This window comes from Eumetopias jubatus, unplaced genomic scaffold, assembly GCF_037043125.1.
Source record: "Eumetopias jubatus isolate StellerSeaLion01/CBP00866 unplaced genomic scaffold, mEumJub1_p1.0 scaffold_1, whole genome shotgun sequence".
Taxonomy (NCBI): Eukaryota; Metazoa; Chordata; class Mammalia; order Carnivora; family Otariidae; genus Eumetopias; species Eumetopias jubatus.
Genome location: NW_028274807.1, coordinates 211,106,011 through 211,168,016, shown reverse-complemented (window position 1 = coordinate 211,168,016; position 62,006 = coordinate 211,106,011). Strand labels below are relative to the sequence as shown.

General features: G+C 48.1%; 1 protein-coding gene and 1 long non-coding RNA gene across 4 annotated transcripts; both read right to left on the bottom strand.

Moving 5' to 3' along the window:
- Nucleotides 1–7,939: 7,939 nt before the first annotated feature.
- Nucleotides 7,940–53,151, bottom strand: DNMT1 (DNA methyltransferase 1). 3 transcript variants are annotated; one of them, XM_028088808.2, is made up of 40 exons: nucleotides 52,967–53,151; nucleotides 45,264–45,300; nucleotides 44,426–44,533; nucleotides 44,016–44,235; nucleotides 43,323–43,401; nucleotides 41,895–41,970; nucleotides 39,209–39,243; nucleotides 38,741–38,846; nucleotides 36,393–36,427; nucleotides 35,280–35,364; nucleotides 33,528–33,562; nucleotides 32,521–32,602; nucleotides 30,633–30,667; nucleotides 30,266–30,311; nucleotides 30,091–30,171; nucleotides 29,909–30,018; nucleotides 26,840–26,958; nucleotides 26,473–26,565; nucleotides 25,717–25,868; nucleotides 25,372–25,559; nucleotides 25,087–25,270; nucleotides 22,690–22,787; nucleotides 22,330–22,477; nucleotides 21,139–21,254; nucleotides 20,753–20,957; nucleotides 20,541–20,674; nucleotides 19,243–19,416; nucleotides 17,115–17,336; nucleotides 15,665–15,857; nucleotides 14,834–14,918; nucleotides 14,525–14,653; nucleotides 13,880–14,162; nucleotides 13,417–13,558; nucleotides 12,017–12,183; nucleotides 11,420–11,597; nucleotides 10,563–10,758; nucleotides 10,090–10,256; nucleotides 9,747–9,863; nucleotides 8,590–8,680; nucleotides 7,940–8,295 (listed from the first exon to the last, which is right to left on the bottom strand). In XM_028088808.2, exons 1-40 carry the CDS (start codon nucleotides 53,149–53,151, stop codon nucleotides 8,261–8,263), a joined length of 4,971 nt encoding a protein of 1,656 aa, XP_027944609.2. In that variant the 3' UTR covers nucleotides 7,940–8,260. The 3 variants fall into 3 exon arrangements, with proteins under 3 accessions (XP_027944609.2, XP_027944610.1, XP_027944612.1); XM_028088809.2 differs by having other exon boundaries at nucleotides 38,762–38,846; nucleotides 52,967–53,107; XM_028088811.2 differs by lacking the exon at nucleotides 52,967–53,151 and adding an exon at nucleotides 52,401–52,753.
- A 741-nt stretch (nucleotides 53,152–53,892) lies between these two features.
- Nucleotides 53,893–55,686, bottom strand: LOC114197651 (uncharacterized). Its single transcript, XR_003606936.2, has 4 exons — nucleotides 55,618–55,686; nucleotides 55,373–55,480; nucleotides 54,860–54,964; nucleotides 53,893–54,319 (listed from the first exon to the last, which is right to left on the bottom strand). It is a non-coding gene; the product is annotated as an uncharacterized LOC114197651 (long non-coding RNA).
- Nucleotides 55,687–62,006: the final 6,320 nt, after the last annotated feature.

Genomic DNA, 62,006 nt, shown 5'->3' with positions numbered 1-62,006 from the left:
CTATTATTCGGCCTTAAAAAGGAGGGACATTCTGACACCTGCTAAGACAGGGACGAACCTTAAGGACACTGTGCTCAGTGAACTAAGCCAGTGACAAAAGGACAAATACTGCATGATTCCACTCACAGGAGCTCCCCAGAGTCAAATTCACGGAGACAGGAAGCAAATGTAGGACGCCAGGGGTGGGGGAAGGGGTAGGGAGTCGGTGTTTCATGGGGCAGAAGTTCAGTGTGGGAAGATGAGAAAGTTCTGGAGACAGATGGTGGAGACAGCTGCACAACAGTGGAAATGTGTTTAATGCTACGGAGCTGGGCACTGAAAAATGGTTGAAACGGTAATTTATATGTATTTTAGCACGAGTAAGAAATTAAAAACACAAAGGGTGCCTGGGTGGCTCAGTTGGTTAAGCGACTGCCTTCGGCTCAGGTCATGATCCTGGAGTCCCGGGATCGAGTCCCACATCAGGCTCCCTGCTCAGCAGGGGGGTCTGCTTCTCCCTCTGACCCTCTTCCCTCTTGTGCTCTCTATCTCTCATTCTTTCTCTCAGATAAATAAATAAAATCTTTTTAAAAAAGAAATTAAAAACACATGGACATACCCACACCTGAAGCAGACAATGAGCTACCACTTCACACCCATTAGGATGGGTGTTTAATTAATAAACAGAAAAATAAGTGTTGGTAAGGATGTGGAGCAACCGGAACCCTTGTGCTTTGCTGATGGGAATGTAAATGGGTGCAGCCATTGTGGAAAAGAGTTTGAGACTTTCTCAAACAGTGAAACATAGGACTTGCCTTATAGTCCAGCAATTCCACTCCTAGGTATGTACTCAAAATAGCTCAGAGAAGGGACTCAGCTACTCCTACACCAGTGCTCACGGTAGCATTGCTCACAAGAGCTGGTGGAAAGAACCCACGTGTTCCCTGACAGACAGATGAACATGCGGTGTGTCAGACAATGGAATGTTACTCAGCCTAAAAGATAATGAAGTTCTGTCCACCATAGCCAAACTGTGGAAAGAGCCAAGATGTCCATCGACAGATGAATGGATAAGAAGATTGGTATATATACACAATGGAATATTATGCCGCCATCAAAAGGAATGAGATCTTGCCATTTGCAACGACGTGGATGGAACTGGAGCGTGTTATGCTGAGTGAAATAAGTCAATCAGAGAAAGACATGTATCACATGACCTCACTGATATGAGGAATTCTTAATCTCAGGAAACAAACTGAGGGTTGCTGGAGGGGTTGGGGGTGGGAGGGATGGGGTGGCTGGGTGATAGACATTGGGGAGGGTATGTGCTATGGTGAGCACTGTGAATTGTGCAAGACTGTTGAATCACAGATCTGTACTTCTGAAACACATAATGCAATATATTTTAAGAAAAAAGAAAAAGAAGAAGATAACAGGAGAGGAAGAATGAAGGGGAGTAAGTCAGAGGGGGAGACGAACCAGGAGAGACGATGGACTCTGAAAAACAAACTGAGGGTTCTAGAGGGGAGGAGGGTGGGGGGATGGGTTAGCCTGGTGATGGGTATTAAAGAGGGCACGTTCTGCACGGAGCACTGGGTGTTATGCACAAACAATGAATCATGGAACACTACATCAAGAACTAATGATGTAATATATGGTGATTAACATAATAAGAAAATTTAAAAAAAAAGCAAGAGGGAAGCCAAGAGTAGGAGGTGAGAGGCATCCAGCAGGGACAGGAGAGTGACTGCTGGGTGGACCTGAGTGATGTTGATAGAGTCCATACCTCCTCAGCTACTGCAGTGGCAGCCAGGGAAGAAAAGCTGGCCAAGGGCCTCAGAAACAGGAACGGACAAGAGGATCTGAGATGTTGCTTAGATATGCCTGATACATTTTTGTTATGTTTACGTATACTTACGTAAAACATGCACCCACGTGTACAAACACCATCACATTTAACAGACAATAGTTAACAAAAGATGGTAGTAAAGATCCAACCAAATTTAATTCCTTCCTACATTCTTTGATATATGCTTAAGGTTTTATACAATAAAGGTATTTTGACTTTATAATGGGTAAATGTCATGTGGACAATTTTAGAAAGGGAGGCAGAGTAGTAACCATTTCTTTTTCAAAGTAAAACAAAGCTGCAAAAAAAAAAAAAGATAATGAAGTTCTGACACCTGCCACAACATGGATGAACGTCAAAAACACGCTGAGGGGCGCCTGGGTGGCTCAGTTCGTTAAAGGTCCGGCTCTTGATTTCAGCTCAGGTCATGATTTCAGTGTCCTGGGATTGAGCACCACATTGGGCTCCTGGCTCAGCGGGGAGTCAGCTTGAGATTCTCTGTCTCCTTCTCCCTCTGCCCCTCCCCCTGCTCTAATAAAATAAGTTTAACATTTAATTAATTTAGGACTTAATAAAATCTTAAAAAAAAAAAAAACATGCTTAGTGAAAGAAGCCAGATACAAAAGGCCGAATATATGATTCCACTTATAGGAGGTGCCCAGAGTAGGCAAACTCAGACAGAAAGGAGGTGGGGAGGGATAAGGAGTTAGTGTTTATTTTTAAATTTTTTTAAGATTTTATTTATTTATTTATTTGACAGAGAGAGGCACAGCGAGAGAGGGAACACAAGCAGGGGGAGTGGGAGAGGGAGAAGCAGGCTTCCCACCAAGCAGGGAGCCCGATGCGGGGCTCGATCCCAGGACCCTGTGATCATGACCTGAGCTGATGGCAGACGCTTAACCGACTGAGACACCCAGGCGCCCCAGGAGTTAGTGTTTAATGACTCTGGGATAAAAATGTTCTGGAAAGTGCAGTGAGAGTGGCACAACGATGTGAATGCAATTGAATGGCACTGAATTATACACTTAGAATGGTTTAATGCTTTATAAAAAACAAGCAAACAAAAACCTAAGAAAACCCAAACCCAGCCATGATTCTTGACTGAGTAAATTAGATTAGGGATTACAAAATGATCATCGAAATCTGTTCTTTCACCTGATTTACTAACTGCCATTCTGTTGGAGACAGAGCTTTCTCATCAGCGGGCACCAGCTGCTTCTCATTAAATAGTTCTTGCCAGAAAGGCCTGATTCCCCCCCCTTTTTAATGATTTCAAAGTACAGCACCGTGTTTAACAGTCACCTCAAATGGTAACAAGGCTTTGAACCATCCATGGATTTCATTGATTAGATCTACTACAATCACTGTTCTTGTCAATTCTCCAAGTCCAGTAGGTTTTTCTTCCCGGGAAAAGGCAGAGTTGAACTCTGATGGAAGAAGATGCGGTTAGGGAGCCAGAGAGGCAGAAGCTGCTGGAAGCCATGTCCCCTCCCTTAGCACCAGGGGGCACCCCCTTGGTCCACAGCCTGGCTCAGACCGGTGCTCTTGGGGTACACGGAGGCAGATGTACCTGACAGGCAGCCACTCACTTGGGCCACCCCCGAGGAACAGACCACTGCCCAGCTCAGACCCAGTGCTCAAGCCACAGCACCAAACAGTTTCTACTCCTCACGCTAAAGTGAATCTTCGAATTGTTCTTGGTAGTGAGGTATCACAAAAATAAGGAAATTCAGCAGGTTGGCTAGGTTAAAAAACAAAACAAAAAACAAAGAACAACAAAACCACATAGTACACAAAGTCAATAATCAATACACGTCAATGTTTCTGTTGAGGCAAAGGGCCACTGTTTAGAAAGTAACATCCTTCCCCTCCCCACCCCCCAGTAAAACCCAAAAAAGAAATCCCATTTACATTGGTAATGGGAGGATTAAATACCTAGGAATCAAGTTAAGAAATCTGCAGTATCAGGGAGGCTGGGTGGCTCAGTTGGTTAAGTGCTTGATTTCGGCTCAGGTCATGATCTGGGGTCCTGGGATCGAGCCCCATCTCTGGCTCCGCATTCAGCACAGAGTAGGCTTGGGATTCTTTCCCTCTTCCTCTCCCTCCCCCTCTGCCCCCCGCTACTGCACTCTCGCACTCTCTCTCTCAAATAAAATCTTAAAACACAAAACTGCAGTATCTATATGAAGACTGAAATGTTGAGGGACAAAAAAATATCTGTAACCAGGGCAGACCCTATTCTTAGAAAGGCAGGCTTGTCATTAGATCATTTTTCCTCCGAAGTTGTAAGTTTAATGCAATCACTATGAAAATACCCACTAGGCTTTCAGAAGATATGCCAAATTTAAAGTTTGACCGAGCCATTCAACTACTTTATTCAACATTCAACTACTAGAAAGGTACCGTGGATGTGGATTCAGACACACTAACAAATGTACTTACCACCATTTGACCAACTGCCATTGAGGGGCAGTAATTTTCAAATACAGAAGAGTAAAAAAATAAAAAATAAAGTTTTTGAATAAACTGTTTACTAAGCTATTTTTATTTTTTTAAAGATTTTATTTATTTATTTGACAGAGAGAAAGCGAGAGAGGGAACACAAGCAGGGGGAGTGGGGGAGGGAGAAGCAGATTTCCCGCCGAGCAGGGAGCCCGATGCGGGGCTCGATCCCAGGACCCTGTGATCATGACCTGAGCCGAAGGCAGACGCTTAACGACTGAGCCACCGAAGCGCCCCTACTAAGCTATTTTTAAGTAATCTCTACACCCAACATGGGGCTCAAACTCACAACCCCAAGATCGAGAGTTGCACACTCCACTGACTGAGCCAGCCAGGCACCCTAACAGTTTAAAATAAAGGCATTCCGGGGCGCCTGGGTGGCTCAGTTGGTTAAGCGACTGCCTTCGGCTCAGGTCATGATCCTGGAGTCCCGGGATCGAGTCCCGCATCGGGCTCCCTGCTCAGCGGGGAGTCTGCTTCTCCCTCTGACCCTCTTCCCTCTCATGCTCTCTATCTCATTCTCTCTCTCTCAAATAAATAAATAAAATCTTAAAAAAAAATAAAATAAAGGCATTCCTTCTACTTAATAATAAGTAGGAACAAATTGGTGACAGACATTGGCATAGATGAATCCCCAAAACATCACACTGAGTGAAAGGAACCAGATGCAAGAGCCCACACTGAACTGAATGGCTCTAGGTCCTTTATGGAGACCCAAATGGACCAGGGGTTGCCTGATGGCAGGGGAAGGGGGGTGAGGAGGTGGGGAGGGACACAAGGGGATTCTGGAGTGATGGAGATGTTCTACAGCTTAGGGATGTGGGTTCATTTGGGACACCTGGGTGGCTCAGTCGTTAAGCGTCTGCCTTCAGCTCAGGTCATGATCTCAGGGTCCTGGAATTGAGCCCGGCATCGGGCTCCCTGCTCAGCGGGGAGCCTGCTTCTCCCTCTGTCTGCTGCTCCCCCTGCTTGTGCTCGCTCTGACAAATAAAATCTTAAAAAAAAAAAAAAGGATGTGGGTTCATTTATCAAAATACAAGCTGTATGTTCAGGACTGGTTTCCTATCAGACCTCGACAGAAACAAAACAGAACCAAACCAGGGGCCGAGCAAGACATGTGCAGGTAGGATAGCTTTTGAGGTGTAGTTTTAATCAATGCCACTCTTTGTAGCAGGGAAAAATCAAATACATGCACTGTACTCGGGCAGAGGAGGTCTTCAGGAGGTAAGAACTCTGTTGTCTTGGTCAAGGGGTTTAGGAATGCGGAAAAGATTTAACATACTTCTGGGGCACCTGGGTGGCTCAGTCAGTTAAGCATCTGCCTTTGGCTCAGGTCATGATCCCAGAGTCCTGGGATTGAGTCCCGCATCCGGTTCCCTGCTTGGCTGGAAGCCTGCTTCTTTCTCCCTCTCCCATTCCCCCTGCTTGTGTTCCCTCTCACGCTCTCTCTGCCAATTAAATAAATAAAATCTTTTTTTTTAAGATTTTATTTATTTATTCATGAAAGACAGAGAGAGAGAGAGAGAGAGAGAGGCAGAGGGAGAAGCAGGCTCCCAAGGAGCAGGGAGCCCGACACAGGACTCGATCCCAAGACCCCGGGACCATGACCCAAGCCGAAGGCAGACGCTCAACCATCTGAGCCACCCAGGCGCCCATAAATAAAATCTTAAAGAAAAAAAAAAGATTTAACATACTCCTCACTCTACTCACAAAAGACTTTAAGAGGGGGACAGAGGGAGAAAGAATCTTGAAGCAGACTCCCCACTGAGTGCGGAGCCAGAAGGGGGCTTAATCCCAGTACCCTGAGATCATGACCTGAGCCAAAATCAAGAGTCAGATGCTTAACCAACAGAGCCACCCAGGTGCCCCTTCACAATATACTTTCTAAGTGAATTTTTAGCTTAAAAAAAAGGGGGGGGGCAAACAGAAGGTATAACCGGGAAATAAAATCTGATGGGAGAACTTTACCAGGCACCACATCAAGCTGTTGTGTTCCCCAGGTGCATTTGTTACCCAGTCAATAAGTAAGTTGAGGTGTTTATTTTCATCCTTACAGAAGCAATGTTAAAAAGGAGGGGTCATAGAAATAGGGAAGAAAGCACTAGTTTCGGATCTGGGGGGTAGGGAGGACCTTTACACTTAGGCTCTGAATAACAGAAAAGCAGGCAAATGTAAATCTAACCCCTAAAAATAAGATTCCTATATGGCAAAGATAGGATGACTCAAGATCCAAGTAACAAACAAGGGGGAAAAATCTAATGCCCAAACGGCAACCAGCAAGGACCAAGTCCCGCAGCATCAGAGACAAGGAACAACTTCCAGGGGCCATCGGACACCTGAAGATGTTCAATCGCTCCTTAAAATGCTAACAAGGGTCTCTCTAGGCCATTGATGAGGATTAAAACAGCAAAAGCCAGAGTACGCTAAAGGAAAGTTCATACTGTTGGTGGGAGCAACGTTAAAACCCCTAACGGGGTTGGTCGGTCAATGTTCTGAAGTAGAAACAGAAAACATTTACACTCAATGATCCAGGAGCCCCCAAGTATTTCCCTGAAGGAGATGGAAACCCGTGTACAACGACGTTCAGTGTGGCGCTCTTTAAAACAGGAGGAAACATCTAGCCCCTTAGTAGGAAGGTAGTTTTAAGTTTTACGTTTGAACTAGGTTTAGTCCTCCACTCTTATGACTAAGACACCTGTGACTCCCTGAGGGGAAAGCGACAGCCAAAGGGCCACCAAGGGCGTCATTTACCAGTAGAGGTGGTAGGATGGGTGTTCCTTATCCCATGAGTGGTCCTGTGTCGTGTGTGCTGGTGACTAACACTTCTTTGTCTGCTTCTGCTTTGTTGGCATTTTATAGCAAGTCCTTTACAAAGACAAACCAAAGAAAAGGTATGTCTTTGAATTCAGTAGGACTGAATTAGGCTGAATGCCCAGGAAGCCTACCTAAAAGATTTAGCTTGTCTGTGGGTACCAGGCCACGGCTCCGAGCGACTCCTCTTTCTTCACTATCCACTACACAGGGCTTCTACCCTCATGGTCACAAGATGGCTGCTGTACCACCAGGCATCCCAGTCCATTCTAGAGCAAAGAAGGGCTACACTGGGGAAGGCCAACGAAGACTGCTCCTTTAAAGGTTTTAAAGGAGGCTTTAAAAGAAGCCTTCCAGCCTTCCTCCTGGAAGCCACACTAACAAATTCCACTTGCATCTCCTTGGACAGACCTGTCGCAAGTTAACCCCCACCCCAAGCACGTCCATGGCACACTTCGAGTGATCTAACTTTAGTTTTTTTTTAATTACGATTTTATTTATTTATTTGAGAGACAGAATGAGATAGAGAGAGAGCATGAGAGGGGGGAGGGTCAGAGGGAGAAGCAGACTCCCCGCTGAGCAGGGAGCCCGATGCGGGACTCGATCCCGGGACTCCAGGATCATGACCTGAGCCGAAGGCAGTCGCTTAACCAACTGAGCCACCCAGGTGCCCCATCGAGTGATCTAACTTTAGACACCTCCATGGAGTCACCTTCAGCTCTGAGGAGCCCACGCTCATCCAGACCCAGCTGAGAGTCAGCTGGAAGTCCCTCAGAAATCACAAGCCACCAGTCAGGGTGATTTATAGGAGAGATTTATTTGAAGAAATATTACAACATATAAAAACTACATAAAGTCTTAATTTCCACTCATACAGTGGTAGATTTGATATAACGCATAATAAAAAACTTTTAAAATCCAGAATGCACAAAGTACTGCACAGTTTGATCACTAAGTCATTAGTTGATAAGCAAACCTCACAGAACAGCTTCATGTCAGCCAAGGCCACAAACACCGTGAACAACACATTTGAACTGACAGACCGACATGTTAAAAATACAACATCAGTGCATGTTGGGGATCCCTGGTGCCAGAAACAAGGGCGACAGAAGGGCAAAACTAGTCCTTCGTAGTTTCCTCCTCCTTGGTTTTAACTAAAGAGAAATAAAAGGTAAAGTCACTGCAGAGCACACATATGACCTTACACTAAGCAACAGACAAGTGTAACAAACAGGCTAAAATCAAGAGCCGTGTTAACAGCCAGGTGTCGACGTTAATGGCCCACCAAACAAGCACCTGCAGGGGCTCAGGATGAATATTCAGTGAGACTGCTGCCAGGTGTTCCCTAGAGATTCCCCAGCTGCCCTGGCTAGCGTCTGAGCCAGGCCACAGGGCAGGCCTGAGGAAAGGGCCCCGAGCTAACCGCACGCCCACTGCCCCCACTGTACCTGAGGCACTCTCTCGAGCTTTGGCCAACATACAGCGCTTGATCTCCAAGCCAATGGCTTTGGCCAGGGGTGGCGGCACAGCATTCCCCACCTGCAGGAGGGAAGGAGGGAGATGCCCGGTGTGGCATGGCTGGGGTCAGCACCAGCCTCTTCTCAGAACGATGATGAGGGCACAAAGGCCCAGGTCTCCTGCTCACATGGGCCTGCAAAGCCCGGCCACCATGATGGCTCTGGGACCCTCCAACCAGCTCATCTTCACACTCCAAACCCCATGTCAAGACCCACCCACAGAAGAAGGGCCTTTAAAGGGCTTTAGAAAAGCTCAGATCCAGACATGGATGTCACCATGCTTCACTTCCGGCTAAGAGGGGTTGTTTCTAGAGAACAGGACTTCGGGGCGGGGGGAGGCAGGAGGCAGGAGGTTTCTGCTATAAGCCCAGGCACTGTTGGCTTTGTGAGCCATGTGCAGGCATTACTTAGACGGAAATACGTTTTCCTCCCTCCCCCACTAGACGGAAATACATTTAAGAAACAGCCAACTCGGGCGCCTGGGTGGCTCAGTCGTTAAGCATCTGCCTTTGGCTCAGGTCATGATCTCAGGATCCTGGGATCGAGCCCTGCACTGGGTTCCCTGCTCCGCGGGGAGCCCGCTTCTCCGTCTCCCTCTCCCTCTCCCCCTGCTTGTGTTCCCTCTCTCCTGCCTCTCTCTCTGTCAAATAAATAAATAAAATCTTAAAAAAAAGAAACAGCCAACTCAACACCCAAGGGATTGTTGGTTCATTCCCACCCTTAGCAACTGTGAGTTTTCACCGATGCACATTTACTCTGCTCCTTCACTGAGGTTCAGTGCCCTGGAACTTTCCTTTGGGCTAAAGCTGCCTCAGAGCTGTAAATAGCAACCGATGTGCTTAACGACAGCCTGACTTGTGAGCACCCTGGGCCCTAGGGACAGGGTCCCTCCTTCCTGGGGACACTGAGGCCGATCGGCCAACAAACTCAGGGTGCTCAGCGTCCCCTCAGAAGTGACCATGTGAGTACTGCTTCTCCCTGGTCACACAGAGCGGCCCCTCTCCCATCAGGGCCACTCTGTGTCAGACCCCGTTCGGCCCATCCTCGAGGACAGAGGAAAAGCAGGCCGGGTTCCGCTCCCCACTGACCTGTCGGTGCTTATCTAGGATGTTGCCAAACAGCCGGTAGGTGTCCGGGAAGCCCTGGGAGCGAGCGCACTCCCGCACACTCACGACGCGGTGCTGCTCGGGGTGCAGGACGCGGCCCTGGGGGCGAAAGGGGAGGTGGGGAAGGGGAACGAAACTGGGCCCACCTGCCCTTTGGGACAGGAGGAGGGAAGCTGCCCCACAGGAAAACTCTAGCCTAGGCCTCAATGGCTGAGTCGGTCTCCGTCAGCACAGAGGCAGGAGGCTAGCCTCTCATGGGCCGGCCCCACCTGCTGAGCCCATGCCTCTGTCCCTTCCCAGGCACGACCCCAGCCCTCAGACCTACCTGCTTGCCCATGGGCTCAGGGTTGGTGACGGTGGTGCTGAAGAAGCCATCCCACTCCAGCCGTCCGTAGAGGCCGGCCCAGTGGTTGTGCCTGTTTCCGGTGTGGGGCAAGCACCAGGGGATGAGCGTGTTGAACTGTCTAGCCGCAGAGTCACAGGCTTTGCCCGCTAGAAGAGAGGGCTGCGATGAGACTGTGGTTACGGAACGGGAGGGACAGAGCAGCCAAGAGTCCTCAGCCGAAGACAAAGCTTTTATGACTTCATGCTCTCAGCCATCTATTTACAGCAGGGCCATCCAGGTTCGGCGGGTCTGTGCCTTGCCCGGGGCCGCAGGTCCATGAACGGCGGCCCCCAGTATCTCCCGCTGGGAGCCCCCTGTACTGCTGCAGGTGATCAGAAGCTGAAGGGGCTGGGGCAGGTGGTTCAAGGTAAACCCAAGGGAAGCCCCACCCAGGGCACCGGCAGGGTCCCCACCTTCCACACAGGAGCAGACCCCGCGGAGGGCCCCAGTGCTGCTGCAGCCGTTCTTCTTATCATGGTACGTGTAGCGCAGCTTCCTGGCCATGGTGCCGTCAGAGAGTCGCACCTCAATATTCGGCAGGTCACGCCAGTCTGAGCCAGGGGCCAGAGGGATGTGCCGCATGCGGGCGGCCACCAATGCACTCATGTCCTGAAAATGCACAGCAGCGCCCACTGTCTGTCACTTCAATCAGGGAGCATTTAAGCACCCATGGTAGGCTGGGCACCACCATTCTCAGCACCGGAAACGGGAACCCCCAGGGGGTTTACATCCCATTGTGGGAGACAAACGGTAGCCCAAATCGACAACCTGGGGACTGCACCTGCCATGGAGGTAGCAGAGCAGGGACGTGGAATAGCATGTGGGAGAGTGGGTGAAGGGCAAGCTGAGAGGGCTTCTCTGAGGTGGTGAGAGGTGAGCAGAGCCCTGCAGGATCAGAGAACCAGCTAGAGCAAGAGCTGGGGTTGGTGTATCTAGGAGAACACACAGAACATGGGCAGAAGAGACAAGGATGGTCAGAGAGGCAGTGGCCAGACACCTGCTCAGGAAGAGCAGCAGCTCAGATGCTCTATGACCGTGTGCTGCTGCAGGGGGGCACAGATGGTAGTGGCAAGAAGAAAAGCAGGAGGCAAGGCAAGGAGGTGAGGGCGGGAGCCAGCTGAGAGGATGCTGATTTAAGCTGAGCTGGGAAGGGGCCAGGCTCAGATCCTGCCTCCCACCACAAGCCCTGGCTGGGCTCCAACCACACGTTCCATTCTCATGAGGCCACTGGTCCGACCAGGCTGGCCCTGCTCTGGCAAGGCACTGTTACCTTACAGATGTGGTCCCTGAGGATGGGCTGGTACTGTGAGCCCCGGAGCTGCCTCTGGAACCAGGACTGAGGCTCCCCATTGTACAAGATCTCCAGTGCCGAAGCTCCATTCCGGACCTCAGGGAGGTCAGACATGGTGTCCCGCACAGTGATGGTTCGGAACGGGCCCGAGCTTAACCTGCAACAGCACAGCAGACTGCTGACAACTCTGGGGACCCAGGCCACGACAGTTCCTCATGTCACAGGTGCCACATCCTGACGGCTGGCCCTGCGACCCCCCCCCCCCCAGGGAGGACAACCTAGCTCAGAAGTCAAAGGGCCGCCCAAGGTCATGAGAGCGGCATCCTTCTTAGACCCTGTGTACAAAGACAAGCTGCCCTACGGGCTCTGCTCACAGCCACGACCGGGTCCAGCGGCTGCCCTGCGTGCAGCCCTCACCTAGAGGTCAGAGCAAGACCAGAGGAGGTAAAGCACTTGTGCGGCAGGCCCGCGCCATGCTGCCTGCTCTAACATGTTCTCCTCAGCTCTGGCCTCACGAGAGACCCACCGACACCAAACCTCCCAGGAAACACAGTGGGGCAAGGGGGGTGCTCCCACCTGGTGATGTTGCTGACAAACTTCTTGTCATCCACCACGACACTCAGCTGGCAGGCCCGCGGCGCAAACACGTGCAGTGGCTCCGGAAACAGGGGAAGCTTCTCTCCAGGGGCCGCGGCCAGGATGATGGCCCGCCTCCGCGTCTGGGCCACGCCATACTGACCAGCCTGTGGAGCGGGCCAGGCATGCACAGTTAGGCGGGCACCTCCAGCCAGCCCCTAATTAACTCAGCAGGTTTACTGCTAACAGAAGTGGGACCACACGAAAGATAAAAGATCCCACGCGATGGCCACTAGTCCCTGGAGAAGGTGGGAGTAAACCGTGCTGGCAAGTCCAGCCAGCTCTTTCGAGAGCTCTACGTGGGATCCTGTGATCTCAGTGCTCGGGGAGAAGAGCGGGCAGAGAGCCAAGGAGCCCTGCCGCCTACCCAGCAGCACGTGGTCACAAGTGCTGCCAACAAGGTTTGATGGGTGAGCCCAAGACCCACGGAGGCTGGACCTGGGGGGTGGGGGTGGGTGGCAGCCCAGCACCTCGCTCACGCAGACACTACCTCACTACCTTCCAGCCAGACTTTCTTCCCATTTGAGCACTGCTTCAGCTTTTGTTATGCCATTAGTTACTGAACAGGTATATACAGACTAGCTGCTTTGCAGATCAAGCCTAGTTCCAGCAAATCACCCAAAGTCTCTATCCATGCAGACAGAGCTACCAGTCGCTCCCTGGAGTACGATCTTCCACCTTCTCCTGAGGTTTCTACCTGGGTACATTCACCTGAGAGACATTTTTGCTAACCAGTAACGGTTTAGTCTGTGCATCCTCCTGCACTTTTTTTTTTTAATATTATTTATTTACTTGACAGAAACAGAGAGAGAAAGCAAAAGCAGGAACACAAGCAGGGGGAGAGGGAGAAGCAGGCTTCCTGCCGAGCAGGGAGCCCGATGTGGGGCTTGATCCCAGGACCCTGGGATCATGACCTGAGCCAAAGGCAGACGCCCAATGACTGAGCCACCCAGGCGCCCCATCCTTCTGCACTTCTGGCTTCACCTACCCCGCATGGGGATCTATCTGCTACCTAGAGCTCTGCAGTTGGCCACCATCCTTTCCTCTCAAGAGAAAGGGGGTGGAAACACACAGCCCCTCCTCAGGCACCAGATGATTCGATTGTCAAAACCGTAAGAGGTAGGCAGACTTACTGGTGCACCGGTTCTGTGCTCTCAGACCTGGATGCTACAAGCTTTGCAGAGGTGGGTGCAGGCCCCAGCCGCCACCTCCCCCACGCTCACTGGCACATGTCACTGTAGTACAGGCCTGTCCCGTTCAACTCTTATTTTCAGTTAGAAACCATCTGCCACAGTCCAGGGACCACCGAACCCCTCCCCTGCCCACACCCGTCTGCCCACCTGCAACACGCCGAAGGTGCACTGATAGCCCATGCGGACGAGGCAGCGGAGAGTGAGCTTCAGGACCATGGAGCGCTTGAAGGAAACGAAATTCCGGACATTCTCCAACAGGAAGTAGCGGGGCCGGTAGTAGTCACAGTAGCTGTGGGAGGTGGCAGAGACTACGAGGGTCATCCGCACGCACCAAATGAAGACCTACTCTACCAGAGGCTACACCCGAATGCTCGAAGTTTGCTCGTTGGGAAGCTACGCTCGGTGACTCTCCAAGTCTCTCTGCCAAAAGCCAGCTGTGAACTCCCTGGAGGCAAAGGCTGGGCGCCTCACCTGCACACACGGCCTCCAGTAGGCACACCAGCTAACCCAGCGACTGTGCGCCGCCAGCACACGTGCTGTCGCAGTCCCAGGGCTGGCTGTCTAGCCACCCTCAGGCAGCCCTGAACACAGGGGCTTCTACTCCGTTTACCTGAGAAAGGAAACCACCAGGGAGTTCTTGAACTTGGAGTAGGTACGAGAGTTGAAGCGGTTCATGCCACTGAACCCTTGGCAAGGCGGCCCACCGCACAGCATCTCCACATCTCCCTTCTGAGGCAGCTTTTGACCCCGGGAGTTGGTCGCCTCCCCGGCCATGACCAGCTTCAGCAGTACGTTGCAGTCCTCCGTGAACACCGTGGACCCAGGATTGTTCAGCCGAAATGCCTGGGCCGCAGGGTCCCACATCTCGATGGCCCACAGTGTTTCCGAGATGCCTGGGACATACAAGGACAAATGTGTGCTAAGAACCCCCTTGAATCACACTCGAGGCAGAACTGTGACGGGAGCCAGAAACGTCTTCCAGGTGGAACCTGCCTGATCCAGTTTTACTAGTTTTTTTTTTTTTTTTTTAAGGATTTTATTTATTTGACACAGAGAGACACAGCGAGAGAGGAAACACAAGCAGGGGGAGTGGGAGAGGGAGAAGCAGGCTTCCCGAGGAGCAGGGAGCCCGATGCGGGGCTCGATCCCAGGACTCTGGGATCATGACCTGAGCCGAAGGCAGACGCTTAACGACTGAGCCACCCAGGCGCCCCCAGTTTTACTAGTTATGCAGAGAAACCCTCATGGTATTTACCTGCTTGGTGGAATCCTTCCGACAACCCCCCACAGCCAGAAAACACATCTAAGGTCCGCAGCTTAGGCAGTTTAATTTCTGTCTCTGGTTCACTCGGTTCACACGTTTGAGACTTTGCCCTGCCCTTCCCTGGAAGAGACAGGCCACAAGTTAGGTCAGAGCCCTAACCTGTTCTCCCTAAACCCTCATTTTAAATTCACAGCAGAGAATGATGTAATATCAGAAGCTGTGTTTTCATACCAAATGATTCATCAGTTCCCAAATTACATAAGACAGACTTGAAGAGAACCGTGCGGAATAATGACGTACCTTTACCCTTCCCTTTCCCTTTATTTCCAGGGCTACGGGCATGGTTTGGAGGATCTTCAAAGCTTTTGTTCTTGGCATTATAGGCCTAAGAAGGAAAAACCACAACAGTCTGGCAGGGAAACACACTGGTCCCTTTTCTAACAAAGACAATTTAAGTTAATCTGATAAAGATCCACTTAATTTCTCCCTAATTATGGCCATAAGCATTAGCCATCAATAAGAATACTTCGATTTTATTATGCTGGAAACGGGAGGGGAGGGGGGAGTTCTATGATACAAATATTTTGTGGCCAACTCTGGAATTCCTGCTATTCTAAGTACCTGGACTACTCATTCTAAAAATAGACAAAGTGATAATTGGGCCATCCACAGTGCAACATGAGGGAAACACAGGCGTGTATCAACTTCAAATGACCTAACCCAGGAAGAGCCACGCTCAAACAATTTAAAAGCTCTTAACTTAAGTGACAGACTCCCAGATCCTTCCTCAGTCATCAGTGCTCAGCCGTACAGACCTCACCTGGCCACAGACTCTGGGTGAAGGGACTGAGAGGCAGGGCTGAGTCCGCCAGGGAAAGGGGCACCTTTCTGTAACTCACATTAAGGCATTAATAGGGCTAGCAGAGGCCTCCTAGTAGTTTCCAAATAAACTGTACGTACATAAGGACTCTCAAATGTTACTTCGGGCTTAAGAAAGTGTTAAGTTCCAGAAGAATCTGAATACCGCAGATTCATTACTCCAGTGGAATTACTCTGGGTAATTCCACTACTTTCTTGGAGGCTGGAACTTTGACCTGAAGCCCCCCCCCTCCAGTAAGTGCAGGGTACCACCTCAAGGAAGTAGAAGCGGTCTGGCCCCCCGGCAGAGAAGTCCTGGAGGCACCCAGGCAGGTCCTCCCCATACTCCACAGTACAGCGGCCCTGCACGGCCTTGAAGTCCACCACCACCTCCTCATCGCTCCAGTAAAGCAGGTTGATGTCTGCGTGGTAACTTGCTGGGGTAGACTTGTGGGTGTTCTCTGGCCTGAAAATGGAAGCGTCTTGGTTAGCAATTCTCTTTTGCTGTTAACTGACAAAAGAATTAAACGGCACCACATTTCTGGGGGTGCTCAGAAAACCAATGGGTAAAGACCACAACCCCATTAGGTCAACCTGATTTCTATCCCCCTTCACTGACACGACCAACAGTGATTCCTCGCCACGGACTCAGCGTGGGATCTGCTGGCTCCTTCACCACAGAGGACAGCTGCCTGCTGCCCATTAGGCGTCTAGGGCTTCCTGCTCTTGCCTGTACCAGCCAGACCTCTCACTCCCTTTCTGCTGATACAAACGATTACTACAAAGACTTTAAGTCTTTGATACACATTAGTTAAGTGAAACAACCTTATACCCATTTCTGATTATTTTCTGGTTAGCTCCTAACCACTAGGAGTTACTAGGATCCCAGAGGCAGACTGATTGAAGCCAAGAACTTGGGAAAAGGACAGACAGAGGGGAACCCGAGAAACAGGAAGGGGCATCTGGGAAGAACAGGAGGAGAGAATGGGGCGGGGAGGGAGGAGGGGGCAGAACTCAGACAATCCTAAATAGACGGCAGAGCCCAGGACATTCCCCCCGACTTTGTCACACGCTTGACTTTTGCATAAGGATTTCTTTGGGGGAGAGAACTCTGTCACTTTAAAAATGTCTAGGTGCGCCTGGGTGACTCAGTCGGTTAAGCGTCTGCCTTCGGCTCAGGTCATGATCCCGGGGTCCTGGGATTGAACCCCACATTGGGCTCCCTGCTTGGTGGGGAGTCTGCTTCTCCCTCTCCCTCTGCCCCTGCTCACTCGTTCTCTCAAATAAATAAAATCTTTAAAAAAATAAAATAAATAAAATAAAACAAAGGTCTAAAGCAAGGCTATGAAATATAATTAAGTCACTGTCAGCACCCACCAGATAATCAAACACTTAGAAAAACAGCTATCTCGGGCGCCTGGGTGGCTCAGTTGGTTAAGCGACTGCCTTCAGCTCAGGTCATGATCCTGGAGTCGCAGGATCGAGTCCTGCATCGGGCTCCCTGCTCAGCAGGGAGTCTGCTTCTCCCTCTGACCTTCCTCTCTCATGCTCTCTACCATTCTCTCTCTCTCTCAATAAATAAAAATCTTTAAAAAAAAAAGAAAAGAAAAGAAAAAAAGAAAAACAGCTATCTCTACCAAAGTCTTAAAATATCACTGTTACAATCCCATTTCAGACTTCTAGAAGAGTGCGCCCTCCTGGAAGAGCAGAGGCCTTCACCGACCTGTAGAATTTGTTGATTCTGATCTTGATGTCAGTCTCGTTGGGCCTGCCATTGCTCTTCTTGATACAGAAGATTTCTTTTATTCGGCCAATTCGATATGGCTCAGGGGCATCCAGGTTACTGCCTTTGATGTAATCAGAATATTTCCGGTAGTGTTCTGGATATAAATCTTCGTCCACAGGCTCCTTCCGCGGGCGTTTCACAGGGCTGGACAGCTTGATGCTGCAGAGAAGCAAGCATTATGCATAACTGAACATGAAACCATAAAAAGCAATTACCTCAGGGGGCGCCTGGGTGGCTCAGTCGGTTGGGCAACTGCCTTCGGCTCAGGTCATGATCCTGGAGTCCCGGGATCGAGTCCCACATCAGGCTTCCTGCTCAGCAGGGAGTCTGCTTCTCCCCCTGACCCTCTTCCCTCTCGTGCTCTCTATCTCTCATTCTCTCTCTAATAAATAAATTTAAAAAATTAAAAAAAAGCAATTACCTCAGCCTTCCTTACCAGCCAGTAACAACTACTACTTAATTTGAACACCTTATAAACTAATGCAGCTAAGTGCCCCAAGATTTACAGAGAAATATGAAGTCTCACCCATAGTTTAAAATGAGCATTCTCAGGGCACCTGGGTGGCTCAGTGGATTAAGCATCTGCCTTCAGCTCAGGTCATGATCCTGGGGTCCTGGGACTGAACCCCACATCAGGTTTCCTGCTCAGCGGGGAGTCTGCTTCTCCCTCTCCAGCCCCCCCACCCACTCATGTGGGCTCTCAAATAAAATCTTTAAAAAAATAAAACGAGCTTTCTCCATCTGTGCGCTGCTGGCTGACACTGTTTGGATCTGCCCAGCTCCCGGCCACAAGGCAGGACTGCACTTCCTTGCATGTGACTCATTCTGCTCAGTGAGTGTGAGAACACAAGCACTTTCCAGGCGGGAACACTAAACTGCCAGGAGAGCCTCCAGGACGCTTTCCCTTGGCTCAGACTGGCAACTGTGAGAAGGCAGTGGTTCCACCAGCTCAGTTCCGAGTGACCCAACCCGTCAAGTACCCTGTTGAACCGCGAGGGACACACAGCACAGGCAAGGAAACCTCCCCATTTGTGGGCTTATCCCCAAGGCCTAACGGGTGCTCTCCTGACAGGTGCTGACCGAGAGGTGATGCTGCAAAAGGCCCAGGGTGGAGACTCGTGGTCTGGGCGAGCTGAATCTGGCCTTATTCCTGAGGTACAGCTGGTCATCTGATTTGGCTGCACACTTTCAAGGCTGCCATGAGGAGGGCAGCTGCCGTGCTTTCCCACCAGACCCCCTCAGTCTGACAGGTTCCAGAGGGGCCTCTGAGCATGGTCTGGACGCTTGTGCTCTGCAGCGAGCATCTGGGCACACAGCACCTTGGGCACCCTCTCCAATGCACCAAGGACAGCGGGGCTAAAGGGGCTACATGCACCAACTGCCCGAGGCCGGAAGGCCCCTGCCCTCTGTTCTGTAATTCACAGTAACTGAATGGAGGGTGGGGACTGGGTTCCAACTGGGACTTTAGGAAAATGCTACTGCAAGTCGGAAAACGGAGAAATTCGGAAAGTGTTGGTTGTAAACGCAACCCCACGCTAGTTCTTAGAACAAAGACTGGATCAAGTGTGGAAATTCCTCAGCTTTATTTGTCCCCGAAGAGCCCCAAACCTCTGATATACAAAGAGTCTCGATACTTCCTGGTAAATGGGATTGCAACTCCTATTCATTCAATCTTTACTCTAGGCCAGGCACTGGGCTAAGTGCTCTCCGTTCAACTCACTTCATCCTAAGAGCCGGGCAGGCGAGACCATCCTCCCGTGGAACAGACAGGGACTGAGAGGAGATGGTCTCCGCCCCAAAGCCTCATGGCTGGGCAGGGCCCCACCACGGGCACTAGCGACCCCTTAGCCAGTGCATCCTTGGACTTCCTTTAGGCTTACAGCTTCACTCTGCAGTGAACTATCCGCACTCTACACGGGAGAGGTGGCCGTTGCTGATCACCAGATACTACGGTGACAGTTCAGGCAGCAGCTAGTCCTCGGGGTCCAGGGTGGGGGACATCGCAAAGCCAACCCTGTACTGGTCCAGAGCTCATGGACCTGACCTGGGCAGAGCAGGCACTCACTTGAACGTGAAGGCCTCGGGGAGGAGGTATACGCCATCACCCACTCGATACTGAATGCCGTTCTTGGTGGCCGAGCTGTAGAGAACCCGGGTGTCCAGGTCCTCAAGCTGTTCCAGGACCCTTGGAATTTCTTTTTGCCTCATTTCAGCCAGACGGGCACAACTTACACAGAACCTGAAGGAGTGAAGGAAAAAAAAAAAAGGCCCTGAGCTGGCTGGTAGCGACTGCAGCAACGACAACCAGTGGCCTAATCCAAAAACTCTGATGACCAACAGGAAATATTTGTAGATATTTGAAGGAAGTAGCTTTCCTGTAGTTTATGTTCACACTTTGGAAAACACTTACTTGGGACCAAAGATATAACACAAGAAAATGACAAGTCAATTCCACTTTCAAGTATCTGATATAAAAACCCTAAGATGGGGCGCCTGGGCGGCTCAGTCGTTAAGCATCTGCCCTCGGCTCGGGTCCTGACCGAGCCCCGCATCGGGCTCCCTGCTCAGTGGGAAGCCTGCTTCTCCCTCTCCCACTCCCCCTGCTTGTGTTCCTTCTCTCGCTGTCTCTCTGTCAAATAAATAAAATCTTAAAAATAAATAAATAAATAAAACCCCTAAGACAAACAGAATGTAGAATACGGTAAGGAATACACCACAAGCAAAAATGCAGAGTGGCTCAGTCAGAACTCCATGTCAAAGGAGTCTCCTACTATTCTCTCTATAGGCTGAAAAGCTAGCTGGTAAAATTCATTATTTCTCATCAATAAGCCCATAAAGGAGAGCTCGAAATGGCCTTCACTGGAGATCAAGTCAGAAGGCAGCAGCAGGCCGACGGGAGAAACCCCAGAAGCACGTAAGGCAAGCCTCCCAGCCCTCACCCCATCAGCCTCACTGCTGCTGGAGGGGTGCCAGTGCCACGCTGAGTTCAAACGGTGAGGTACAGAGGCTACAAAGGAAGGCACGGGGCACTGAACACCCAGAGAAAATTTTAAAAAGCCTCCCTAAAAGCGACTGCTTCTAACTCACCAGTTAGAATAAAGCAGCATCAGAGGGACCACTTATGAAAGAAAACCTCTAAGAAACACAAAGAAACGGGCAAGGTCTGTAGCACAAACGCTGAGAAGCACACAAAAACACACATTCTGCTCCGGGATGGGAGAGCTTCTCGTGAAGGTAACTCCACGCCCGGGCTGTCCATACATTTAAAGCGACTGTGACCAAGTCAGGCTGGCGTTTGATGAGCGGGGGAGGAAAACCCCGCCAGGGAGCGGCACATGAGCGTCAGTGGCCGGCCGCACTCACTTGTACTTGTTCTCCTCCGCTGGCTGGGTTCTCGGAGGGGACTCAAATCTCGCGTAGTCTTGATCATACCACAGTTGGTAGAAGTAGGTCTTTCCGTCATCCTCCGTTATCAGAGCCTCGGGATCCATGCCTCCCTGTGAGCACAAGGACCCAGTGTCAGCCATGACCCCATGCAGGGAGGGAAGGGCACGAGAGGGGCACTGGGCACTCACCTCCAAGGCCCAGTTCTCCGACGGAGCTTTATAGACGACCTTCACCTTGCTGTGGATGTACGAAAGCTGCATGTCCTCACATTCATCCACCAGGAACAGCTCCAAGGGGTCCGATGTGGCTCCGAGGACTGTGTCTGTCCCGGCGCAGAACCAGTGGGCATGAAACATCTGCCCATTGCTGCTGTCCTCCCACAGCGCAGTGACCCTGGAGTCCGAAGAAAGTCACTCACCTGACTGGCAAATCTGGACTGCATCTACTTAGGGCAACTTGTGTTCTCTTTTTGCAATTAGCCTAGCAAAGAGCCGCCACTGCTCTCCTTATGTAAGCATCTCCTAGTTGTCTAAGAGAATGTGTGCTGAAGTCAAGCAAAGGAAAAGATACAAACCTTGCTAAATATAGCGGTTTTGAGGAGTCATCTGGAATAACAGAGACACAGTCCCCCACTTCCAGGGTTTCTGAGTCGATGCAAACCTTCTTAAAGTAATTCTTCTTCCCATCAGTCTGAAAACAAGAGCTTCATTTCAGGTGAGGATGGGTTTGAAGGTCCAGTCTCTGCTTGACCTACCTGTTCCTATTACTTTGCATAAAAGCCTAACTTCTAATAATTCTGTTAAATCACGAGCCTCTACCAACCTGGCTACTACAGAAAACATCTACCTCCCTTAGCTGGAAATCTACATGAAGAGCACTCACTTTCCCTCCTCGTCAGCCCTGCCCTTCAGTGTCAGCAGCAAAGCAGATTCCAGCATTTGATTTTAACCAGCACCAGTCCCAACTCCTTGCACCAATGTCCTAAGGCCACATCCCAACCCCAACTCCTGTCAGCCACAAGGACCTACTTCTCCCACCAGGAAAGCTAGTTTCCCCCTGAGGGCCTCTGCCCTGCCTCTCCCCCACATTTTTGTGAGGCTGGTTCCTCGCCAACCTTCTGAGTCTCAGCTCAGAGGCTGCCTCCTCAGGAAGCCTCCAAGGCCCCAACCTCCCTCCAGCCCTGCATCCGCTGGACAGTCCATGTGCCTATTCTCCTGTCCTAGAGGATCAGCACCATAGCACAGTGGCTTAGCCATGTCCAGGCCTACAGCAGTATCTGGCACGGGTAGGCCTCACGCTACAGAGCGGATCTTTGGCCTACAGACATCAAGGAAGCAGTGCTAAAGGAAAGGAAAGCTCTCCAGCTTTGGTAAAAGTTGTGCCTTAGATAGACAACAGCCAATCACAGAACGACAGGGAGGCAATCTGCTAGTGTCGCAAAAACACCCACGCCCAGGCCAGAGGGGACAGTGGTGGCTCTCTTTGAAACAAGCTTTGAAGGAGAACCAGCCTGACACCCCCAGGACAGTGTCAAATGCCCACTTTGGAATGTTAGGAGTCTGGGCACACAACAAAAACAAAAAACATTTCTGGTGCATGGCCAAGGGCCTTGGCCTCTCCCACGGGCCCTACTCTTCTCATAGGCAAACGAGCAGGTCTTTCCACTCCAGGGCTCAGGCTGCTGAAGCGGTTTGGCAGTGATACAGAGGGGACAACTCTTTTCTCAGAGGTATGACAATAAGAAGACCAGCTTCTCCAGGATTACCTTGACAGCGTCTCCAACCCAAGAGATCCGATTCTTGTTCTGTTTCTTTTTCTTCCCCTGATGCATTTTTTTGGGTGATGGCATCTCTGGAATATTGTCATCGACTTCTTCATCGTCATCTGCCTCCTTCATGGCCATGTTGGGGCACCTATAAAATCACTTGTTATAAGCAAATCCCCTTTTATAATAAAGTAAAACCTACTGGGGATGTTTTAGTCAGATAACGCGGACAGACCGGGGACAACGCTAGAAGGGAAGGCTGCCTGCTCTGGATAGCTCAGCCCACCTGTCCTGTGCAAAGCTCATCTGCCACCAGCTGGCATTTTCCTCTGCTACAAGAACGGCGTCAGCCAAACCTACCTCCTCTCTTGGCAAGCCTGTTTGCTCCGTCCGCTACCACCAAACTTAACCATATCTTTACAGGCTTTACACTGTCCACATTCGGGCTGTTGACAAACCTAAAAAGTTTAAGAAGTGAATGAAATGGCCATTAGTAACCACTGGTAACCATTTTTTTGGTGAATTACAATTTAAAAAAAATTGTATTTATGGGCGCCTGGGTGGCTCAGTCGTTAAGCATCTGCCTTCAGCTCAGGTCATGTTTCTGGGGTCCTGGGATCGAGCCCCACATCGGGCTCCCTGCTCCGTGGGAAGCCTGCTTCTCCCTCTCCCACTCCCCCTGCTTGTGTTCCTGCTCTCGCTGTGTCTCTCTGTCAAATCAATAAATAAAATCTTTAAAAAAAAAAATTGTATTTAGCCTCATTAGGTGAAGTATGAGAAGTAAGTTCAGAACAAGATCCCATTCACACCCTCCAGGTTAGCAAATTTAAAAAGCAGGGCATGTGTTGGGACAAGTGCAGAGAAATGAGAGCTCGCAAAGCTCAAAGGGTAAGCCAGCACCACCACTTTGGAGTTTTTTGTTTTTTTTTTTAAAGATTTTATTTATTTGACAGAGAGAGAGAGACAGCAAGAGAGGGAATACAAGCAGGGGGAGTGGGAGAGGGAGAAGCAGGCTTCCTGCCGAATAGGGAGCCCGATGCGGGGCTCGATCCCAGGACCCTGGGATCATGACCTGAGCCAAAGGCAGACGCTTAACGAGTGAGCCACCCAGGCGCCCCATACTTTGGAGTTTTCTAGACCAAAGTTAAACCTATAATGCACACCCCAGCAATTCTGCTTCTACGTAGAGATGGTCACAAGAAACCTCATTCAAGGGGCGCCTGGGTGGCTCAGTTGGTTAAGCGACTGTCTTCGGCTCGGGTCACGATCCCAGGGTCCTGGGATTGAGCCCCCACATCGGGTTCCCCGCTCGGCGGGAAGCCTGCTTCTCCCTCTCCCACTCCCCCTGCTTGTGTTCCCTCTCTCGCTGTGTGTGTGTCTCTCTCTCTCTGTCAATTAAATAAATAAATAAATAAAAATCTAAAAAAAAAAAAAAAAACTTCAGCAGTTAAATTTCTTTAAAAAAAAAAAAAAGAAAGAAACCTCATTCAAGGACACTGCCACAGCATTAAAACAGAGGGATAAGCTGTGATATTCATATAATGAAACACTATTAAATAATCAAAGTGAGTCAACTAGATCTAACTGCATCAACACATAGCTGGCGCAAATACCAGTTGTGTGTATTTAAGAAGCTCTGAAAACTGCATATACATGTGTTAAATGAAAAAAATAAAACCAAAAGAATGGTGAGAACATGTGAATTCCTGTTAATGAAACAAAAGGAAAACACAGTCCAGCAAGGCAGTGTGAACACAGGTTCTAAAGGCAGCTGTAGTATTTTCACATTTGAGTTTTTGTCCAAAATAAGTCAAATACAGGCGGACCTCAGTTCCAGGCCACCACAGTAACATGAGCCGAATGAAGTTTCTGGTTTCCCGGTACAGATGAAAAGTTATGTTTACACTACACCATAGTCTATTAAATGTGTTATTAAATAGCTTTAGGTCTTAAAAAAAAAAAGGATATTCTTTAAAAATTGTTTATTGCTAAATATATGCTAACCATCATCTGAACTTTCAGCAAACTACAGTCACTGGTCACAGATCACCATACATATGATGAATAAGTTTGAAATACTGCAAGAATTACCAAAATGTGACAGACTCAGAGTGAGAAAATGCTGTTGGAAAAATGGCACCAATAGACTTGCTCAATGCAGCGTTGCCACAGAACTTCGATTTTTAAGAAACCAAAAATACACACAAAAAACCCCCCAAAAATGCAGTATCTGTTTAGTACAGTAAGACAAGGTATGCCTGTAGTAGATACCAAAATACCTCCGCTCTCGGTGACTGGAGAAATTAATCCCCCTAATCCTGAGTGAAGTAAATATAAGAATTCAGAGGAAGAGAGGGCTTTTAAAAGGCCTCAAATCTATTTTGGATACAGTCCCCACTTTCCTGGGAAAGTTACACTAGGAGACGAGGAAGGCTCCGGGGAGGATGTCCTCTGCGGCGGCAGCACCTCTGTGGGGTAATGCCTTCCTCTGCACTCACCCAGGCTGCTAGACACGGTGCAATCCGGACAGAGCAATGCCACCCGGGAGGCCAGCCTCTCTGGTGAGAGCAGCATTAACAGCCAAGTGCCCAAGCACACCTCTTTGCACAGCTGTCCGGTCAATCTGCTTGTCCCATGAGGCATGCAATCCCCCCCAGGTAACCTTGTTTTCAGGGTGACATTTGAGGAGGGAGAGTCTCAAGCCTGAAGAAAGAAGTTCTTCAGATTACACAGGGAGCCCAGCCCAAGTGAGATTACCTCACAGACGCCACACCGCCGGCGTTTGAAGGCATTCTCCTTGTCCTCTTTGTCATCCTTCTCGATTTGCTCTGCGAAGAAAGTGTCAAAGATCTGGTAGACCAGCTTGGTAGTGGTGGCTTTAGTGGGGCCTTTGTCCTTCTCTTTGGCAGAATGCCCGATGGTCCGACGTCTTTCAGCTCGCCTGGGACAGAGGTTTCCATCGTGTCAGTGGGCTAGGGAGGAGCGCCCATGACACTACCTTCTCTGGTGTCATGTCTTCGGTTTTATTCGCTGCATCCTTACCTTTTTCCTAGGGTGACCCCAGCCAACTTGATCAGGTCTCTCATGCAAGGGGTCAGAAAGATGGGCTGCTCATCACTGTCCCCAGCCTCATCATAACTTTCTACTTGTTCTACCACAAACTGGGCATGTCGAAGGAGAGAATCCTCTGTGAATCGATTCAGGTTGAGCACAGAAGGAGGAACAGTGGTCTTTAAGAAAAACATCAGAAGTTTCTCTTAGGCTTAAGCAAAACTGTTCTAATAAAACTGAAAAACGGTTTCTCATTTTAGATGTGTTTTCTAGCAACATCTATGCGGCATGTAAATAGGCATGAATCCCAGGTTACAAAGACCCTGAACCTCTCACCTCAATCTTATTGATCAAGTCTTCATAGGTTGAGTCTGGGTTGCTCTGCAGGAACTCAACCACGATCTTACTTATGTAGATCTTCTCCTGCATCACGCTAAACAGTGGTGCATACTCTGGGTTGGGATCCATCAGAATATATTCGGCAAAAGCTGAAGTAAACAGAAATTTTAAGAAGTGGTTTGAATCTAATGACAACTACGATGGCCAAAGGCCAGGGATGAGTCTATGAAGACTATGGAATAGTCTAAGTTGTTCCATACGCAAAAGTCAACAAAACGCGAAGTACATTCAGAGTGAACTCATTCAGAAGTGGTCTAAGACAGCTAGAGAACGGGGGTGCCTGGCTGGCTCACTCAGTAGAGCATACAACTCGATCTCAGGGTTATGAGTTCAAGCCCTACGTTGGGTGCAGAGATTCCTTAAATAATATCTTAGAGACAGCTAGAGAATAGGAGACTGGCCAAGTGGCCTTATTTGGGCTCATCTTTGTTTTTGGAATTCAGTCTGGGTTTGAGCTATAAGAATAGGACCTGCTCTTTCTTCTAACTGGAGGGTCAGTTCCAGAGTCAGCTGTAACTCCTAGAAAAGTCACCCTATTGGAACCCGACCTAGTTCCCACACAGTCACAAGTTAGTCACCTGCTGCTCATGTGAGCCTGAGGCATCCCACCAGAGCCCAACCAAGCCCCAGGGAGGGCAGGAACGAAGGCCCCCTTCAGATCCCATTACAGTCCCCGAATGGCCACATACTTACAAGTGCTGAAGCCAATGAGCGCCTTTTCACCTCCATCAAAGCCAGTGATCCACCATTCATTTATAGGGCCAAGATTTTTGCCATTAACACCACCTAAGAGAAGAAAAAGTTTCCTGAAAAGAAATGAACTAAGAGCTAGGACTCCCATCAAACCCCAGAAGGGTCAGTGGCACTGAGTGCTCCCGAGCTGACTGCGCTCATCAGCCAAAGCGGGCAGCCCGCAGAGCCAGCAAGTGTGCTAACAGCTGTCCACAGCACGTCTTAAGTCCCAACTTGAAGAAGAGTAGTTGCAGCTGAGTACTGCTTTGGAGGTGAGCTTTGTTTTTAAGATCTCTGTCCCACACAGAACCTGGAGTGTTCCACTTACCTTCAAGAGATGGGTCATCATCGTATATTGGCTTTGCATAACCGGAGAAGAAGAGTTCAACGTTCTTCTCAATGAGGCCGGTGTCGATCGGGCACAGGTGGCCGCGCTTACAGTACACGCTAGACAGGCAACAGAGAGCCGTTACCAGCCGACCGGTGGAGGCAGTATCGGTGCAGAGTTCCGTTCAGACACGAGGTGACGGGCCCAGGTGCAAGTCCTAGACTCCTACCTTTTCGGTTGCCAGAACACTAGATCAGCACAGTGTCCCCACCCTGACAGTTCTACCCGATTCTCCCACCGGTGCATCAAGAGGACCTTGATGTCTGCAGACCTAGATGTCTACAAGGGTGACACCAGGAGAGTGGTGAGTCTTACAGCGGGAGGACAGGAAACCTCGTAAGGGAGCAGTAACTACATCTTCCCTCGGCATATCGCCAACGGAGGAACACTGGCTTCTCAGACCTGTTCCACCCAGAGTCGTGCAACCATCGCCTCCATCTAGCTCCACAACATTGTTACTGCCCCAGAGAAAATCCCCTCTGGTAAGCAGACACTGCTGCCTATTCTGTCCCTGCCCCTGGCAATTCCCCACTCTGTTTCTCTGCATTTACCTATTCACGCTATTTCATACATGGTTAAGTGTTACAGGAGTTTGACCTCAAAAAAAAAAGAAAGGGGGGCATAATAAAGCATACTATATAATAATATGAAAGTAGTACAAAGATGGGTGCCTGGGTGGCTCAGCTGTTGGGTGGCTCAGCTGTTGGGCGTCTGCCTTCGGCTCAGGTCATGATCCCAGGGTCCTGGGATCGAGGCCCACATCGGGCTCCCTGCTCCGTGGGAAGCCTGCTTCTCCCTCTCCCATTCCTCCCACTTGTGTTCCCTCTCTCTCTCTGTGTCTCTGTCAAATAAATAAATAAAATTAAAAAGAAAGAAAGAAAGAAAGTAGTACAAAGATATGGCAAGGACAGCCTCATTTGGAGGGTTAAATCTCAAGCTTGAAGGCATCCACAGTCCTACCACCCAAATGCCAAACTTCAGAAGAACATGAAATCGGTGTGTGTGTGTGGGGGGGGGGTTGTGGTTGGGGGGGCGGGGTTCCTTCCTGCTCAGGCTGGCCTCAAAAACTACTTTCTGCACCAGAGGTACCATCTCATCCCTCCAAGGCCCAGGCAGGCCACACACAATCTGCAATCTCTCGAGAACACCACCCTCCACCATGATCCCATAGCCTAGGCCCTTAGGAGCCAGAAATCCACATCCTGAAATGTCACAGAACTTAATGAAAACATGAATATCTTGAGTTAAACTCCCCTACTATGTGCCAGTCATGATAGACATGGGTCATACTCTGCCCTCAGGCCTTAGGCCCAGTGGGCTACATGGACACTTATCAAGGGAAAACAGGATACTGGGGACCTACAGAAGAGGAAGAAATAGTGCCCAGCCCGACAAGCTGTCCATGGACCCTCTTGGCAGAGGTGGTATCAGGGAGAAGTTCTAAGTTCCAGGCAGGGACAGGACTCACTAATTCACAGTATGGACCCTGCCCTGGACTTGTTTCCACTTGCCACTTTCAGCCCAAGTACCAGAGGTCAGCAGAGTCCCTAAATAACTCAGGCAGTCTGGCTCCAACGGCCCGAGGCTAAGAAGCACATTATCCCTGGAAAGTGTGTCTTTAGTGCCACCACCCCACCGTACAGGAAGGAGTCTACAGCAGATCCCTCTCAAGGAGGGAGCCAAGAGACCCCAAGCTCTGACATTCCTGACTACGGCAGCCCTGGCTCCAGCTCCTGGTCCTCTCCTGAGCCTTAGTCCTGAGAGACACAACAGGGAGACATGAGGGCATGAGCATCAGCTGTATCAGCTGATTTCACTGGCAGAGTTGAGGGCCAGGCCTTGAGGATCACTGGTAGGCGGACAGCATCCTGACACAGATCAGGATCCTGATCATGTTGGAGAGGAAGATACAGCCAACCACCGACCACATGAAGCATGAAATGTGCTGAAGAAACATACTGGGGATCTTGTCTGAGGGCAAGAGAACCCCTAACCTATGGGGCAGGGGTGTCATGGAAGTGATGCCCACCTGAGGCTAACAGGTGTGATGGAGGCAATCCACCCCCATCATTCTCCACAGGAAGGGGAAAAGCACCTGCCAAGGCCTGAAAGAAACTGGGCTAGTCCTGGAGGCAAGCCATTTCCCACAAAGTGAAGCCTCAGAGTAACTGCAGCCCCAGGGAGAAGGAGCTGAATGGAACAGAGGGCGCTGAAGAACGTGGAGACTCTGCGTACTCAAAGGTTTGTTTGAACCTAGCCAAAGGCACAGTCCAGATGCCAAGACCTGCACTCAGAAAGCTCAGGGGTCATTGCCACAGCCTGCAAAGCCCTGCAGGATCTAGCCCCCTCCCTGACCCCCTGCTCCCTCAACTCCAACCACAGCAGCCTCATCACTGAGTCTTCCAAAGCCAACAGGAGTCCACCTCGGAGTCTCTGTACCTGCTGCTCCCTCCACCTGGTGGTGGTGGGGGAAGCAGGGACGTCTTTCCCTAGCTATCCCCTTGTTCTCTAGCTTGTTCTCTATGTCACTAAGGGCTCTGCTCAAGTCACATACCCTCCATTCCAAAAACATTCTTTCTCCCAACCCCTCTCTGTTCACCATGCTTTTCACATCAGTCGTAGCTGTTACTACCTGACAGGCGTAACTGTTTCTGCCTCCATGAAAGCAGGGACCTGCTGTGCTCCATCCCTAACACCTAGATCAGTACCTAGCACCTGGCTGGCCCTCCTTTGAATGAGCTTCAGGATATGCATAGACTGAAGATTAAATACATATAGTTTTAACAAACCACACAGCAAATTCTACTATACTCCTACTATCTTTGTGGTTCTTATCCATGAAGTGTTAGCAACTTAAGAAATGTTACAGGTAGGTGCTAAAGAACTTCACTAGGATGGGGGAAGGGGGAAAAAAACGAAAACAAAACAAACAACTTCACTAGGATCTTAAGAATTTTAGCATCTTCAGGGAAGTGCTATATTACAAAAGAGCAGAAGCATATCCGTTACCTGAAGCAGGTCAGTTTGTGTTGGGGAAGAGCCTCATAACTCTCAAAGCCAGACTCATTGGCATCGAAGATGGAGAGTTTCTCACTTGTCAACAACTGTGGCTCATCCACCTGAGAGACATCGGACCATTAGGCAGGAGCAGAGACAGGGACTGGAAGGCTGGGAGTAGAGCCAGAACTTACTGCGTCAGGAGGATGCTGTTCATACTTTAGTTCGGCATCATCCAGGTACTGTCCACACTGCACACACCGCAGAGGATTGGTCTGGGGGCATGAACACAAACAGCGCTCAGACAGCCAGCTCTGGGCAACCCCACTGGCACCGTAGCATTGGGTTTACCCCCAGCTATAGGTTTACCTTGGAGGACACTACTGTTTTGTTTCGAGCCATTTTTTTCTCAGTTCTGAGAATAAAGCACAAGATGGTTTGGCTTTTTTAATCCTATCAGAACATGTAAGAATCTACCAAAGCTACACCTTATCTACCAACACAGATGAGCATCAGCTGCTGCCTCAGGGGCAAGGGGCTGGGTCCACGCCCCATCCTTACCACACAGAGGGCACCTGCCTCATGCAGAATTGGAATGTTTTGGTCCTGAGCTCACAGACCCAATCAGATACAAAGCTAAGCTAAGGCTGCTCTAAATTCATTAAAAACCTCTTTTTCTTTCTAGAACATATTAAAATTATGACCTGCTTTTACCAAGACAAAAATAAGTTCTTACGGTTCTTTGGATGTAGTTTTGCGTCTCTTCTCTTCCTAAACAGAGAGAACGAAAGAGGAGTGAAGGGTACAAAAGTATTTTATATCTGAATAATGCTTCAGAATTTTATCTACATGGTTATCACAAAACCTAGTCAGAGGCAGGGAAGAAGGCAGTCAAAGGACCAGTGAGACCCCAGCCATCTGCAGTGTATAAAGTCTTATATTCAAAATTCCTGTAATGAAAGCCTCCCTTAACAGACTCCTAACAGAGACCCTTTTTTTTTTTTTTAAAGATTTGACAGAGAGCACATAAGCGAGCACGCACAAGCAAGGGGAGCAAGGGAGGAAGAAGCAGGCTCCCCACAGAGCAGGGAGCCCAATGTGGGGCTCAATCCCAGGACCCTGAGATCACAACCTGAGCCAAAGGCAGTCGGTTAAGCATCTACCTTTGGCTCGGGTCGTGATCTCAGGGTCCTGGGATCGAGCTCCATGTTGGGCTCCCCACAGAGTAGGGAGCCCGCTTCTCCCTTTCCCTCTGCCCCTCCCCCGGCTTGCGCTCACTCTCTCAAAATCTTTTTCAAAAAAAAAAAATTAAAATTAAAATGCTTAGCTTTCTTGTACAAGCAGTACCTCATAAGTCAACAACTGATGAGGGGTGCTATGAAATGAATTAAGTCTCCCCGAATTTCAAGCTGAAGCCCTAACCCAGAATGTGGCTGCATTTGGAGAGGAGGCTTTTAAGGAGGTGACCAAGGTTAAAAGGGTGGTCATAAGGGTGGGCCCTAATCCAATAGGACTATGTCCTTGTAAGAGACACCAGGCTCACACTCTCCCTCCACGCTCACACAGGGAAGAGCCTGTGAGGACATGGTGAGAAGGCAGCCATCGGCAAGCCAGGAAAAAAGGCCTCACCAGAAACTAACCCTGCTGGCACTTTGATCTTAGACTTTGAGTCTCCAGAACTATAAAAATAAACATCTGTTGTTTAAACCACCTGGACTATGGTATTATATTAGTCTGCTTGGGCCACCATAAAGAAAGGGGAAACTTCTTTCTAGAATTATTTTGGGTAAATGAAGGAATGAGAGAACTGGACTATCACCACTTTGCAACTCCCAGTGATACAGACTTAAGCAATAACTGCTAAAAACCTCGAATGAAAAGCTGAGAGGGACTTTATAAAGGATGGATCGGGTGACAACACTTCGGCCCAGTGATAAGTCTTAAAACCATAAATAGACAACTGTGCCTTCTGGTGTGATGCAACAGGAAGCACCTGGCACCACCTCAGCAGTCCACTGAAAACAGAGGACCGGCTTCTGGGTAAGCCCCCAGACCTGTAGGAGACAGGGCTGGAGAGAGATGCTTAACAAAAGAGGAGTGCGAACAACAAAAAACCAAAACCCAGAAACTGTACAGGTAAGCCAGTTCCCTCCATAAACCACAAGAGGAAGGGGCACAGCTCTGGATGAGACAGGACAAATACCAACCAAATTCACTGTACAGACCTCGTTTGGGTCCTGATTCAGTCTCCACTGTCTTTTATAGGCAGGGAAATTTGAACAGACTAGACCTGGACATTGTGTTAATGGCGGTCTTGTGGTGATATTTAAGAACAGTCCTTTCCTCTTACAGGTAGTTCTTCTGTAAGTATTTCAGTAATACATCTGGGATTTACGCAGCATCATCCAGGGGTGAGGGAGGCTGGGAGATTGGGGAGGGACTGACTGAAACACTGGACCATGAGCTGAGAGCTGTTGCAGGTGGATGAGAACACAAAGGGTTGCTACCTTATTCTGCGTACTTTGGGGTATGCGTGAATGCTTCCATAATAAAAAGTTACCTTCAAAAAAAAAAATCACTTTGGGATGTAGGAAACACAATAGGATTAAAAAATAAGAGCTTACCTTTTCATCCTCATCTTTTTCCTCAGAAACTTGTGGTTTTACTCTTTCAGGTTCTTTCTCTTCAGGTCTCCGTTTGGCAGCTCTATTAGGTAAATAAATATATGCCAAATATTTGCTCAGAATAACCATATTGCCAACTCATATCAAAAATAACAAATTTGGGGAACCTGGGTGGCTTAGTCAGTTAAGCATCTGCCTTCAGCTCAGGTCAAGATCCCAGGATCCTGCGATCAAGCCCCGCATCGGGCTCCTTGTTTAGTGGGGAACCTGCTTCTCCCTCTGCCCTCCCCCACCACTTGTGTTCTCTCTCTCTCGCTCTCTCATTCTCTCTAATAAAATCTTTTTTTTTTAAGATTTTATTTATTCATTTGACAGAGAGAGACAGCAAGAGAGGGAACACAAGCAAGGGGAGTGGGAGAGGGAGAAGCAGGCCCCCCGCCGAGCAGGGAACCTGATGCAGGGCTCGATCCCAGGACCCTGAGACCATGACCTGAGCCAAAGGCAGACGCTCAACCGACTGAGCCACCCAGGCGCCCCTCTCTAATAAAATCTTAAAACAAAAATAAAAAAACCCCACAGATTAATGCCTCCCTATTGAAAAGCAAAATATTTAGAATATCTGGGCTACAGATTCTTCCCATTCAATAAAGAAAGCCCCTTGTGATGGTGGCCCTAAAAGGAGCATCGATAAGTTGTAACCCCAAGAGAAGGCCCCCAGAAGTCCCCTGTGACCCCTCCGATGCAGGCCACATGAGAAACGCTGGAAGCTAAGAGACACATGAGATTGTGCAGGGGATGGGACAGCTATCCAAGTGGCAAAGGCTAAGGAGTAAGGATGAGGCCCAGTTTAATTTCTTATCCAACCCTGCCCGAAAGGATCCAATCTTCCAAGAATATCAGCAGCTCCCTGTAAACCTCTACATCATCACAGATCTCTAGAACAATAATTTCAATAATGAAAATTTCACAAAGCACAGCACAAAGGCACAAGCATTTCAACCACTTACAGATCTTTGGGTTGACTTCTGGGTCTCTTTTCATCCTAAGAGGGTGAAGCAGGGGAGGAGAGAGAAAGAGGGGAAAAGTTAGTTTCTGAGAAAAGAGCAAGACCAAACTGAAAGTATCAGTTAACGATCGAAGCACTGTGGAACTGGAGAACAGGAAAGTCTGGGCGGATCTACAGACTAGTGATGAGACTTCCAATTTTTAACTCCATTCCCTACCCCCTCCAAACAAGAGTTGACCAGGAGTCGGCAAATGGTTTCTATCAAGAGTCAGAAAACAAACATTTTCAGATTTTGTAAGCCCCACGGTCTGTGTTGCAACTACTCAGCCCCGTCATTATAGCATAAAAGCAACCGGAGACAATACAGAAGTGAAAAGGCACGGCTGTGTTCCAAAAGAACTTTATAAAAAGGAGCAGAGGGCCAGATCTGGGCCATCATTAGCCAACCCAGTCCCAGGAAAGCTTATCATAAAAGGGAATATTATAGCCATTTAGCTTTTGTTGGCCGGAACGCCTGTAGTTCCAGCTCTCATCTGGTCAGAAGCGAAGAGGTCAGACAGACAGGCATCAGGACAGCAGGAAAAACAACAAGGACAAAACTTGGCACTCCAACATGGGGGGAAAAAAATCAATTAAAAGAATTCCCAACAGTCACCAACTCCTTGTAATATACAGTCTAGCACCTTCTGAACTTACATACTAAAAAAAAAAACCCTCTGAAATTTACTGAGCTCATTTTCATAGAGTAACAAGTCTATTAGTGGATTTATTAAAATAGAAAAGCTAACAATGTTAGAAAGGGTCAAATGTGTGACCCCTCCATCCCTTTCTACCAGGAAGCAAAAGCTCCTGCCAGCTTGTCTGCGGGCAATGAGTGCTCCGACACCATCACTAAGGTCTCTCTAGAGGGCCTGGAAGGGATTCCGGGCAAGCACCTTTAGTAAGATAACCAGTATCTGGACAGAAAAGGCGAGAGACAAGAAGACGGCAGAGCTAGCTGGAGGTGACACCAAAAGGGTCAAATGCCACAGAATGAGAATGGATGCCTATTGCCAACCAGGCCGGAAGTAAGGAAGTTCATGACCCAGCAAGTCTGTGACCTCGGTCTCCGCTGTCTAGATCTCAACAGACAAAAAAAAAACCACAGAGACAACCCTGGGATTATCCCAGTTCAGCTTCTCTTAGAAGGAACCACACTGCTTGAAGAGCTGGAGATGCCTGTGCTGCAGCCCCCACGGCATGAGTACACCCTCCCCTGGAGTTCAGGTAGCAGGACCGCCCTGCAGATGACCTTGCCATCCTGTATTTTTATGAAGGCCCAGCCCTGCTGCATGTATAATGCTTTGGAGTTTATGTGTTCACTTAGCTGAAATGGGGGGTCTGTGTTGCAACTACTCAACAGGCTGGCAGGATGGAGAGACCTAGACTCAACTCAGGAAGCCAGTTAAGCAGCACAGGTATGGCTGATGTGTCTTAGGGGACACAGATCAAGCCTCCTCATGGAGGCTTCTTACGCATACCTTCGTCAAGGCACACACAGGCCCTATCCACTGTGATGGATGAACAACTAAACATTCACTGACATGCAGCGATAATCACCAACCCCCAGGAGGGGGATTAGGTAACTTTCCCAGAGTTGCCTGAAGGTAGGTAGGGCGGGATCTGAACCCAGAGCCCTGTCCCACGCCATGTGTCTCAACCACATGGGAACAGAAGCAAAGTGACATTTAAGAACCCAAGATTCAGTCTTTACCTTCTCCTCTTCTTCATCCATTTCAGCCTGCACTCCAGTTCTTCCTTCTCTGTCTGGCTCCTCCTTAGACTTCGGTTTAGGTGTTCTGTCACACAAAACAAAATACATACACCCCGATCGGCTCAGAGAGCCTGACGCCATGGCAAGCAGCCCCAGTGATGACTACAGTCTCCTCCCAGGACTTAGAGCGTGGACTGCCTTTCCCAGCTGAAGGGCATGTCTTCCCTGCAGGAAACTCGGAAGGCATTTATTACTTCAGAACTTAGGATCTTTAGAAATGCCATCAATGTTTCATATAGATGTTGCTGACATACACCAGTAGCTTAAAACAAAAACAAACAACCCCCCCCTCCGCCACACACACAATAGGACTCCACTGATTTCCTGTAACCTGATGGGAACATGCCTACAGTGGAAATGGCCCTGCAGTCACCCCGTAGAGGTTCACAAGAGCTGGTCTGATATGCAATCTGCCCCCGCAACCATGGAAAGCCACTCTCCACATAGTACCTTGGCCGCAGGGCCCTGCCACTCCATTTGGATATTCTGCCCAGCCCGAGACAAAGGCCCAGTCTCAACATTCACTTCAGCCAGCTGGAGGTCAATAGAGGCTTGAAGGACTTTTCACCTCTGCCCTCACACTCGGCCACCGCCACAAAAGCACACCCAGGCTGGCCACGTCACAGAGAAGAGGAAGATCCTCCCCATCATCCCCACCAAACCTGGCCAAGATCAGCTGACAGTCACCAAGATGTAGACTCGTAAGCTAAATAAATGCTATCTCTTAAGCCACTGGGCTTTAGCAACAGTCTGTTACACAGTGTCTTCACAGCTGTGGGTGAGGAACACTGCCACCCCTTCAATGCCCTTCACCACCTGACAAACCGCTTGCTGTACGACCACCACGGAGGAAGGGCCTGGGGTCAAGATCAGCTGAGGTCAACTGAGCCCTGCTTTCATTGCGGTGGTCTGACCTTCCACAAGCAGAACCACCCCCACACATGTATGGGAGTTACACACCTAATGCCCTGTCCACTCAGCTCTCTACCAGAGCACTTATTTTAGCAATTAAGTTCACAGTAGAAAGTACAAAGGTATGTTAACTACACTTACGGTTCTTTGGTTTGACTTCTGAGCCTCTTTTCTTCCTGGGGGAGGAGGGGAGAGAAAAAAAACTAGTTGATTTTCCTTCACTTAGACCTGATTTTTTTTTTTTTTAAGATTTTATTTGAGAGACAGAGAGAGAGAACGCGCGCGCGTGCGTGCACATGCAAGCAAGCAGGTGAGAAGCGGAGGGAAAGGGAGATAATCTCCAGCAGACTCCGTGCTGAGCGCAGAGCCCAACAAGGGGGCTCGATCCCAGGACCTGGAGATCATGACCTGAGCTCAACCCTAGAGTCAGATGCTTAACCGACTGAGCCACCCAGACGTCCCTCCCTGATCTTTTTATAAGTGTTCTGTAGAAATAAAACCTAAGCTGATCCTATAGCTAGCTGGTGGGAGTAAAGACAATCTTCAAGACAGCAAGTTTATTTCTGGTGGGGTAAGCAGGCAGGAGTCGCAGGATCTAAGAGTTCTATAATCCAAGTGTTTTACCCCCAAACCCTCTATCATCTGTCATTAGAAGTGTGGACAACCTCACAGACAACTGGCTATCAAAACCAGGGACCTATAATAATGGCAGGAAGCAGGATGGCCCACTCTGAACAAGTGCTCTAGCTCAAACACTGACAGCACATCGTTTGGAACCCGAGCTTAAAGAGCTAAACACATTTCTCTGGAAAACATCAAGTTGTATTCAGCCTCAAACCCCACATTTTGTGAAGAGACCGCAGGAGTTGGTGATGTGAAGAAACACATCTCAGACCATTCTGAGCACGAAGTGCTCAGAAGTATACAAGAGATACTGGGAGTCTGACCACAGACAAGGAATTTCAATCCCACCCAACGCTCCTTTGGAGGGTGGTCAAGCAAGCCCCCTAGAACAGCCTGTGCTCAAATGAGTTGGAGTGTGCTAACTCTAACTGCTATCTAATTCTAACTAGTATCAGGGTAGGCAAGGTGATCAATTAAAGGCTAGCTTTAAGGACCAAATGGCTCAAGAATTATCATACATCTTAGCTGCTCCCCCACTAGAGCAATAACACACGCCCATCCTTTAAGAGGTTCCCAATAACAGCAGTAACCCTCTGAGTTTGTAAGAAACTTCTAATCAATGTCTTAACAGGACACAGAACAGGATCTGATATTGCTCCATCACCCGTGACCGCTCAGTGTTAGCAGTCTGTCATACAGGGAGTACTGTCTAATGGTAAGGCTTCCGGTATCAAACCCCCATTCCCTCTCCTATCCCCTCCCCGAGGGGGTTCAGGTGGCATATCTCTATTTCACAGAACCTTAAACTCTGATTTTACAAAGAAACTGGAGGTGTGGGGAAGACCTGGGGGGATCTGGGCTGACCTCAGTTAAGAATACAACTTGGGGGGGGCGCCTGGGTGGCTCAGTCATTAAGCGTCTGCCTTCGGCTCAAGTCATGATCCCAGGGTCCTGGGATCGAGTCCCACATCGGGGTCCCCGCTCTGCAGGAAGCCTGCTTCTCCCTCTCCCACTCCCCCTGCTTGTGTTCCTGCTCTCACTATGTCTCTCTCTGTCAAATAAATAAATAAAATCTTAAAAAAAAAAAAAAGAATACAACTTAGGGGTGCCTGGTAGCTCAGTCATTTAGGCGTCTGCCTTCGGCTCGGGTCCTGGGATCAAGCCCCACGTCAGACTCCCTGCTCAGCTCAGAGGGGAGCCCGCTTCTCCCTCTCCTTCTGCCACTCCTCCTGCTTGTGCTCTCTCACACATTCTCTCAAATAAATAAAAAAGAATACAACTTGAAGGGGGGCTCAGGTGGCTCAGTCAGTTGAATGTCCAACTCAGTTTTGGTTCAGGTCATGATCTCAGGGTCCTGAGTTCAAGCCCCACATCAGGCTCCACGCTCAGCACGGAACCTGCTTGAGAGATGCTCTCTCTCCCTCTCCCTCTGCCCTTCCCCCAACTCATCTCTCTAAAATAAATCTTAAGGAAGCACACACACACGCACGCACACGCAACCTTTTATCTGGATGCTGCTATAGGATTTTAGCACCACACGTGTTTGAAAATTAGATTTCCACCAAGACTTGACGAGTAAGGGAGGCAGATGGGCAAGGGCATGGACCAAAGTTCTGCAATTGATGAACTAGCACAAGGTCCAGCTGACCCCCAAGCCTAACACTGGTGTGCTTATCACCACAGCCACATAACCCCTCTTCCAGGTAGAGAACCACAGAAAAAAGGAGTTTGAAAAGCATTTTGGCTAAAGTCAAGGTCATTTTGATTAGAGAAAGTCATTTTGTTCCTACAGGCTCCCCACTCCCCGTGACCCCCTTCCTAAAACCAAACGGGGACTCAAAGATCAAAAAGTACAATTGACAAACTTGGATGTGACCAGGCTTTACTTTTTCATCTCTTTCTTCCTCTTCTTCCATGTGTGTTCCAGGTCTTACTCTTTCCGGTTCTTCTGCAGGGAGCGGTCTAGCAACTCTGTCAAGCAAAGTAGCACACACCCCAAGGGTGACTCTCCCAAACTCCTCCCCTGCAAGCAGTTTTCAACCGGTCCTTCTCTTCCTACCCAAGAAAGCAATCTTTATCTCAGAACCTCGAAGGGCACATACTACTTTAATATTTAATAGGACCTTTAAATCTGGTTCTGCCCTCAATTCATTCTTTGCAATGAGAATTCTACATGAACTGAAGGTTAATAATCTGACCCCAAATTCAGCATTCTTAAGCCATCTATGGTCGCCATGGCAACTCACAATAAAGCTCCTCAAAACTCTTCAGAAAAGTCGTTTCAGTAATGAAGATTGCACATTGTATAGAAAAGATGTATTAATTATTCTTACTGTTCTCTGGATGTAACTCTCCGTCTCTTCTCCTCCTGTGTGGAGAGCAAGGGAAGAAGACACGAATATCCATTTCAAAGAAGATCAAATGAAAAGCATGCGTGAGACAGTATTCAATACATTTGATACAGTTAAACATGGCAGAGTACCTGGGTTTGGGGGTAAAGAGCTGGGCAACCATCAGTCTGGCAGTGATATCCCCCCCTCCCTCAAAACAGAGGCGAGGCCCAGGAGTTGGCCCAGCACATGTTTGTGTACCAGCTTGTCTAGTGATGCTATGTAAACGAATCAAAGATTCTCTACCTTCTGTCAGGAATTCTTTAGCATTAGAAAAAAATGAAATAGTAATCTGAGATTCACATCAGCAAGTAAGAATGACAACCTCAACTGGACACCAGCTCTTTTCGGATGAATACCCCAGCGCACCATTTTCCTAAATTCACACTATTTGCCATCTCCAGGATATCTATATATATTTAAAAGGGATAAAAATATTGTGATGATAAAATAGATCTGTACCTTGTTGGAGGTGGAGGTTACAACAATAATCCACACATGTGAGTATATACACACATATGTGAAGACTGGTAAGGTCTGGATTGTACCAATGTCAGTTCCTGGTTTTGCTATTGTATTAGTTACAGGAGAGGTTACCCTCAGAGAAAGCTGGGTAAGTTACACAGAGCCTCACTGTATTCTATCATTTGAAACACATATGAAAGAAGTCTGTATATGTATCTATGGAAAATTCTGCCTCCAGGCTACCTTCGGACTTGAACTACATCCGCTCCTCCCTGAGTCTCCAGCCTGTTGGCCTGTCTGGCATGCTTCACAATTGCCAGCCTTAAACCCATGAGCCAATTACTTAAGATTAATCTTACACATATACACAGTCTATTGGTTGTTTCTCTAGCGAACCCAGACAAAGATTCTATACTAGTATACTAACATACTCTCTCTCAAACAACATGGAAGAAACTGATAAATCCTACCCCACCAACCCCCTAAATTCAGGGAAAAGGGAGATCTATGCACCAAATGTCCTTCTGCACTACTTAGAAGTTTTACTAGGGGCGCCTGGGTGGCTCAGTCGTTAAGCGTCTGCCTTCGGCTCAGGTCATGATCCCAGGGTCCTGGGATTGAGCCCTACATCAGGCTCCCTGCCTGCTTCTTCCTCTCCCACTCCCCCTGCTTGTGTTCCCTCTCTCGCTGTGTCTCTCTCTCTGTCAAATAAATAAATAAAATCTTTAAAAAAAAAAGAAAGAAAGAAAGAAGTTTTACTAAATGCATATAATACCTGTTTTTAAACTTTAGTTTAGTCAACTTTAAGTTGACTAAAGTAAAAATATCTCTGTATGATGACTTATATGACCAATACCATCTGATACCACTGGTTTGGTACATGAAGTCTTACTCTGGACTATTGGAACAGACACTGTTTTTACAAGTGTTCATCCACAAAGCCCCCAGGCCTTGCACAAACTCAGAAACTGAAATATATGTTTGAGAAGCCAGATAAAAAGGCCCAAAAGGTTAGGGTGCGAGAAACCGCTCTAAGACAGATGCATGTGGGAAAGAGCTATTGATATTACAAGAGCTTGCCCGCTTCTGCCTGTAATGCTTTTCCCTAGGAGACAAGAGGCTTGTCCACTGAACAAGTGGTTCCCTCTGTGCCTCAGTGTCCCACTTGAGAGTGGGTAACCCAACTAAACGATAAATATCTGAATAAAGGTTGTGAGGAGTAACATCAAGTTTTTAAAAATAGAATCAGTATGTCTTACAACAGATGTCAAGCCTACCTCAATGCTAGGGATAGCCCAGTGACACCTGAATGACCCCAGAGTGCAGTGCTTCTCACCCAGTGCAATTTTACCCCTCACCCCAATCTGGCAGTAACCAGTAATGCTTGTGGTGGTCACAACTGAGGCAGAGGGGATTACTACTGGCATCTAATGAGTAGAGGTCAGGACGCTGCTATGTTCTACAACCCACTGGGACGCCCCCACACCCAGCAAAGGATTATCTGGCCCCAAAAGTCAATAATGGCATGGTTGAGAAACCGAGTCTTAAAGAGGAGTATCTGTAGTTTGCTCTATCAGTAGCAATAAGGCATTTACTACCTACACATAAACCTATAGACTTCCCCTCAACTTACATGGCTAATCCCACAGCAAAATCAAAATGAAAACTCATGTGTGACCACCTGGTATTATCTAGGTTTGGCCCTCAAGTCACAAAGGAAAGTACCATCAGGGATAACATTTTCTGTATCAAAGACCCTCAATAAGCCACTGGTTTCCTAGCCTAAGAGGTCTAAGCAGATTATACCACATGCAGGAACTGTCTAATGCTGTCAGACAAGTTAGATGTGGAAAGGGAGCTTAGGCGAGCAGAAGCAAAGGCTTTAAACATGTCACATTTGATTGCCAATCTTGTCCACTAGAGAAGTAGGAAGGTAGAGGAAGAAACAGACTCTGAAGTTACAGGGCTGCCTTGTGAGTCGCAGGGGCCTATGGAGCCCTCAGGCCTAAAAGTGACATACTTCATACTGCCCGGGTCCAGGGACACGTCCTAATACCTTCTTGGTCACTTCAAGTCCATTTAGATAGTCCTGACTTTGAACTTAGCCTATCAGCAAACATACCAAAAGAAGGCAGAGTGAAGACCCTGAAAATGCCAGCCCTACCTGGTCTTTTTCTTCTTCGGGAGACTCATCTGATTTCGTTTTTTCCTGCTCTTCCTCAGGTTTCCGTTTGGCAGGGCTGTCAGAAACAGGAAAGCCAACTGTGAGCTCAGCCAGACACTAGACCTCCAACAGGCATGAGAGGACTTGTATTCCTCCCTACCAAAGGCCGCCTCTTTAGGACAGATTCAGGTCATGGGTACCTTATTCCCTCCAAGGAAATGCCCTCACTGCCAGGATATTGAAAGAGGCTTCAAGTTTAATGTTTGAGTGACAGGTTAGAATATGGCCATTTTGCAAACCTAAGAAATCATGGATCTAGATGTTGATCAACAGCTGCTGGCCTCCCAGAAGAGACCTCACATGCCTCTAGATGGAAAGACACGGCACCAACTATGAAAAAGTCTCAAAAAATAATAAAGCTGGAACCTGATCAAGCTCCTAGACTTAACTAACCAGTTTATAAGAAACACAAGACAAGGAAGACATTAACCACCACAAGGATGCAGTCAGCTAGACCTAGAAACTCAATTGGACAAATGAACTAATTTCTTCAAATAAATGGCAAGAAAAGAAAGGAATCTGTAACTTGAAAGGCTTAAGACAAATCAAGTAAACACAATTTGCCACACACAAGGAAACAGACACTGGCTATGTACTTGATAGTGAGGAATTATTATCCTTTATAAAGTACAAAAATATTAGTTATGTTTTGTCTTTTTAAAGAGACTGCTAAATGTTAACATTTTATTCCTATTTTGTTAGAATTGCTAAAAAAAAGAAAAGAGAGAGAGAGAGACACCGATTTTATCATCTAGAAATATACTGAAGGGGCGCCTAGGTGGCTCAGTCATTAAGCGTCTGCCTTCGGCTCAGGTCATGATCCCAGGGTCCTGGGATCGAGCCCCGCTTTGGGCTCCCTACTCAGCCAGGAGCCTGCTTCTCCTTCTCCCTCTGCCCCTCGCCCCACGTCAGGCTCCCTGCTCAGCAGGGGAGTCTGCTTCTCCCTCTCCCTGCTTGTACTCTCTCTGCCAAATAAATCTTAAAAAAGAAAAAAAAGGAAATATACAAAATGACATGTCTGGGAGGGGTTTCAAAATAATCCAGTTGGGAGAGAGTTTATGGGGGTACAAATGAAAAGATGGCCTGCTGATAACTGTTGACACTGGGTGACGGGTACCTGCGGGGGGTGGGGGGGTATTCATTTTATTATCATGACTGGTTTTGTATATATTTGAATGTTCCTAGAAGAGTAAGAATACAGGTGTTGAGAAATGCTCTTCATCGGTGTTTAATGAAGAAAACTGCAAGATGAAAACCTATGCAATGTGGAACTCAAAATTGCTAAGTTATACCCTATTAATTCCATTCCTGTTTACCAAAAACAGTTTGCCCTGAGAAAAGATGGCTGTCAATTCATTATATACTGACCCCCTTGAGAAATGAGATAGGATGGTAGTCTGCCTGGTAGTTTGCCTTGTAATCCTGGGGCTAGAAGAAGAAGCTTCAGCTGTTTAAAGAAAAAAAAAAAAGCCACTATGAATAAAAGAGTTCACAAAGTGTAGTTCTTAAGCATTACCAAGCTAGTGCAGAGAATCAGGTTCTGAAGATTAAGTACCTTCTCTTCTTGTTGGAACCAACAAGTCTTGATAAAGGTAGCAATTAGCACCTGCCAATTTGCAGAGCCATGTTATTAGAGCTCTTATTTGAGGGGCCAAAGCCTGAATCAGAGGAGACAACCTCCTCTTATATCATCAAAAGATGAAGTGGCCAAGAACTGGACCTGCACTCAAGTCCCACACTCTTATGTGTTTTAAAAATTCCAGAAGAGTTACTTTGACTACAAAGGAGTCTATACATTTAGCTTATATAGGCATATAACTTAGAAATAGTATTAATACCTCCTGTTACCTTATACATCATCAATTTAAGCTATGTTTTGGGATCTCCTACTCTATACTTGGTCAAAGAACAAATCTGAAGAAGTATCTACAGCTAAGCTAGTTAAGAAGTACACACAGGAAACAAACCAGGAGGTACTACCCCAGGGGGACCTATGGCTCCCAATCTGGTACCATGTCACAAGACAGCTAATCTCCCCCAAGATTAAGTAAGTGTTCTTACACTTGGTCTCTCCATCGGACTTGCTTCTTCTGGGGGTGGAGAGTTTGGAAACGGGTCTGGGGGATTTGTTTTCCTCTGCCATTCCCGCTCTGCGGTCCTCACCGCTTGTCTGGCTGCCGTTTCCTAGACATCCATTCACTTCCCGACTGAAAGCATGAGCTCCATTCTCCAAGGATAAATCTTTATTTAAAAGGGATTTGACTTTAGCCAGGTAGCCCTCCTATAGCAGGAAAGGATAATTTAAGTAGCAGTGAATGTAAACAAGCGGCAATAAGAGAATAAGGAAACACGCACGTCCTTTATAACTACTGGGTAACAAGGAGAGCTGGGGATGATTCTGCCTCCCTGGTCACACGGATTACATGGGAGGAGACGTTTTCTAGACACCAGGATGCCGAGAACTGACTTACCTCTGATAATTCTTCTTTATGTAATTTGGTTTCCAAGTCACATAACTGATTCTTTATTTCTGTTTGCAGAAATTCATGCAGTAGATTCAGTTTCTCCTTCACACATTCCTAAGGGAAAAATATAGGTTTGGATGTCCCCAAACTCCCACATCACTAATGGACGAATACACAGATAATTAAGCTGCCGGGCCATGAAATACCAACTGAATGGCAGGCAATGCTGACTCAGTCTGAAAAACTGAATATTCACAAGACATATTTGTGATGTTTCCGTTAAGATCACACCATACCATCTCCAGGGTGGTGAAATATGGGAAGATTATGAGGTGGGATGGAGACACATAACGGTTTATTAGAAAAAAACTGCCTTTGAGAAGGGTGACCAGGACAAGTTACAATTAAGAATTGATGGTGTGGAACCTAGACTGGGAAACTTATCAGTGAGTTACCGAGAGATTAGCAGCATGTTAACACAGAACATTAAGAATAATATCTAAGTTATCCTCAAAGCTATGGAAAAAAGCTGGGGTGCCTGAGTAGTTCAGTCGGTTGAATGTCCGACTCTTGGTTTCAGCGACTCTTGGTTTCAGCAAAGGTCATGATTTCCTCGGTCGTGTGATCAAGCCCCATGTCAGGCTCTGCGCTAAGTGGGGCATCTGCTTGAAGATTCCTCTGCCCCCCCGCCCCCGCACTTGCACACAGGCACACTCTCTAAAATCTTATTAAAAAAAAAAAAAAAAAACTACGGAAAAAAGCTGATTCCACTTAAATTTTTTATGAGCCACAAAATATCTGTCAAATAGTAACATTTGGTAATAAAATTTAAGGTGGAGATTACCTTTTCTGTTAGGCTATCTCTTTCCAAATCTTTGAGCCTGTGGGAAGAAAACAGGAGAAAGAAAGGCAATTATGCAATTGTTTACTCTAAGACTAAAAAAAAAAACAAAACCCAAAAACTGTGGTTTTAAGATTTTATTTATTTGTCAGAGAGAGAGTGCATGAGCAAGCGAGCGCACAAGCAGGGGGAGCGGCAGGCAGACGGAGAAGCAGACTCCCTGATGCGGGACTCGATCCCAGGACCCTGGGATCATGACCTGAGCCAAAGGCAGCCGCTTAACCAACTGAGCCACCCCAGTGTCCCTAAAACCAGTTTTAAAGAACTTTGGAAATAAATTTGACATGTAGGAGTGTTAGGGAAAAGCCAAACAAACAAAAACACCACGGTGGTTTTCTCCTACCCCTGAGCTAGAAATCCTACTATAATTGTAGTAGTCACTAAGTCATCATTTGCAATCTGAAAGAGGTCTCCCCCCCTCACCCACCACCCTTTAGGGTGCAGTTTTTCTGAGAACAGAGGAGCTCTATAACAGTATTATTTGCAAAGGAACTAGGAAAATGGAGGCAGGCCATACAGTTGGGGTCCACCTGTAAAATGACTTACAGGTGGTCTTCCTCCAGTTGGTCTGGCAAGACCCCATGAAAGGGCACAGCGTGGCCAATGTTAGAAGGAATGGGCCAGGGTCATAAGATGCAGTGGGGAAGAGCCAGCTAACATTCCCAAAGGCCAGGGTGGGGGTAGCAGCATTCTAATGAGCAACGTAAGAAAGGGAAGTAGGGGTGCCTGAGTGGCTCAGTCACTTGGGCATCCTGCTCTTGGTCTCAGCTCAGGTCTTGATCTTAGGGCCGTGTGTTCAAGTCCCGCACTGCGCTTCAAGCTGGGCATGGAGCCTACTTAAAAAAAAAAACACACACAACAAAAGGGAAGTAAAGGCATCTGGTGCAGCAGGGAGTACCCACACTCAGGGCTGATAGATGAAGTGAGAAGAGTTGTTGGCTGGCACCTCACCAGAGAGCTCTTCCTTTGGAATGTTTAGACCTAATCCTTCAGGAGTGCAGAACTGTCATGAGTTTGGCTGGAAAAGCACAGCCTGATTTGATCATTGAAGATTAGCGTCTTGCCTTTTTTGGAGGCAGGAATCAAGGAACAAGAGCAGAAGACACCGAGGAAAGGGAGATGAGTGGACAAGCTGTGGTTCCCAGGCTGGGTGCCAACTGTGGACAGTGTGGGGAGAACAAGTCTAACCAGCTGGGTTAGCATCAGTCACTGGAGAAGAAGTGCCCTGGGCAGGGACTGGGCCTCTACGGTCTCTGAAGCCTCCCACCCAGCATCCATACAGACAACATACTCCGTTATCACTAGCCAAAAGGGCACGAAGAGAGCTCTCCCAGGCTGGTTTTTCCAAAGAGCAAGTGTGAGCAGCAAAACCAGGAAGGCAAGCAATAGGCTTTGCTGGACTAATGTCATACAGAGGCTGCTCTGAGTGCATGTGGCCCTGCCTCTAGCTTTGATCCCCACATCTGTAGGTACCTATTGTATGCCAAGCCCTATTCCAGGCAACGAGCTGGGTAATGGGATGCAGGGACTGCCAAGCAGGGACCTTCTGACCTGGGTGGTCAGGAAAGGTCTTTCTATAGAAGACTCTGACTGCAGACACAGTGGTAGTATATACTATATATTATACACACACAGAGTACATGTAACACCTTCAAAGTCATTCTACCCTCGAAGTAACTCAGGTCTGGGAGAGCCAGATGAGAATAGCTGCAGAACTCTGTATGCACAGCCAGACACACACATGCTGCTCCAGGAGCCTCACATCGGACTTCTCAGTCACTCTACTCACAAAACCATGGCAAAAACACGGCCCCTTGATCCTGAGGTTACCTCAGGTGTTAAGGACAATGCTCAGCTGACTATGAAGCCCATCAAAGTACCCTTTTCACAATGTTGACAACTACATCTGGGCACAAATTCTGACAACCCCTTCCATGAATTGGGATTGTTTAGCCTGGCAGAGAGGAACAAAATAAACTCTTCAGAATACCTAAAATGTCTTGCCCTGTGAAGATGGATTGTAACCTGCCTGGCCCCAGAGAGGAAGGTCGGAGCCCAGGGCAGGCACTGAGGAGCCAGAAGTGTGACAGGGAGGAGGCTGGTCAGCGCACCTCCCAAGAGTCCATCCCTTCCCGGGTAAAACTGAGGATGACACCACCTCATATCTGCTTTATACATTCAGAGCCAGGAGGATTAGAAACAGACATGAAGGACCAGGCAGGGCACTCAGAACAAGAGCCATGTTATAACGAGATAAAACCTTAGCTCCCATCCGGCCCAAGATCCCATGATTCATTTCTAGTTGCTTCCCTCAAACAGTCCTGTAAGGGAAATAAAGCATAACTGAAGGAATTAAGCAAATACAGTTCAAACCTGAGGGCTTCTGAAGAGCAAGGGTATAAAAAGCATCAGGAAGGACTAGCCCAGAGGAGTAGAGAGCTCAGTGGGAATGGAGCAGGGGGAGCTGCCGAAAACAGGAGCAGTCCAGTGGGGAGCTGGCTCAGTCCACCCAAGAAACCCACACAAGTCAGGCTGGGTGCCAGTCTGAGGGAGGTCAATAACTTCAGGCTAAAAAATTGATCTTGTTCCATAGTGAAACCACTGAAGGAATCATGGCGGAGGGGGGCGGGGGGAGAAGGGGGGCCGCGGGGAGGAGGTAACCAAGACATCAGAGCCATGTTTTAGGAAAATTAATCTGGCAAAAATACATTATGTCGATTAGACAGGAAGAGATTACAAGATGTTAAATCACTCTTTAACACCCTAAACTAGAAATGCTGGTCTGTAATATGATTTAGCAGGAATGGAAACCACGCTAGAGAAGTTAAAAAACTTCATTAACTCTGCCAGTTGGCTGCACGGCAGATGGGGTAGGGCTATCTGAGATGATATCTGTGGTAGGCAGGATAATGAGCCCTTCCCAAAAAGAGATGTCCATGCCCTAATCCCCCAGAACCTGTGAATATGTTGCCTTACTGGTAAAAGGGACTCTGCAGATGTGATTAAGGTTATAGCCCTTGAGATGGGCAGATTATCCTGGATTAGCCAGGTGGGCCCAATCTAATCACTTAAATCCTTAAAAGCAGAAAAACTTCCCAGCTGCATTTCAAGAGATGTGACTAAAGAAGGGTGAGAGAGAGATGGGACATGAGAACTAGCTTTACTGACTTTAAATATGGAGGCAGTGGCCATGAGCCAAAGGATACATCATCTCCAGAAGCTGGGCATGGTTAGAGCCAGCAAGAGAAGAGAGACCTCAGTCTTACAACCACAAGGAACTGAATTCTGCCAACAATTTGAAAGAGTGAAGAAACATTCTCCCCTAGAGCCTCCAGAAAGGAATGTAGCCTGCTGACACTATTTCATCCAGCAAGACCCATACCAGATTTCTGACCTACAGAATTGTTAAAACAAATTTAGGTTCTAGGGCGCCTGGGTGGCTCAGATGGTTAAGCGTCTGCCTTCGGCTCAGGTCATGATCCCAGGATGCTGGGATGGAGTCCCGCATCGGGCTCCCTGCTCTTTGGGAGCCTGCTTCTCCCTCTGCTTCTCTCTCTATCTCTCATGAATAAATAAATAAAATCTTAAAAAAAAATTTAGGTTCTATTTAAACCACTAAGATAATTTGTTATGGATGCAATTAAAAACTAATGCATCAGAAATTCAGAACATTTTGGGAGGGGGAAAAAGTAAACAGGCCATGAGTGTGAAGAGTGACATTTCAGCGACAGTAGCTCAGTAGCACTAGATGGCTATTCAGCAGCTAGAAATTAAAACTGGCTCTCCTGAGAGACATCAAAACTGGAGTTAGTCCTGTCCAGCTGATAGGCCCAACTGCTGCAAGTCCTAGGACCAGAACAGATAAGAGTCCAGGAATGAAAGAAAAGGATTGGGGAGAGTGAGGGGACTGTCACGGAAAAGAGGAGCTCCCTGGTAGTAAACACCATCACAAAAGCCAAGGATAAAAAGGATTAAAAAGCCAGATGCTGAGAGATGAAAGAGGCTAGAACACCACCTCCGTCCTAGAGAAGAATGCCTGATCAAGAGTAGGACTGGATACCTGGCACAAAAGCGAAGGTGGCAGCAGAAGGAACAAGTCCAGACCGTTCTACAAGAAGCCAAAGATGAAGGTTGGACTGATAAGCAGGAATATACATCATCTCTACATGGCATACACTGCTCTATTAACACCTGCCTCAGTAGCAGATCTGCATGTTGCCACTCTAAATTATGCTCCCCTGATGGAAGTGAAACATACAGCTGACCATGTGATAAGTAGCACAGGTTTTCTTGTAGGGACTGCTCTACCGCATTCACACGTATCAGCTTAATTGGTCTTCATAACGTCCAAGTGGAATGGGCAACACCATTCCATTTGACCGATAAAACACCAAGAGGTGGGGCGCCTGGGTGGCTCAGTCAGTCAAGCGTCTCCCTTCGGCTCAGGTCATGATCCCAGGGTCCTAGGATCAAATCCACATCAGGCTCCTTGCTCAGCAGGGAGTCTGCTTCTCCCTCTGCCCGCCCCCCTTTGTGCGCACTCTCGAGGCTCTCTCTCAAAAATAAAGTAAAAAAAAAAAAAAAAGAAAAAAGAAACCACCATGAAGTTAAACAACTTAGCCCTACAGCTATGGTAGGAAGGAATTTGAACCCCAGGAGTCTGCACCTCTAGAATACTCCTGCAGGGGAGAAATAGAAGAGTCAGTTTTGCCCTCTCCAATACCCAGTCAGAGCCACGGAACTAGAGCTAAGAACCTGAAACCCAGTTTAATCACAAAACACCTAGCAGTTAAAAAAGCTGTCACAGTTACCTAGGCTAATCAGAGTTGTACAGAGGAGGCTGCTTGAATCCAGGTTTGAATCCAGGTTTCATTAAAGGGGAAAGTCTGGCATGCGTGCCTCTCAGAGTCTACTCTAACCAAGCTACAGATACAGCAAATAAGGCAAACAAATCACCATCAACTCCAGGGTTGCAAAGGCAACATGCAGGGTGCACGAGCAGAATTCAACACCCTTCCTGTTATGCAGAAAAGGGATGGTCTTTCTGAGCACAGTCTTAAGGGATGAATGGATAGTAGTCAACTGAGGGAAGGGGTAGATAGAGCTCAGCGTCACATTGGCCGCTCTGCATGGTCTCAGGCCCTGAGAACCTAAGGTTTGTTATGGCTTGTGAGAAGAGTGCAGGATGAATCAGGCAAGTGACAGGGATTCTGGACTTCAGGACCAGTGCACCGGGCAGTGTGTGGGACAAGGAAACCATCAGATCCAACTTTTGCAAGGGGATCACAGTTTCCACTTACAGAAAAGACCCGAGGGACAACAGGAAGACCAATGAGAGACTTATCGCTTTGGCTTGGACAGAGTAAGAAATATAAGTGGAAAAATGTAGCTTGTCCTGAAAGGCATAATTTTTAGATTTGGGGCATATTATACTTCAAAAACAAAGTTAAAGACTTAAAAACCCAAACACTGAAAATATTTTCTGGTGTTACTACATATCTAATGGAACTACGTGTTTAAAAAAAAGCTGACATATATAGACAAGTTAGCAAAAGTGACAGAAATCCATGAGGACCAGGCCTAGTTTTGTTCCTAGAGTATTCTATTGGACTTAAGTACCTCTTGTGTTATAAGTTATACTCCTCTAATTTTCATACATCAAAAAGTTATACCTCTTTTTACAAATCTAAGTTTAAGGGAGTGTTGAATGCCATGTTTATGTATCTTGTACACTGAAATTCAAAATGTAAGAAAAGATGTTGAAAGTCCCGTAAGACAATTTCAATGTCTGCCCCATGGTCTAAAGCAGAAACCCAAAATTCTGCACCTATAGTAGGCAATTCTAGTTCAAAGTAATATGGAACCTAGGGTTAATGGTGGATGAACTCACCTAAGAGCAGCCAAACACTTGCACTGGCCCAAGAAAACCCCTAAGCCAGTGGCCTGTTCAAAAACCCTAGGTGAAAGGAAAGGTTTTGGCAAGAAGCAGACATCAGCAGGAATCCTTGCTTCCTCATAGCGAACTCCTACAGCATCCACTCTTAAGAACTCTTGAGGATTACATGAGAAAATGTCAAGTGTTTTATACGATTAGTGACGGATTGGCAGAACTGAGGAAAGCTAGATTAGCCAATAACAATGCTCACATGTGGGCCTTTATGTACTAGGCATATTCTCATTTCATCCAGTATCAGTTTAAAGCCCATGTTAATGTAGTCCACAGCCACAGCTTCTTGATGACACTTGCCCAAGGTCAAACAAGCCAGTGGAGATGAGAGCTCCCACCATCAGAGCAAAGACTGGGCCCAAACACCTCTGTTGGGTCTAACATCACCAAGCCAGGGACTTCCATAATTCCATTTCGAGTCCTATCTTGGGAGGATACAGACAGGGATTCTTCAGCAAGACACACCCCCTCTGTGATTAAGAAGTGGTCTGAACTTTAAACACCTGGTAGGGAGCCCCAAATACCACCCCCCCATACACACACACACACTCCCAACTCCAAAAGCCCAAAAGACTAGCCTGGCACAACCAAAGGAAACAAGCACAGGGAAATAGGGAAATGGCAAAACCAGCTCACAAATCCACTTGAAGCGTTCACGCCTGGTCAAGGCTCCAGTGACTACGGTTCCAAGGAGTGCCAATTTTCAGGAGTGAAATTGGTGCCCTTCACAAATAGGGACCCAGTATTCTTGCCCACGACCCACCTGCACAGAATTGCTACAGCCAGTCCCGACACTATCGGCTGTGCAACACACGCGCACACACGAAACTGCGGCCACTTGTGTGGCACACACACAACACCACGGCCACTTGTGTCACACACGCACACAACGCCACGTCCACTTGTGTCTCACACACACACACACACACACACGGAACTGCAGCCGGTTCTCCCTAGCAAGGCTTCCTTGACGCCCATGGTTCACAGGCACAGATTTACTGGAAAGGACCATTCAGGCTTCATGCTGCCCGAGCCCCGGTCCTGCGCGGCTTGGTGAGAGTTCCTTCCAGAATGCGACTTCCCCAGCAGTCCGAGATGAAGGAAGCCCCCCAAGGAAGACGGGGGTCGCAAACCTGAGCCGGCCGCGCCCGGGCCCCGAGCGGCGACGTCTGTCTCTGGAGGCCGCCATCGGGATGCGCTGCTGGGGGGTGCCAAGGCGGGCCCCCAAAATAACCCCAGGGACCGGACCAGCCCGACCCCCCAAGCAGGCCGGGCACCGGAAGTGGAGGCCGAAGTGCCCGGGCCGAGGGGTGTCCTGAGGCCGCGGGCTGCCCACTTCCTGCGCGACCAGACTGGCGGCAGGAGCCAGGCCTGTGGCTCCTCCAAGCAGGGGATCCCCGAGGAGAACCCAAAGCTCGCTCTACTTCGAGATCAGAAGTGACCCCAAGTTTCTAGTCACCAGGGAACTGTGAGGGGCCTCGGCCCATTTTGGCGCCAAACGGCCAGGGGTGCGCGCGACCGGAAGTGCCACCCTGCCCGCGCCAACCGCCGCCGCGCCGTCCCGCGCATGCGCGTCCGTCTGTCAGCAGCAGCCACCGGCTACCAAGATGGGAAGCAACCCCCCCACCCCCAACGCCGTGCCACTTCCCCACCCCACCCCATCCCCCGGCCCGAGTTCACAGACTCCCGCAGCACCTACCGCCTACGGACATCATCGGGCAGGGAGATGGCTCGGGATGCCAGCGTGGGCACCCGGGCCGGGGCAGTGCGGGCAGGCATTTTGGAAACTGCAGCAGAGACGGCGGCGCCGGCGGCAGAGGCAGCCCTGGCTTTTCGCGCGGAAACCGATGGGGAGGGGCTGTGAGCTGAGGCGGCCTGTACCATCTCGGCCCCGACGTGGGGGAAGGCGGGACGTACCATAGGGAGAGAGGCCATACCATGTGCGGGCAGATAGAGTGGAGCAAGTGGAGCACGGGGGCCGCGCAGGCGCGAGATGGGCGCACACCCCCGCGTGGACTTGTGGGCTCGTCCAAGCTCCGCTGTTTGCTGGGAGCCTTGCCTGAGAGGTTCATTCATTCCTTCTTCGGAGCACGCTGGGCATAAAACAAGGAGCGTCCCCACAGGGCTCCAGCTTGTGGGCTCTTGGGATTGTAACTGAGGACTTGAACTCCATCTATATGCTCATTATAGTGACCTTGGATAGGTCATTTGGACCCAGCCTCCGTTTCATCTTTAAAAAGCTGAAAAATCGCAGAAAATCTTGAGGACACACAAACTATGCAGCTAGCATCAAGGATCTCCCAGGGTGGTGAGGCCCAGGCCACTTCCACAGCCTGTGTGTTTAAAAAAGCACCAGAGCTTGGAGAAAGGGTAGTCTCTTCAAATGGTGTTGGGAAAATTGGGTATCCACATGCAAACAAGTAAAGTTGGATCCTTACCTTACACCATATAAAAATTAACTCAAAATAGATTAAAGACCTAAATGTACTCTTGAAACGATAGAACTCTAATAAGAAAAAGCGGGGGGGGAGGGGAGGAACAGCTTCACAACGTTGGATTTAGCAATGATTTATTGAATAGGACATGAAAGCACAGGCAATAGAAGCTAAAATAGACAGATGGGACTATATCAAACTTAATTTATGCACAGCAAAGGAGTCAACAAAGTGAAAAGACAACCTATAGAATGGGGAACAAAATTGCAGACCATATTATCTGATAAGATGTTAATATCCAGAATACAGTGCTACAACTCAAAAAAGATGACAACCTGATTTTAAAGATGGGCAAAAGATTTGAATAAACCATTCCCTAAAAATACACAAATGGCTAACAGGCATATGAAAAGACACCCAGCATCACTAATCAGGGAAATGCAAATCAAAACCACAACGATGGGGCGCCTGGGTGGCTCAGTCCTTCAGGCGGCTGCCTTCTGCTCGGGTCATGATCCCAGGGTCCTGGGATCAAGCCCTGCATCCGGCTCCCTGCTCAGCAAGTAGTCTGCTTCTCCCTCTTCTCCATGCTCCTCTCTCTCGCTCTCAAATAAAATCTTTAAAAACAAAAAAATAAAAAATAAAAATGGAATTACCATATGATCCAACAATCCCACTTCGGGGTATATATTCAAAAGAATTAAAAGCAGGATCTCGAAAAGATATTTGCACACCTTTCTTCATTGCAGCATTATTCACAGTAGTCAAGAGGTGGAAGCAACCCAAATGCCCTTGGAAAGACAAAGGGTAAAGAAAATGTGGTCTAGGGGCACCTGGGTGGCTCAGTTGTTGGGCGTCTGCCTTCGGCTCAGGTCATGATCCCTGGGTCCTGGGATCGAGCCCCACATCGGGCTTCCTGCTCCACGGGAAGCCCGCTTCTCCCTCTCCCACTCCCCCTGCTTGTGTTCCTGCGCTCGCTGTCTCTCTCTGTCAAATAAAAAAATCTTAAAAAAAGAAAATGTGGTCTATACAATGGATTATTCAGCCTTTAAAAAGGAAATCCTGCCCTTTGTGTCAACCTGCAAGAAACTTGAGGTCATTTTAGTAAGTGAAGCAAGCCAGTCCCAAAAAGACAAATACTGCAAAATTCCACTTACTTGAGGTATCTAAAGTAGTCCAAGTCTCAAAGAAAAAGAACAAGGGGGGCCTGGCTGGCTCAGGCAGTAGAGCAGATGGCTCTTGATCTGGGGTGAGTTCAAGCCCTACATTGGATGGAGAGATTGCTTTAAAAAATAATAATAATAAATAAGATAAAAACAGACACGAGCTGCAGAAAAGAAAAAGAACCATGGTGGGGACCAGGGGCTAGTGAGAGGGGGGGAAAAGGAAAGAGTTCAGTGGAAACAAATTCAGTTTTACAAGATGAAAAAGTTTCAGAGATCTGCAGCACAACAGTGGGCATGCAGTTAACACTACTGTACACGCAAAAATAGTTAAAATGGTAAATGCTAGTTTTCTTTACAATAAAAAAATAAACTATTAATAGAGGGCTGAATTAAAAAATTTATCTGCCGCAACAACAAAAAAAGCACCGGAACAGAGTTATAAATTATGGTGCACTTTTACATTTTCGTATTACAGAGTTTATAAGTCAATTTGTTAACACTCACACATAAACTAGGTTCCCCCAACAGCTGGTGGGGAGAGGTCAGCCTCGCCAGAAGGGGACCTCAGACTGTTAGCAATGGGTTACCCATACATGGCAGGATCCAGGAAGACTGAAATATCAATAAGACTAAAATTAATAGCTAGTGGTATTTTTAGCAGCACTTACGTACTATACTATTCTCTTTAGAGGACTTCTTTTAATCCTGGGATATTAGTCACAAAGGAGTCTGGCTCAGAGGCTGCTTACCCAAGATCATGGACTAAGTAAGCAGCAGGGACCACGAATCCAAGGGTCTTTAGCTCGAGAGCCTGAATGCACGACAGTGATCCCCAGCTGGTTGGTCAGTTGTCAGGCACCCTGGAAGCCCAGAGGCAGCGCTGGAGGAAGTAGATTAAAGAGTAAGAGCAGAAAGGGGGTGGTAGATAGAAGACGGTGTCACCAAAGGAAGGCTTAGGCCCCATAGACTGGCCAGAAGCCAGTATCTGGGCCCCTAACACACCTTAAGACATGGGGTACTCACAGGACAGGGGAGAGAGAGGAGATAGACTATAATTTTTTTCAGGGGCCTCAGCTTTGTCAGGGGCCTCAGCTTACAGGAGAGCAACTGCATTTAGTGGAGGCTCCATCTCAGGTGATTCTCTTTGTAATCCCTTTACTGAGGGATGATTCAGCTGGTTTTGCACATGGGGCAAGGGCTCAGGGACATAAAGATTTGCCCAAGGAATACTGATGGCTCCTGAACACCTCCAGAGTGGTGGGTTAGACCACTGGAGACCCCTCCCCCACTTAAAAATGGGTTCATCCCTTGAGAGAAATGAATGGAACTTCCAGAAGAAACCAGGTTCAGCTCTTGCTGGCATTAACCCTGCCTCCACCTCTCAGTCTCCAAAGTATTGTTCATAAACACCTCAAGAGAAAGACTTAGGCCTGAACTCCCTGCTTTTGAGGTCACATTCCAGCCTTCAGCTGAAGGGCCACACTCCAGAAGCCAGGAGAGGCTGCGTGTCGGCCCAGCCAAGGTCAGGGCAGCCCAAAGCACCAGGGCTGGTGGACAGATAGCCACATGCCTTGAGCCACTCGGTCAGAAGGCCAGAGTTGAGTCACCCCACATGCTAAGGAATTAGTCATGGCCACTGAGCTCTCTCTTGGTGCCAGGCCCAGCAAAAGCCCCAGGCGGTGGCAGCAACACTCCAGGCTTCAAAAGGGATACTTTGCCACTCAGCCCAGACAGGGGCCAGGCAGGAAGACCAACAGGGTAGGCCTCTCAAGCGTGCACGCGCTCGCTCTTTCTCTCTCTCTCTCTCTCTCTCTCTCTCTCTCGGCTCAAGTGGCCAGAAATTGGATCCGGGAAAAACAACTCTGGAGTGCACTAGGCAGACCCACTTGCTTCTTGCAGGGCCCTTTAACAGACAAATTGCTTTCTGTTTGGGATCACAGGAGGCTTGCTACCAAGCCCAGCAGGTTTTCCCTTCAAACAGCCCTGGATCTGCACCTCCAAGGACACCACCCCAACCTAGATCATCCTCACCTCTCTCCCAGATGACCTGCCCCGCCCCCTTCTTGGGCTGCCATTCAGGCCTCTCCCCACATATTCAGCTATTGAAGCCCATGGCAGTGGGAGGGATTTTTCTCAGAATCCATCTAATCAGGTCACCTACTCCCTAACCCATTGAATGGGCCAGAATGGCTTCTCAGTGCCCTTAGAGTAAACCCAACCCTTACGCACTTAGCCCCACCCACATCAGCTGTTGCCATCACTCCTTTGCTCACCCCAGTTGAGCCACATCCTGGTCATTCCTGGCCCTTTCCTGCCGAAGGCCTGTGGTAGCCAGCCTCCAAGAGGGCCCCCAACATTCTTTGCCTTTTGGTATTCATCCCCTTGTGGGGTCCTCTCCCACTTGGAACCAGGACCAAAGGAATATGGTAGAAGTGAAAGTGTGGGACTTCTGAAGCTAGATCATAAGACATCGCAGCGCCACCTTGTTTTTGTGGGGGAAGCCAACAGCCATATTGTGGGATGCTTAAGCAGCCCTGTGGTGAGGCCCAGGACAAGAGGAACTAAGCTGCCAGCCATGTGAGGGAGCCACTTTGGAGATGGCTCTTCCAGCCCCAACTAAGCTTTCTGACAACTGTAGCTCCAGCCAGTACCTGACTGTAACGTAGGAGAGACCCTCAAGCTGGAATTGCTCACTTGCTCACTTTGCTGCTCCTCAATTCCCAACTCACAGCAACCATGAGGGGTAATACATGAGAGTTGTTCTGAGCCACCAGACTTTGGGGCTTTTTATTATAGAATCATACGTAATTGTTGCAAGGTTTCTGCATTTGCTGTTACCTTAGCCTGGAAAGCCCTGCTGCTTCACACACCCATTTCTCCTGCTTGGAAAAATCTTTAATCCATTCTTTCTATTTCGACTCAACCATCACCTCCTTCAAGGAGACTTTTCTGATCTCCCCCAGCCCAATGGGCGTCTAGTAGGCTCTTAGAGCCATAGTTCTTTCTTTTAGAGCCATTACTTCAGCTGGTGATCACATAGTTTGGGATGATGGTTTAGGTCAGTCATACCTCCGTATGCCCAACACCTAGGAAAGTACCCAGGATATAGCTGGCACACAATAAAGACTCATGGAGGGACACCTGGCTGGCTCAGTCAGTAGAACATGTGAATCGCTCTTGGGGTAAGTTCAAGCCCCATGCTGGGCATAGATTACTTTTTAAAAGCGGGGGGGCATGCCTGGGTGGCTCAGTCGGTTGAGTATCTGACTTCGGCTCAGGTCATGGTCTCGGGGTCCTGGGATTGAGCCCTGTGTCTGGATCCCACTCAGCGGGGAGTCTGCTTGTCCCTCTCCCCCTTTCCCCCAACTCATGCTCTCACCCTCTCTAATAATAAAAATAAAATCTTAAAAAAGACAACAACGACAATGACTCCTCATGGAGCCCTGCATAGGTGAGGGTGTGATGCCTGTTCCTTCCCCCTCCCAACATTAAACGTTCAGTCTACAAACATTCATCAAAATGACAAATGCACACACACTTATTCAGCTAGTCTACTTCCAGGAATTTCTCATAAGATTCAGTCATACACATGTGCAAAATGAGAAGTGGATCAGCTATTCACTAAGCTTTGTCTGTAGCAAAAGACTGGAAAGAACCTAGTTCTCCATCAGTGAGATTTAGCTAAAGTGTATTCCATTCACATAGTGACAGATCTCACAGTAAAAAAAAAAAAAAAAAAAGGATATTTTTCCAAATGATACCTCAGAGGTTTATTTTTATTTTATTTTTTTAAAGATTTTATTTGTCAGAGAGAGAGAGCACACACACAAGCAGGGGGAGTAGCATGCAAAGAGAGAAACAGGCTCCCTGCTGAGCAAGGAGCCAGATGTGGTACTCAATCCCAGGGTCCTGGGATCATGACCTGAGCCGAAGGCAGATGCTTAACCAACTGAGCCACCCAGGCATCCCAGAGGCTTATTGTTAATTGCTAGTAGGAAACAAAGCAAGATGTAGAACAGAATGCATAGTACCATACTGCTTATGTGGGGGGGAAAAAAGGGGGCAGGAGAATTCTGGGTATTTACTTGTTTATACACAAAGCCTTGGGAAAGAAACAAGAAATGGTTAACTTCCTGGAGATAAGGAATGTTAACTAGCAGGGTAGGAACTTTGGGCAGGAAGAGGAGTTTTTCTGAAGATTTTTTTTTTGCCTTTTTGGAATGCTGGAGCATGTGGTTATTTATGTCAAACAAAAACAACTGGCAGAGCAGCAAAGAAAGCCTGTTTTTTTTTTCAATAAATGATGTGGGCCTATTGTATGGCTATATGGAAGAAGGTAAACCTTGATCCCTACCTCACACCATATTCAAAACTCAATTCCAGATGTCTTCCACATTTAAAGGTGAAAGCAAAGTCAAGAAAGCTTCTAAAATATACAACATCTTTGTGACTTTAGGATAGCAATTGTTTCTTTAACAAGACCTAAAGCACATTAATCATAAAGGAAAATGTTAAGCTATATTATGAGGGTTTTTTGTTCATCAAAAGGTACCACTAGGATCGGCTGGGTGGCTCAGTCGTTAAGCGTCTGCCTTCGGCTCAGGTCATGATCCCAGGGTCCTGGGATTGAGCCCCGCATCAGGCTCTCTGCTCCGCGGGAAGCCTGCTGCTCCCTCTCCCACTCCCACTCCCCCTGATTGTGTTCCCTCTCTCGCTGTCTCTCTCTCTCTGTCAAATAAAAAAAAAAGATACCACTAAAAGACAAGCCATAGATATAGGTCCACTGACCAAGGACTCATATCTACAATACACATTGAATGCCTTCAAGTTAATAGAGAATTATCTGTCTCTTTAAGTGGACAAGAGTTGAACAGGTACTTCACAAAGAGGATATCCAAATGGCCAAGACTCATATGAAAAGCTGCTCAACATTAGTCATCAGGGAAATGCAAAGTGAAACCTCAGTGCAATATCAGCTTACACACACACACACACACACACACACACACACACACCCCAGGATGGCTAACATGAAAAAAGAGAAATTTACAAGTGTTTAAAAAGAAAAGAAAAGAAAAAAATTTGCAAGCGTTAACAAGACCAGAACCCTCCTGGAGAAGTCCAAAATGGTATGGCCAGGGCGCCTGGGTGGCTCAGTTGGTTAAGCGACTGCCTTCGGCTCAGGTCATGATCCTGGAGTCCCTGGATTGAGTCCCACATCGGGCTCCCTGCTCAGCAGGGAGTCTGCTTCTCCCTCTGACCCTCTTCCCTCTCGTGCTCTCTATCTCTCATTCTCTCTCTCAAATAAATAAATAAAATCTTTAAAAAAATTTTAAAAAAATGGTATGGCCATTTTGAAAAACGATTTGACAATGTCTGCTAAAGCTAAATGTACCCCTGCCCTATGACCCAGTAATTCTACTCCTGGAATGAGTGCCTCTATCCACCAAATGACATGTACGAAAACATTCATAGCAGTTTTGTTCACAATAGCCAAAAACTGAAGACCACGCAACGTCTAACAACAATAAAACAATTATGTATTCATACAGTGGAATACTAACCTAGGGGTCACAAACTTTTTCTGGGAAGAGTCAGGTAATAAATATTTCAGGACCTGTGGGCCATATTCTCTGTCACAACAATTCTGTGTAGTTGCAGAGTGAAAACACCCATAGATAATTAGGTAACTGAGCGGGCACAGCTATGTTCCAATAAAACTTTATTAGTGGACACTGAAATTTGAATCATCTCAAACTATTTTCACATGTCCCAAAATGTTGCTCCTCCCCCACCAAAATAATTAAGAATTGTAAAAACCTTTCTTAGCTTACAGTTCCTACAAAAGTAGGGTGTGAGCTGAATTTAGCCTGCAAACTATAGTTTACAGAACCCTGCTATTCAGCATTAGAATAAGCACTCTATGTTGGCTAATGGAATTTAAATTAAAAAAAAAAGCGCTCTATAACTCCACGCAAAAATACAGACAAATCTCAAAAACATCATGCCATGTGAAAGAAGCCAGGCATAGAGGAGGACCAACCACATGATTCCGTTTATGTAAATCACCAGAGTACTTCTCCCCAGTTCTCTAAACCACTTCAAGTTCAGGCCTCCTTCCTTCCTTCCTTTCAAGACACTTAAGTCCTGCCTTGCCTCCTCCCTCAGCCCACCCCAGCCTTCTTCGGCCTGCCTGAGTCCTGTGGCCACCACCCATTGTAGCCACCAGGCCCTAAAGGAAAACAGTGGACGGACCCTGGGGAATCACCCACCTCCTGGCGCACAAAATGAAAACACACAGTGTCCCCTCCAGAACTGCAAAGAAAATCTTCCTCACTACACTGAGCAGGAATGAGAAGTGGGCCTGCCCTGGGCCATTAAATCAGAGGGACTTCACCTGAAGCCCCTCCTTCCCGGAAATGACCACTAAGTAACCACAACTGCCTCTCCAAAGGCAATCACTAAGTGATTAAAACTACCTGGCAGGGACACCTGGGTGGCTCAGTTGTTAAGCCTCTGCCTTCAGCTCAGGTCATGATCCCAGGGTCATGATCGAGCCCCGCATCGGGCTCCCTGCTCAGCGGGGGGCCTGCTTCTCCCTCTCCCACTCCCCCTGCTTGTGTTCTCTCTCTCACTGTGTCTCTCTCTGTTAAATAAATAAATAAAATCTTAAAAAAAAAGACTACCTGGCAAAGAGATGTGACCGACAGTCTCTGATCAGGGCATTGGGGATGCCTCTAGAAGTTTCCTCACACTCCCAACTGTGGCCTAGGAGTCCTGAACCAGCTGATCAGGTGGAAGGAGCCAGAAGGGCACATGCTGTGCCTCAACCTGGGCAATGCTGACATTTGGGGCCCAATAATCCTTTGTTATGGGAGACTGTCCTCTGCATTGCAGGATGATCAGCGCCATCCCACCTCCACTCTCAGGCGGGGCAACCAAAAATGTCTCCAGACTTTGCCAAACATCCCCTGAGGGTGTGGATCACCCTGGATGAGAACGATTTCCACATGGAAATGACAAAGCAATGGCCTTGTCTGAGCCATATTTCCTCTGGGCACTAGAGGAAATCTTTTAATCTTACAGATTAAAATCAGCCCCAAACCAGCATTGTGAAAATTGTAAGTAATGGATGGGT

Coding starts and splice junctions, on each gene's coding strand:
- DNMT1 (XM_028088808.2), bottom strand. CDS start 53,151: ATGGTACAGGCCGCCTCAGCTCACAGCCCCTCCCCATCGGTTTCCGCG. Junction 38,847..39,208: donor AGAGTTACATCCAGAGAACA/GTAAGAATAATT, acceptor TTTGCTTGACAG/AGTTGCTAGACCGCTCCCTG. Junction 30,172..30,265: donor AAACAGTAGTGTCCTCCAAG/GTAAACCTATAG, acceptor TCATGCCCCCAG/ACCAATCCTCTGCGGTGTGT.